Source organism: Neovison vison, chromosome 7 (assembly GCF_020171115.1).
Source record: "Neovison vison isolate M4711 chromosome 7, ASM_NN_V1, whole genome shotgun sequence".
NCBI lineage: Eukaryota > Metazoa > Chordata > Mammalia > Carnivora > Mustelidae > Neogale > Neogale vison.
The window spans coordinates 75,892,323-75,964,411 of record NC_058097.1 but is presented as its reverse complement, the minus strand read 5'-3'; positions in this window follow the sequence as shown (position 1 = coordinate 75,964,411).

Below are 72,089 nucleotides of genomic sequence, written 5' to 3'. Positions count from 1 at the left end.
CAGGAACTTTAATTAGGGTTACTCGAAAGCAGTCAAACAGACTTTTACATCTGGACTGTGTGTCCAGGATGACCTCAGAAAGCAGATGTGGTCTTATGGTTCCATGGGAAATTTATCCTCTCTAAGGATCCTGGCAGCGACCAATAGTTTAGTGACTTTTCCGGGGAAATGAAGAGTGCTGTTTTCCATCTTATGGGTGCCCCAAAACAGGGATTCCAGAGCCAGGCTCAGTGTCCATTTGCTTGGAAAATCCCATCAAGGGTTAGGATTTGGGCCTAAGGGTGTACCAGGCCTGCAAAGCGAAATCCTGGTAGTGAAACAGAGAGTGCTTGTTTGAAAGCATGCTCAGGCTGAGGGACACAATGCCTGTTTGTGCCCAGGGCGGCCCTCAGGAAAGGGCGTGGTCTCATTGGCCATGCAGCTGACTCCCATTCTGAGAGTTCGACACCCATACCAACAGCCAGGTTTCCTGCCATGGGGAAGGAAGAGTTCTCTATTGTGCTTCAGGTTCCTCCATTGGCAGGGATTCCAGCAAAGGTCTGGGGACAGATGCATGAATAACAATGATGGGTAGAGATGACAGAAGTGGGCCATGGCCGGTCTCACATGCTGGATATGGGACCGCTCTCTGGGTTGCTGACACTAGATCGAGGCTCCGGCTCTGTCAGATGCAGCACTAGTGGCCAGGGCACCCTATAAATTTGGGTTCAATAGAGGGCAGAGCAGATAAATTCTAATGTGTGGTTTCTGGGCAGACTCACCAGGAACTTCTTTCTATGGCGAATTCAGAATGCTGTGTTGTGGCTCCAGAATTCCCTATCAAGAGGCCTTGGGGACCAGGGAGTTGAGGATGGAATTTTAAACAAAAGCAAAGCTTAAATTCAGTTCCAAGTGAAAGGCAGTCCCAAAATGCAGCAGCTGATTCAAATATCCAGCACATGAGTAAGGGCAGATGTCAGATGTTTGCTCACACTGGAGCTTGTGTCTATGATGGCTAACAAATAGAGGGGAGGCATCAAGAGGCCATGGAGGATTTCCCATGCTGGGGCTTGTGAGATGTTCTAAACAGCAAGGTTTCCTTCTACTGGACAGGTGGATTCTGATTTGTTTTCTCGAGAATCCCCCATTTGATAAGTTTGGATAGTAGAGCTCTGCCACAAGGATGCCTGGAAAGCACACATCCACTGATGACTGCAGCTGAGGAACATGGCAGGATTGTTCTGGTGGCTATGGGGCAAAACCAAGGCCTTGAGTGACATGGAATCTCTTGCAGATGGGTCACATGCTGCTTTGTTAACCAAGGAGATCTTTGAATGTGCTTCTGGCTTAAGGGCCATGCAGGATTCTCTTACCCTGCATGTTTGACACAGGTCAAAGAGCACAGTTTCCTTCTGGGGACAGGAGATGTTCTGTTGTGTGTCTCAGGGACAACATGTTGTATCATAAGTTGGTATTCCAGAACAGGCCTCCGAAGACAGATGCCTGAAAACTTAATCTAGGGTTCCAATGAGGTCCTAGGGGTTTGTCAGTTTCAATCTTCTGACTCCAGACCATTTACTTGGATGTCTGCCTGGATGTTGGTGATAAGGGTGTTTCACACTGTGCATTTGTGTCCAGGGCAGCCTGCAATATTGGGGTGGGCTAAGGGGCCTTGTACATTTCTCCTTATATGGAGTCTTTGGGAAACTGTGACAGGCAGAGTTTCCTTGGAGATGGCAGGCACAGTCCTGTGGTGTGGCTCCATAGACCCCATCCTGGAGGATATGTGAGCCATGGTTATGGAGAGAAGTCTGCAAAAACAAACTCTGGTTAGGGTTAGTGGCGAAGTGATCACAGACTCAATGTGTAGACATGGAGGGCAGCTTATCAGAAATTGTAATTAGGGTGACTCGAAGGCAGTAGCACAGGCTTTTTTATCTAGATTGTGTATCCAGGATTGCCTCGGAATGCAAGTGTGGTCTCAGGGCTCCATGGGAGATTTTTCCTCTCTAAGGATCCTGGCGGCTCCCAATAGTTTGATGGCTTTTTCGGGGAAGGGAAGATTGCCGTTTTCCATCTTATGGGTTTCCCAAAACAGGGAATAGAGACTGCCTCTGGTTCTGGGCGCCGGGTAAATTACACTAAGGGTTAGATTTGGGCCCAGAGTCGTACCAGTTCTGCAATGCGGGGTCCTGGTGGTGCATTTGAGAGGGCTATTTGAAAGCATGCTCAGTCTGAGGGTCACAATGCCTGCTTGTGCCAAGGGCGGCCCCCAGGAGTGGGCGTTATTTGAATTGCCCTGCAGCTGGCTCTGACTCTTGGGGCTGGACACCAGTCCCAACAGCCAGGTTACCTGCCATGCGGAAGGAGTAGTTCTCTATTGTGCTTCGGGTTCACCCTTTGGCAGGGATTCCAGCAAAGGTCTAGGGACAGATGCCTTTATACTAAGGATGGTGTAGAGATGACGGAGTTGGGCTATATCTGGTCTCACATGCTGGACATGGGCCCCGATCTCTGGGTGGCTGACATGAGGTCAGGGCTCCAATTCTGTCAGACACAGCACTAGTGGCCAGGGCAGCCTGTAAATCGGGATTCCCTTGAAGGCCGAGCAGAATGATGGTCATGTGGGGATCCTGGGCAGACTCACCAGGCACTTCCTCTTTCTATGGGGAAGGCAGAATGCTGCGTGGTAGCTCCAGAATTCCCTATCAAGAAAGCTTGGGGACAAGGAAGGTGCAGATGGAATGGTAAAAAAAAATCTACGGTTCAATTCAGTGCCAAGCATAAGGCAGTTCCAAAGTGCAGTGGCTGATTCGAGATATCCAGCACCTGAGTAAGGGCTGAAGTCAGATGATTGCTCACACTGGAGTTTTTGTCTATTATGACTGACAAATGGAGGGGTGACATCAAGAGGCCATGGAGGATTTCCCATGCTGAGGCATGTGAGATGCTCTAAGCACCAAGGTTTTCTTCTACTGGACAGGGGGAGTCTGGTTTGTTTGCTCCAGGATCCCCCATGTGGAAAGTTTGGGTAGCAGAGCTCTCCCGCATGGATGCCTGAAAGCACACCTCCATTGACCATTGCCGCTGAAGAATATGGCAGGTTCGTTCTGGTGGCTCTGGGGCTTAGTATCATGGCCTAGAGTTGACATAGAATCTCTTGCAGATGGGTCACAATGCAGGTTTGTTACCAGTGAGATCTGAGAATGTGCTGGTGCTAAGTTGACATGAAGGAATCTCCTACCCTGAGTGTTTCACACATGTCCAAGAGCATGGTTTCCTTTTGGGGACAGGAGATGTTCTGCTGTGCAGCTCAGAGGCCACATGAACTGTAAGTTGTTATTCAGGACAGACCTCTGAGGACAGATTCCTGACAACCTAATCTAGGGTTCCAGTGAGGTCCTAGGGGCATGTCAGGTTCAATATTCTGACTCAGGATCATTGACATGGGTGTTTGCCTAGATATAGGTGATCAGGTTGTGTCAGACTGCACATTTGCGTCCAGAGCGGCCTCTAATATTGGGGTGGGCTCAGGCGCCTTGCAGATTTCTCCTAATATGGAGGGTTTGGACAACTGTGACGGGCACATTTCCATGGGTTTGGCAGCCCAGTCTTGTGGTATGGCTCTGGATCCAGAGACCCCATCATGGAATCCATGTGAGCCATGATTTTGGAGAGGAAGTCCGCAAACACAAACTCGGGTTAGGGTTAGTATTGAGTTGAACACAGGCCCAAAGCAGAGTCCTGGAGAGCAGTTTTTCAGGAACTATAATTAGGGTGACTTGAAGGTGAAAGCACAGGCTTTTATATCTGGATTGTGTGTCCAGGATGGCCTTGGAATACAGGTGTGGTTTCATGGGTTCATGGGAGGTTTTTTTTCTCTAAGTATCCTTGGTGGCTTTTTGGGGGAAGGAAAGAGTGCTGTTTTCCATCTTATGAGTGCCTCAAACAGGGATTCCACAGACAGGCTCTGGGTCTGAGTGCTTGGAAAATCCCACCAAGGGTTAGGATTTGGGCCTAGGGCCATCCCAGGCCTGCAATGTGGAATACTGGCGGTGCAGTTGAGAGGATTTGTTTGAAAGAATGCTCAGGCTGAGGGTCACAATACCTCTTTGTGCCCAGGGTGGCCCGCAGGAGTGGGCATGGTCTCCGTGGCCATGCAGCTGGCTCCCACTATGAAGGTTGGACACCAGTCCAAATAGCCAGGTTTCCTGCCACAGGGAAGGAGCATTTTTCTATTGTGCTTTAGGTTCCTCCATTGGCAGGGATTCCAGCAAAGGTCTGGGCACAGAAGCCTGAATATCAGGATGGGTAGAGAGGAAGGACTTGTGCCGTGGCCGCTCTGACATTCTGGATATGGATCCTGCTCTCGGGGTGGCTGACATGAGGTCGGGGCTCAGTCTCTGTCAGACTGAGCTCTAGTGGCCAGGGCAGCCTATAGATTGGGCTTCCCTTGAGGCTGAGCATTTTGATCCTCATGTGGGGTTTCTGAGCCAACTCACCAGCCACTTCTTTCTATCCGAAGGCAGAATGCTGCCTTGTGGTTCCAGAGTTCATATCAAGTGCGCTTGGGGACAAGTAGGGTGATGATGGAATTGTAAACAAAGCTACGGTTCAATTCAGTGCCAAGCGGAAGGCAGTTCCAATATGCAACAGCTTTTTCGAGATATCCAGCACCTGAGTAAGGGCAGATGTCAGATATTTGCTCACACTGGAGTTTGTTTCTATGATGACTGACAAATGGTTGGGTGGCATCAAGAGGCCATAAAGGATTTCCCACGCTGAGGCTTGTGAGATGCTCCAAACAGCAAGGTTTCCTTGTACTGGACAGGAGTAGTCTGTTTTGTTTGATCCAGCGTCCCCCATGTGGAAAGCTTGGGTCAAAGAGCTCTCCAGCATGGATGCCTGGAAAGCACACCTCCATTGACCATTGCTGCTAAGAAACATGGCAGGTTCGTTCTGGTGGCTCTGGCGCGAAGGACATAGGCCTTGAGTTGACATCGAATCTGTTGTAGATGTTTCACAATGCTGGTTTGTTACCAGGGAGATCTTAGAATGTGCTGGTAGCTAAGGTGCCATGCAGGATTCTCCTACACTGTGGGTTTGGCACAGGTCGAAGAGCATGGTTTCCTTCTGGGGACAGGAGATGTTCTGCTGTGTGGCTCAGGAACCACATGTTGTATCATAAGTTGGTATTCCAGAACAGACATCTGAGGACAGATGCCTGAAATACTAATCTAGGGTTCCAATGAGGTCCTAGGAGCATGTCAGGTTCAATTTTCTGACTCCGGACCATTGACTTGGTTGTCTGCCCGGATGTAGGTTATCAGGTTTTTCAGACTGTGCATTTGCATCCAGAATGGCCACAAATATTGGGGTGGGCTCAGGGACTTTGAAGGTTTCTCCTAATCTGGAAGGTTTGGGCAACTGCGATGGGCACAGTTTCTTTGGGAATGGCAGCACAGTCCTGTGGTGTGGCTCCAGAGTCTGCATGCTGGTGGGCATGTGAGCCATGGTTTTGGGAGAGAAGTCTGGAAACACTAATTTGAGTTAGGGTTAGTGGCGAGGTGATCACAGGCCCAGTGCATAGACCTAGAGGGCAGCACGTAAGGAAGTGTAATTAGCATGACTGGAAGGTAGTAGCACAGGCTTTTCTATCTAGATTGTGTGTCCAGGATGGCCTAGGAATGCAGGTCTGGTCTCACGGGTCCATGGGAGACTTTTCTTCTCTCAGTATCCTGGTGGCTTTCTATAATTTGGTGGCTTTTTAAGGGAAGAGAAGAATGCTGTTTTCCATCTTAGGGATGCCCCAAAACAGGGATTTCCAGAGACAGCTCTGGGTATTGGCATCTGGAAAATCCCACCAAGTTTTCAGATTTGGGGCTAAGGGCGTACCAGGCCTGCAATGCAGGATCCTGGTGGTGCCACCGAGAGTGCTTGTTTGAAAGCATGCTCAGGCTGAGGGTCACAATGCTTGTTTGTGCCCAGGGCGGCCCTCAGGAGTGGGCGAATTCTCATTGACCATGCAGCTGGCTCTCACTTTGAGTGATGGACACCCATCCCAATGGCCAGGTTTCCTGCCAAGAGGAAGGAGAAATTCTCTATTTTGCTTCAGGTTCCACCATTGGCAGGGATTTCAGCAAAGGTCTTGGGACAGGTGCCTGAATACCAAGAATTGCTTGAGTTGACGGACTTGGGCCATGGCCGGTCTCACATGCTGGATATGAGCCCCACACTCTGGGTGGCTGTCACGAGGTCAGGGCTCGGGCTCTGTCAGATACAGCACTACTGGCCAGGGCAGCCTATAAGTCGGAGTTCCTCAAGGGCAGAGCAGATTGATCCTCATGTGGGGTTTCTGGGAAGACTCAGCAGGCACTTCTTGTTTCTATGGGTAAGGCAGAATGCTGCATGGTGGCTCCATAATTCCCTATCAAGAGGGCTTAGGGACCAGTAGGGTGAGGATGGAATTATAAACACAAGCTACAGTTCAATTCAGTGCCAAGCGGAGGACAGTTCCAGTGTGCAGTGGCTGATTCAAGATATCCAGTACCTGAGTAAGGGTGGATGTCAGATGCTTGCTCACACTGGAGTTTGTATCTATGATGACCGACAAATGGGAGGTGGTGTCAAGAGGCTATGGAGGTGTAGGGACAGATGATCTATTCTGGATCCAGAACACACCAGCCGTCTCTACACCTTAAAGAACTGGAGAATCAACAACAAATCAAACCAACTCCACACGTAAGAAGGGAAATCATCAGGATAAGAGCTGAGATCAATGAGGTAGAAACCAGAGATGCAGTAGAACGTATCAATAAATCTTAGAAGCTGGTTTTTTGAAAGAATCAATAAGATCAATAAACGATTGGCCACACTAATCTAAAAGAAAAGTGAGAAAGCCCAAATTAATAAAATTATGAATGGAAAGTGAGAAATCACAACTAACACCAAGGAAGTTGAAACAATCATCTGAAGTTACTATCAACAGTTATATGCCAATAAGCTTAGCAACCTAGATGAAATGGATGAATTCCTGGAAAACTATAAACTCCCAATATTGAACCAGGAAGAAATTGACAACCTGAATAGACCGATATCTAGAAACTAGATTGAAGCAGTGATGAAATACCTCCCCAAAAACAAGAGTCCAGGACCTGATGGATTCCCTGGGGAATTCTACCAAACTTTCAAAGAAGAAATAACACCTATTCTCCTGAAGCTGTTTCAAAAAATTGAAGCAGAAGTAAGATGTCCAGACTCTTTCTATGAAGCCAGCATTACCCTGATCCCCAAACGAGGCAAAGACCCTACCAAAAAGGAGAATTTCAGACCAATATCACTGATGAATATGGATGCCAAGACTCTCAACAAGATCCTAGCAAACAGGACCCAACAGCACATTAAAAAGATTATCCACAGCGACCAGGTGGATTTCAACCCTGGGCTACAAGGATGGTTCAACATTCGCAAATCAATCAATGTGATAGAACAAATCATTAAGAGAAGAGAGAAGAACCACATGGTCCTCTCAATTGAAGCAGAAAAAGCAATTGAAAAAAATCCAGCATCTGTTCCTGATTAAAACGCTTCAAAGCCTGCCATCCCCAAGAAAACAGGTCCGTCACAGTAGCCCAAACTTTCCAGATAAGGAGAAACCTGCAAGGATCCTGAGCCTAACCCCAAACCCTCAGGATAGGAGAATCCTGCACGAAGCCTTAGCTGCCAGCACATTCGAAGATCTTCCTGGTAACAATCCAGCATTGTGGCCCATCTGCCAGAGATTCTATGTCAACTCAAGGCCTTGATACATCGCCCCAGAGGCACCAGAATGAACCTGCCATGTTCCTCAGCTGCAATGGTCAATGAGTGTGTGCTTTCCAGACATCCTTGAGGGAGAGCTCTGGTACCCAAACTTTCCAGATGGGGGGTCCGGAGCAAACAAAACAGGCTCCACCTGTCCAGTAGAAGAAAGCCTTGCTGTTTGGAGCATCTCACAAGCCTCAGTGTGGCAGTGTGGGAAATCCTCCATGGCCCCTTGAGGCCAGCCCTCCATTTGTTGGTCATCATAGACTCAAACTCCACTGTGAGCAAACATCTGACATCCTCGCTACCCAGGTGCTGGATACCTCAAATAATCCACTGCACATTGGAAATGCCTTCCACTTGGCACTGATTTGAACCTTTGCTTGTTTTTACAATTCTTTCCTCACCCTACTGGTCACCAAGCCCTGTTGAGAGGGAATTTTGAAGCCACAACACATTCTGCATTCCCCATAAAAAAATAAAGTGCCTGGTGAGTTTGCCAAGAAACACCACATGAGGATCAATCTGCTTGGCGCTCGAGGGAACCCCGATTTATAGGCTGCCCTGGCCACTAGAGCTGTGTCTGACAAAGTCTGAGCCCCAACCTAGTGTCAGCCAACCAGAAAGCGTGCCCCATATCCAGCATGTGAGACCGGCCATGGCCCAAGTCCGTCATCTCTACCCATCCTTGGTATTCAGGAAACTGTCCCCAGACCTTTGCTGAAATCCCTATGAATGGGAGAACGGGAAGCACAATAGAGAACTTCTCCTTCCCCATGGCAGGAAACCTGGCCTTTGGTAAGTGTGTCCAGCCCTCAAAGTAGGAGCCAACTGTATGGCCAATGAGACCACACCCACTCCTTAGGGCCGTCTGAACACAAACAGGCATTGTGACCCTCAGCCTGACCATGCTTTCAAACCATCCCTCTCTGTTGCACCCCAAGGATCCTGCATTTCAGGCCTGATATGCCCCTATGCCCAAATCCTAATCTTTGGTTGGATTTTCCAGGCACCCAGACAAGGAGCTTATCTCTGGAATCCTTATTTTGGGGCACCCCTAAGAAGAAAAACAGCACACTTTTCTTCCAGAAAAAGCCACCAAACTATGGGGGTACTGCCAGGATCCTTGTAGAGTAAAAATCTCCCATGGACCCATGAGACCACAGCTGCATTCCGAGGTCATCCTGGACACACAATTCAGATAGAAAAGCCTGTGCTACTGCCTTCTAGTCACCCTAATTATAGTTCCTGATGAGCTGCCCTCTAGGTCTGAGCCTAGGGCTTGTGAACACCTCGCCACTAACCTTAACCCAAAATCGTGTTTGGAGACTTCTCTCCAAAAGCCATGTCTCACATGCCCTCCAGGATGGGGGGTCTCTGGGTGCTCACCACAGGACTGTGCCTGCCATCCCCAAGGAAACTGTGCCCGTCAGAGTTGCCCAAACCTTTCAAGTCAGGAGAAACCTGCAAGACCCCTGAGCCCTCCCCAATATTGGCGGTCTCTCTGCACAAAAATGCACAGTCTGAAACCCCTTGATCACCTACATACAGGCAGACACTCAAGTCAATGGTCCCGAGTTAGAAGATTGAAACTGACATGCCCCTAGGACCTCATTGGAACCCTAGATTATATTTTCAGGCATCTGTCCTCAGGGGCCTGTTCTAGAATACCAACATATGATACAACATGTGGTACCTGAGCGACACAATAGAATAGCTCCTGTCCCCAGAATGAAACCGTGCTCTTCGATCTGTGTGAACCCTCAGGGTGGGAGAAACCTGCATGGCACCTTAGTCACCAGCACATTCTAAGATCTCCCTGGTAACAATCCAGCATTATGGCCCAGCTGCCAGAGATTCCATGTCAACTCAAGGCCTTAGTACTTCGCCCCAGAGCCACCAGAATAGTCTGCCACATTCCTTAGCTGCAATGGTCAATGGAGGTGTGCTTTCCAGGCATCCATGCGGGAGAGCTCTGCCACCTAAACTTTCCACACGGAGGGCTATGGGGCAACCAAAGCAAACTCCACCTGTCCAGTAGAAGGAAACCATGCTGTTTGGATCATCTCACAAGCCTCACTGTGGGAAATCCTCCATGACCTCTTGACGCCACCCCTCTATTTTTCGGTCATATAGATGCAAACTCCAGTGTGAGTAAACATCTGACATCCCCCCTTACTCAAGTGCTGGATATCATGAATGAGCCCCTGTACACTGTAACTGCCTTCTGCTTGGCAGTGAATTGAAGTGTAGATTATGTTTACAATTCCTTCTTCACCCTACTGGTTCTCAAGCCATCTTGATGAGGATTTCTGGAGCCACAATGCAACATTCTGCCTTACCCATAGAAAGAAGAAGTGCCTGGTGAGTCTGCCCAAAAACTTCATATGAGAATCAATCTGCTTGGCCCTCAAGGGAATCCCAATGTATAGACTTCCCTGAACACTACTGATGTGTCTGACAGAGCCTGAGCCCGACCTAGTGTCAGGCACCCAGAGAGAGGTCCCCATATCCAGCATGTGAGACAGGCCATGGACGAAGTCCTCATCTCTACCCATCCTTGGTATTCAGCACTTATCCCCACACCTTGCTGGAATCCCTGCCAAAGGGGGAACCTGCACAGTAGAAAACTCCTCCTTCCCCATGGCAGGAAATCTGGCTGTTGGGATGGGTGTCCAACCCTCAGAGTGGAAGCCAGCTGCATGGCCAATGAGACCACACCTACACATGAGGGCCACCTAGGACACAAACACGCATTGTGACCCTCAGCCTGAGCATGCTTTCAAACATGCCCTCCCAGTTGCACCACCATTATCCCGCATTGCAAGCCTTGAAGGCCCCTAGGCCCAAATCCTAATGCTTGGTGGGAATTTCCAGGTGTCAAGACCCAGAGCCCATCTCTAGAATCCCTGTATTGAGGCACCCTTAAGATTTAAAACCATTCTCTTCCCTTTCCCGAAAAAGACACCAAACTATTGAGAGCCACCCAAATCCTTAGAGAGAAAAAAATCTCCTAAGGACCCATGAGACCACACCTGCGTTATGAAGCCATTCTGGACACACAATCCAGATAGAAAAGCCTGTGCTACCGCCTTCAAGTCGCCCTAATTATAGTTCCTGATGAGATGCCCTCCAGGGCTACCCACTGAGACTGCTATCAACTCGCCACTAACCCTAACCCGAGTATGTGTTTGCAGACTTCTCTCCATAAACATGCTCACATGACCTCCAGGGTAGGGTCTCTGGACCCACAGCACTGTGTGTGCCATTCCCTAGGAAACTGTGCATGTCACATTTTCACAACCTTCTGGATTAGGAGGAACCTGCAAATCCCCTGAGTGCACCCCAATATTGAAGGCCACTCCAGCCGCAAATGGGAAGTCTGAAACCCCATGACCATCTACATCCAGGCAGACACCCAAGTTAATGATCCTGCATCAGAACATTGAACCTGACAAGTCCCTAAGACCTTATTGGAACCCTAGATTAGGTTTTCAGGCATCTGTCCTTAGAGGTCTGTTCTGGAATATCAACTTCAATACAACATGTGGTCCCTGAGCCACACAACAGAACATTCCATGTCCCCAGAAGGAAACCGTGCTTTTCGACCTCTGTCAAAGATGCAGGATAGGAGAATTCTGCATGGCCCTTTAGCCAGCGGCATATTCAAAGATCTCCCTGGTAACAAGCCAGCATTGTGACCCATCTGCAAGAGACTCCATGTCACTCAAGGCCTTGGTACTTCGCCCCAGGGCCACCAGAACAAACCTTCCATGTTCCTCAGCTCAATCGTCAATGGAGATGTGCTTTCCAGGCATTCATGTGACAGAGCTCTGCTATAAAACTTATCACATCAGGGACCCTTGACCAAACAAATCAGACTCCACCTGTCCAGTAGAAGGAAACCTTGCTGTTTGGAACATCTCACAAGCCCCAGAGGGGGAAATGCCCCATGGCCTCCTGATGCCACCCCTACATTTGTTGGTTATCATAGACACAAACTCCAGTGTTAGCCAAAACGTGACATCCGACCTTCCTCAGTTGCAGGATATCTCGATTAAGACACTGCACAACAAGTTACTGCCTTCCACTTTGAACTGATTTTAACTGTAGCTTGTGTTTAAAATTACATCCTCACCTTCCAGGTCCCCAAGCCCTCTTGATAGGAAATTCTGGAGCCACAACGCAGCATTTTGCCATCTCCATAGAAAGAGGAAGTGCCTGGTGAGTCTGCCCAGAAACCCCACATGAGGATCAAAATGCTCGGCTCTTTAGGGAATCCCGATTTATACTCTGCCCTGGCCACAAGTGTTATGTCTGACGGAGCCTGAGTCCTGACCTCGTGTCAGCCACCCAGAGAGCTGCACCCAAATCCAGCATGTGTGACCGGCCATGGCCCAACACCGTCATCTCTACCCATCCTCGGTATAAATGCACCTGTTGCCAGGCCTTTGCAGGAATCACTGCCAACGGGTGAACCCAAAGCACAATAGAGTACTCCTCCTTCCCCATGACAGGGACCCTGTCTGTTGGGACTCTTTTCCAACCCCCAGAGTCGGAGCCAGCTGCATGGCAATTGAGACAACGCCCACTTCTATTGGCCGCCCTTGGCATAAGCAGGCATTGTGACCCTCAGCCTGAGCATGCTTTCAAACAAGCCCTCTCAGGTGCACCACCAGGATCCCGCATTGCAGGCCTGGTAAGCCCCTGGGCCCAAATATAACCCTTGGTTGGATTTTCCTGGCGCCCAGAGCCAGAGACAGTCTCTATTCCCTGTTTGGGGGCACCCATAAGATGGAAATCGGCAATCTTCCCTTCCCCGAAAAAGCCATCAAACTATTGGGAGCTGCCAGGATCATTAGAGAGGAAAAATCTCCCATGAGGCTTGAGACCACACTTGCATTCCAAGGCAATCCTGGACACACAATCCAGATAAAAAAGCCTGTGCTACCGCCTTTGAGTGACCCTAATTACAGTTTCTGACGAGCTGTCCTCCATGTCTGCACACTGGGACTGTAATCAACTCGCCATTAACCCTAAGCGGTGTTTGTGTTTGCAGACTTCTCTCCATAAATATGGCTCACATACCCTCCTGGATGGGGTCTCTGGAACCACATCACAGGACTGTGTCGGTCATCCCTAAAGAAAGGTGCTCGTCCCGGTTGCCCAGCAGTCCATAAAAGGAGAAATCTGAAAGGTCCCTGAGGACACCCCTATATTGGAGCCCACTCTGGATGCAAATGCACAGTCAGAAACACCCTGATCACCTACATCTAGACAGAAACCCAAGTCAACTGTCCTGAGTCTGAGGATTGAACCTGTAATGCCCCTAGGACCTCATTGGAACCCTAGATTGGCTTGTCAGGCATCTGTCCTCAGATACCTGCTCTGGAATACAAACTATGATACAACATGTGATCCCTGAGCTACATAACACTACATCTCCTGTCCCCAGTAGAGGACACAGCTCTTCGACCTGTGTTAAACCCTCAGAGTAGGAGAATTCTGCATGGCACCTTAACAACCAACACATTATAAGATCTCTCTGGTAACAAAGCAGCATTGTGCCCCATCTGCAAGTGATTCCATGTCAACTCAAGGCCTTGGTACTTCGCACCAGAGCCACCAGAACGAACCTGTCATGTTCCTCAGCTACAATGGTCAATAGAGTTGTGCTTTCCAGGCATCAATGCTGGAGAGCTCTACTACACAAACTTTCCACATGGGGTACCCTGGAGCAAATAAACCAGGCTCCACCTGTCCAGTAAAAGGAAACCTTGCTCTTTTGGAGTATCTCCCAATCATCAGCGTGGGGAATCCTTCATGGCCTCTTGACGCAACCTCTCCATTTGTCAATCATCATAGACACAAACTCCAGTGTGAGCAAACATCTGACATCATCCCTTATTCAGGAGCTGGGTATCTCGAAGAAGCCGCTGCAGATGGGGACTGCCTTCCACTTGGCACTGAATTTAACCATAGCTTGTGTTTACAATTACATTCTCAAGCTACTGGTTCCCAAGCCCTCTGGTAAGGAATTCTAGAGCCACAACATAGCATTCTGCCTTCCCCATAGAAAGAAAAAGTGCCTGTTGAGTCTGCCCAGAAAACCCACATGAGGTTCAATCAGCTAGGTCCTCTAGGAAGCCCCAATTTAGAGGCTGCCCTGGCCTCTTGTACGGTGTCTGTCAGAGCCTGAGCCCCGACCTACTGTCTGCCACCCAGAGAGCGGCCCCACATATCTAGCATTTGAGACCGAACACGGCCCTACTCCATTATCTCTCTACCCATTATTTATATTAAGGCATCTGTCTGCAGAACTTTGCTGGAATCCCTGCCAATGGGGAACCTGAAGCACAACAGGGAACTCCTCCTTCCCCATGGCAGGAATCCTGGCTGTTGGGATGGGTTTCCATCTCTCAGAGTTAGAGACAGCTGCATGTCCAATGAGACCACACCCACACATGAGGGCCGCCTAGGGCACAAACACGAATTGTGACCCTCAGTCTGAGCATGCTTTCAAACAAGCCCTCTCAGTTGCCCCAGCAATATCCTGCATTGCAGGCCTTGTACGTCCCTCGGCCAAAATCCTAACCCTTGGTGGGAATTTCCAGGTGTCCAGAACCAGAGCCCGTCTCTGGAATCCCTGTTTTGAGGCACTCCTAAGATTGAAAAGAGTATTCTTCCCTTCCCTGAAAAAGACACCAAATTATGGGGAGCGTCCAAGATCCTTAGAGAGAAAAAAGTCTCCCAAGGACCCATGAGACCACAGGTATATTCTGAAGCCATTATGGAAACACATACCAGATATAAAAGCCTGTGCTACCACCTTCGAGTCACCCTAATTACAGTTCCTGATAAGCTGCCCTCCAGGTCTACCCATTGGTAGACTACCTTGCCACTAACCCTACCCCGAGTTTGTGTTTGCAGACTTCTCTCCATAACCATGGCTTACATGACCTCCAGGGTGGGGTCTCTGGAGCCACACCACAGCAATGTGTGTGCCATTTCCTAGGAAACTGTGCACGTCAGAGTTTCCCAACCTCCTGATTAGAAGAAATCTGCAAAGCCCCTGAGCCCACCCCAATATTGGAGGCTGCTCCAGATGCAAATGAGCAGTCTGAAACCCCCTGATTACCTACATCCAGGCAGACACCCAAGTTAATGGTCCTGCTTAAGAAGATTGAACCTGACAAGCCCGTAGGACCTTATTAAAACCCTAGATTAGGTTTTAAGGCATTTGTCATTAGAGGTCTGTTCTGGAATATCTACTGATAATACAACATGTGGTCCATGAGCCACACAACAGAACATTCCATGTCCCCAGAAGGAAACCATGCTCTTCAACCTGTGTCAAAGATGCAGGGTAGGAGAATCCTGCATGACCCTTCAGCCAGTAGCACATCCAAAGATCTCCCTGGTAACAAACCAGCATTGTGACACATCTGCAAGAGATTCCATGTCGCTCATGGCCTTGGTACTTTGCCCCAGAGCCACGAGAACATACCTGCCATGTTCCTCAGCTCAATAGTCAATGGAGGTGTGCTTTCCAGGCATCCATGTGGCAGAGCTCTGCTATCCAAACTTATCACATAGGGCACCCACGACCAAAAAAAATCAGATTCCATTCATCCAGTAGAAGGAAATCTTGCTTTTTGGAACATATCACAAGACCCAGCGGGGGAAACCCCCCATGACCTCTTGATGCCACCCGTGTATTTGTCGGTTATCATAGACAAAAACTCCAGCGTGATCCAACATTTGACATCAGCCATTCCTCAGGCACTGCATATCTCAAATAAGACGCTGCACATTGGGACTGCCTTCTACATGGAAGTGGATTTAACTGTAGCTTGTGTTTAAAATTCCATCCTCACCTTCCTGGACCACAAGTCCTCTTGATAGAGAATTTTGGAGCCACAACGCAGCATTCTGCCTTCCCCATAGGAAGAGGAAGTGCCCGGTGCGTCTTCCCAGAAACCCCACATGAGGATCAAAATTCTCGGCCCTCAAGGGAATCCCGATTTATACGCTGCCCTGGCCACTAGTCCTGTGTCTAACAGAGCCTGAGCCCTGACCTCGTGTCAGCCACCCAGAGAGCTGGGCCCATATCCAGCATGAGACTGGCCATGGCCCAACACCATCATCTCTACCCATCCTTGGTAGAAAGGCATCTGTCCCCAGGCCTTTGATGGAATCACTGCTAATGGGGGAATCCGAAGCACAATAGAGAACTCCTCCTTCCCTATGGCAGGTAACCTGGCTGTTGGGACTTGTGTCCAACTCCCAGAGTCGGAGCCAGCTGCATGGCAATTGAGACAACGCCCACTCCTATGGGCCGCCCTTGGCATAAGCAGGCATTGTGACCCTCAGCCTGAGCATGCTTTCAAACAAGTCCTCTCAAGAGCACCACCAGGATCCCGCATTGCAGGCCTGGTATGCCCCTGGGCACAAACAGATCCCTTGGTTGGATTTTCCTGGCACCCAGAGCCAGAGGCAGTCTCTATTCCCTGTTTTGGCGCACCCATCAGATGGAAAACAGCAATCTTCCCTTCCCCAAAAAAGTCACCAAACTATTGGTAGCCGCCAGGATCCTTAGAGAGTAAAAATCTCCCAAGGACCAATGAGACCACACTTGCATTCTGAGGCCATCCTGGACACACAATCCAGATAAAAAAAATGCCTGTGCTACCGCCTTCGAGTCACCCTTATCACAGTTTCTGATGAGCTGCCCTCCATGTCTGCACATTGGGACTCTGATCAACTCGCCACTAACCATAACCAGTGTTTGTGTTTTCATACTTCTCTCCATAACAATGGCTCACATACCCTCCTGGATGGGGTCTCTGGAGCCAAACCACAGGACCATGTCTGCTGTCCCCAAAGAACTGTTCCTGTCACAGTTGCCCAAGCCCTCCATATAAGGAGAAATCTGAAAAGCCCCTGAGCACGCCCCAATATTAGAGGCCACTCTGGATAAAAATGCACAGTCTTTAACACCCTGATCACCTACATCTAAGAAGAAACCCAAGTCAACTGTCCTGAGTATGAGGATTGAACCTGTAATGCCCCTAGGACCTCATTGGAACCCTAGATTAGTTTGTCAGGAAACTGTCCTCATAAGGCCTGTTCTGGAATACGAACTTATGATACAACATGTGATCCCTGAGCCACACAACACTACATCTGTCCCCAGAAGGGGACACAACTCTTCGACCTGTGTTAACCCACAGGGTAGGAGAATTCTGCATGACACCTTAGCAACCAACACATTATAAGATCTCCCTGGTAACAATCCAGCATTGTGACCCATCTACAAGTGATTCCATGTCAACTCAAAGCCTTGGTATTTCGCCCCAGAGCCACCAGAACGAACCTGCCATGTTCCTCAGCTGAAATGGTCAATGGAGGTGTGCTGTCCAGGCATCCATGTCGGAGTTCTCTGCTACACAAAAAACATTCCACATGAGGTACCTGGAGCAAATAAACCAGGCTCCACCTGTCCAGTAGAAGGAAACCATGCTGTTTGAATCATCTCCCAAGCATCAATGAGGGGAATCCTTCATGGCCTCTTGACGAAACCTCTCCATTTGTCAGTCATCATAGACAAAAACTCTAGTGTGAGCAAACATCTGACATCATCCCTTACTCAGGTGCTGGTTATCTCAAAGAAGCCACTGCAGATGGGGACTGCCTTCCACTTGGCACTGAATTTAACCGTAGCTTGTGTTTACAATTCCATTCTCACCCTACTGGTCCCCAAGACCTCTGGATCTGGAATTCTACAGCCACAACATAGCATTATGCCTTCTCCAAAGAAAGAAGAAGTGCTTGTTAAGTCTGCCCAGAAAATCCACATGAGGATCAATCTGCTAGGTTCTCAAGGGAACCCCGATTTACAGGCTGCCCTGGACACTAGTATGGTTTCTGTCAGAACCTGAGCATCGATTGACCTAGTGTCAAGCATCCAGAGAGCGATCCCACACATCTAACATGAGGGACCAAACATGGCCCTACTCCATCATCTCTATCCATCCTTGGTATTCAGGCATCTGTCCCCAGACCTTTGCTGGAATCCCTGCCAATGGGGGAACCTGAAGCACAGCAGAGAACTCTTACAACCCCAATGCAGGAATCCTGGCCGTTGGGAATGGGTGTCCATCTCTCAGAGTTAGAGCTAGCTATATGTCCAATGAGACCACACCCACAATGAGGGCCACCTAGGACAGAAACATGCATTGTGACCCTAGCTGGAGCATGCTTTCAAACAAGCCCTCTCAGTTGTACCATCAGTATCCTGCATTGCAGACCTTGTATGCACCTAGGCCCAAATCCTAACCCTTGGTGGGAATTTCTAGGTGCCAAGACCCAGAGCCCGTCTCTGGAATCTCTGATTTGAGGCACCCCTATGATTAAAAACTGTACTCTTCCCTTCCCCGAAAAAGACACCAAACTATTGGGAGCCTCCAGGATCCTCAGAGAGAAAAAAATCTTTCAAGAAATCATGAGACCACACCTGCATTCTGAAGCCATTCTGGACACACAATCCAGATAGAAAAGCCTGTGCTACAGCCTTCCAGTCACCCTACTTACAGTTCCTGATGAGCTGCCCTCCAGATCTACCCTTTGGGACTGTGATCACCTCGCCACTAACCCTAACCAAAGTTTGTGTTTGCAGACTTCTCTCCATAACCATGGCTCACACGACCTCCAGGGTGGGGTCTCTGGAGCCACACCACAGCACTGTGTGTGTCATTCCCTAAGAAACTGTTCATGTCACAGGTTCTAAACCCTCCTCAATGGAGAAACCTCCAATGAGGGTTTTTTTTTTTTAGCCCTGAAAAGGAGGGACTAAACCCTTTTTATCCCCCATGGTCAATGTCACTTGAGTTCTATTGGCTGAAATAAAACATCACTATTGAAAAATCCACAGGTACCAACACCAGCAGCCTCTATCTTAGTAAAATAAGCCTCAAAGGAAAATCAAGTGAGACCGACGACCACATCTGCTTTTCTCAGGGAAGGCAGGCAGTGCTTCGTTGTTTGGAACGAAGGCTTGTGGTGGATCAACAACCCCCCCCCCCTTCTGCTTGGCAAGAAACTCCAACTTAAAATATTGGAGGCCGCTCTAGACACAAATGAGCAATCTGAAACCCCCTGATTACCTACATCTAGGCAGACTCCCAAGTTAATGGTCCTGCGTCAGAATATTGAACCTGACAAGCCCCTAGGACCCTAAGGTTCCCCTTGTAACCCTAGATTAGGTTTTCAGGCGTCTGTCCTTAGAGGTCTGTTCTGGAATATCAACTTTAATACAACATGTGGTCCCTGAGCCACACAACAGAACATCCCCTGTCCCCAGAAGGAAACCGTGCTCTTTGACCTGTGTCAAAGATGCAGGGTAGGAGAATCCTGCAAGAGATTCCATGTCACTCAAGGCCTTGGTACTTCGCCCCAGAGCCATCAGAACGAACATTCCATGTTTCTCAGCTCAATCTTCAATGGAGGTGTGCTTTCCAGGCATCCATGTGGCAGAGCTCTGGTATCCAAACTTATCTCATTGGGGACCCTCAAGCAAACAAATCAGAATCCACTTGTCCAGTAGAAGGAAACATTGCTGTTTGGAACATCTCACAAGCCCCAGAGGGGGAAATCACCCATTGCCTCTTGACACCACCACTACATTTGTAGGTTATCATAGACACAACTCCAGTGTGAGCCAACATCTGACATCCGCCCTTCCTCAGGTGCAGGATATATCGAATAAGCCACTGCACATTGGGACTGTCTGCCACTTGGAACTGGATTTAACTAGCTTGTGTTTAAAATTCCATCCTCTCCTTCCTGGTCCCCAAGCCCACTTGATAGGGAATTCTGGAGGCACAATGCAGCAGTCTGCCTTCCCCATAGAAAAAGGAAGTGCCTGGTGAGTCTGCCCAGAAACCCCACATGACAATAAAAATTCTCGGCCCTCGAGGGTATCCCAATTGATACGCTGTCCTGGCCACTAGTCCTGTGTCTGACAGAGCCTGAGCCTTGACCTTGTGTCAGCCACCCAGAGAGCAGGGCCCATATGTGAGACTAGCCATGACCCAAAACCGTCATCTCTACCCATCCTTGGTATAAATGCATATGTCCTCAGGCCTTTGCTGGAATCACTGCCAACGGGGGAACCTGAAGCACAACAGAAAATTCCTCCTTCCCTATGGCAGGAAACCTGGCTGTTGAACTGGTGTCCAACCTCCAGTGTCGGAGCCAGCTGCATGGCAATTGAAACAACGCCCACTCTTATGGTCCGCCCTAGGCATAAGCAGGCATTGTGACCCTCAGCCTGAGCATGGTTTCAAACAAACCCTCTCAGGTGCACCACCAGGATCCCGCATTGCAGGTCTGGTACATCCGTGGGCCCAATCATAACCCTTGGTTGGATTTTCCTGGCGCCGAGAGCCAGAGACAGTATCTATTTCCTGTTCTGGGGCACCCATCAGATGGAAAACAGCAATCTTCCCTTCCCCGAAAAAGCCACCAAACTATTGGTAGCCGCCAGGATCCTTACAGAGTAAAAATCTCCCAAGGACCCATGAGACCACACTTGCACTCCGAGGCCATCCTGGACACACAATCCAGATAAAAAAGCCTGTGCTACTGCCTTCGAGTCACCCTATTTACAGTTTCTGATGAGCTGTCCTCCATATCTACACACTGGGATTGTAATCAACTCGCCACTAACCCTACCCAGTGTTTGCGTTTGCAGACTTCTCTCCATTACCATGGCTCACATACCCTCCAGGTTGGGGTCACCACAGGACTGTGTCTGCCATTCCCAAAGAACTGTGCCATCACAGTTGTCCAAGCTCTCCATATAAGGAGAAATTTGCAAGGCCTCTGAGCACATCCCAATATTGGAGGCCGCTCTAAATGCAAATGTACAGTCTGAAACAACCTGAGCACCTTCATCTAGGCGGAAACCCAAGTTATCTGTCCTGAATCTGAGGATTGAACCTGTAATGCCCCTAGGACCTCATTGGAACTCTAGATTAGCTTGTCAGGCATCTGTCTTCAGAGGCCTGTTCTGGAATATGAACTTATGATACAACAGGAGATCCCTATGCCACACAACACTACATCTCCTTTCCCCCAGAAGGGGACACAGCTCTTCGACCTGTGTTAAACCCTCAGGGTAGGAGAATCCTGAATGTCACCTCAGCCATCAGCACATTCTAAGATCTCCCTTGTAACAAACCAGCATTGTGACCCATCTGAAAGAGATTCCATGTCAAACCAAGGCCTTGGTACTTCACCCCAGAGCCACAAGAATGAAGCTGCCATGTTCCTCAGCTGCAATGGTCAATGGAGGTCCCACAACATGGGAGAGCTCTCCTATCCATACTTTTCACATAGGGGACCATGGAGAAAACAAACCAGACTCCACCTAGCCACTAGAAAAAACAACCTTGCTGTTTGGAGCATCTCAGAAGCATCACCGTGGTGAATCCTCAATGTCCTCTTGACGCAACCTCTCGGTTTTTCGGTCATTATAGGCACAAAATGCAGTGTGAGCAAACATCTGACATCCCCCATTACTCAAGTGTTGGGTATCTCCAAGAAGCCGCTGCAGATGGGGACTGCCTTCCACTTGGCATTGAACTTAGCCATAGCTTGTGTTTACAATTCCATTCTCAACCTACTGGTCCCCAAGCCCTCTGGATAGGGAATTCTAGAGCCACAACACAGCATTCTGCCTTTCCCATAGAAAGAATTGCATGTTAAGTCTGCCCAGAAAACCCACATGAGGATCAATCTGCTAGGTCCTCGAGGGAACCCCGATTTAGAGGCTGCCCTAGCCTCTATTATGGTGTCTGTCAGAGCCTGATCCCCGACCTAGTGTCTGCCACCCAGAGAGCAGGACCCATATTTAGCATGTGGGACCAAACATGACCCTATTCCATCATCTCTACCCATCCTTGGTATTCAGGCATCTGTCCCCAGACCTTTGCTGGAATCCCTGCCAATGGGGGAATCTAAAGCACAACAGGGAACTCCTCCTTCCCCATGGCAGGAATCGTGGCTGTTTGGATGAGTGTCTATCTCTCAGAGTTGGATCCAGCAGTATGTCCAATGAGACCAAACTCACACATGAGGGCCACCTAGGGCACAAACACGCATTGTGACCCTCAGCCTGAGCATGATTTCAAACAAGCCCTCTCAGTTTCCCCAGCAATATCCTGCATTTCAGGCCTTGTAAGCCCCTCGGCCAAAATCCTTACCCTTGGTGGGAATTTCCAGGTGCCCAGACCCAGAGCCCGTCTTTGGAATCCCTATTTTGAGGCACCCCTAAGTTTGAAAACCGTACTTTTCCCTTACCAAAAAAAGACACCAAACTATTGGGAGCCTCCAGGATCCTTAGAGAGAAAAAAATCCCCCAAGAACCCTGAGACCACACCTGCATTCTGAAGCCATTCTGGACACACAACCCAGATGGAAAAGCCTATGTTACTGCCTTCGAGTCACCCTAATCACAGTTCCTGATGAGCTGCCCTCCAGGTCTACCCATTGGGACTGTGATCACGTCACCACTCACTGTATCCCGATTTTGTGTTTACAGACTTCTCTCCATAACCATGGCTCACATGACCTCCTGGCTGGGGTCTTTGGAGCCACACCACAGCACTGTGTGTGCCATTCCCTAGGAAACTGTGAACGTCACAGATTCCCAACCCTCCTGATTAGGAGAAACCTGCAAAGCCCCTGAGCCCACCCCAATATTGGGAGCCACTCCAGACGCAAATGAGCAGTCTGAAACCCCCTGATTATGTACGTCCAGGCAGACACCCAAGTTAATGGTCCTGCGTCAGAAGATAGAACCTGACATATCCCTAAGACCTCATTGGAACCCTAGATTAGGTTTTCAGGCATCAGGTCTGTTCTGGAATATCAACTTATAATACAACATGTGGTCCCTGAGCCACACAACAGAACATCCCCTTTCCCCAGAAGGAAACCGTGCTTTTCAACCTGTGCCAAAGATGCAGGGTAGGAGAATCCTGCATGGCCCTTTAGCCAGCATCATATTCCAAGATCACCCTGGTAAAAAACCAGCATTGTGACCCATCTTCAGGAGATTCCATATCACTCAAGGCCTTGGTACTTCGCCGCAGAGCCACCAGAACAAACCTGCCCTGTTCCTCAGCAAAATCGTGAATGGAGGTGTGCTTTCCAGGCACCTATGAGGCAGAGCTCTGGTATCCAAACTTACCTCATCAGGGACCCTTGATCAAACAAATCAGACTCCACCTGTCCAGTAGAAAAAAATCCTTGCTGTTTGGAATATCTCATAAGCACCAGCGAGGGAATTCCCCCATGGCCTCTTGACGCCACCTCTATATTTTTCGGTTATCATAGACACAAACTCCAGGGTGAGCCAACATCTGACATCCGCCCTTTCTCCGGTGCTGGATATCTCGATTAAGCCACTGCACATTGGGACTGCCTTTCACTTGGACCTGAATTTAACTGTAACTTGTGTTTAAAATTCTATTCTCACCTTTCTGGTCCTGAAGAACTCTTGATAGGGAGTCCTGGATCCATAATGCAGCATTCTTCCTTCCCCATAGAAAGAGAAAGTGCCAGGGGGAGGACAAGATGGCAGAGAAGTAAGAGGAGGCTCCTTTTCAACCTCTACCCTAAAGTGAGCTGATTACCAACCAAAGAACTTCGAGCACCCATGAAATCAGCCTGAGATCAGAATTACACATGTCTGGATCTCTACAGGGGCAGAAGACGCCAGTGGGCAGTTAAAGCAGAGTGGGAATGGTGGACTGATAATCTGAAGATAAACAAAAGTGGGTGGGAGCCACCAGTGAAGACTGATTGTAATGTAATACCCCTAACACAATAATGCCCTGCATGTGGGGACAAGAATTAACTTGGAGACTGGTTGAAAGCACTTCAAAAGAGCAAAATATTGCAGGGGGGAAATTGTGGGAATCGGGGTGGCTAGGGACAGCGGCTTAAGTCCCCGGTCCTAGGACAACCTCCCCAGGCACTGAGTCAGAGAGAGTGCGGTGGAGAAACCAGGTCTTGGTCCCTAAGCCACCAGCGCACCAAAGAACCTGTGGAGTCCGGGTCCTGTGAGGGGCTGGGTGTCTCACCAGAGTACATAACACAGCCTCTGCTATACAGCCTGAGAAGCACGCACCCCTCATTCTCCTCTGAAAGAAGTACAAAAAGGCCAGGACGGCGCTCTTTGACCCGTGCCATTGTTTCAGAGCCTAAGAAGCATGCCCCAAATTCTACCTTGAGAGAGGTGCACAAAGGCCCAGCCTGGTGCTTTCAGACCTGCGCCCCGTTCTAATAGCCTGAAAAGCGTGCATGACCCAAAGCCTCACCTGAAAGAGGTGCATGCAAGCCAGGTGCTCTTAGACCCAGAAAGACCAGGTACTCCCATCCCGGGCCAGCGGGAAACCTCAGTGTGAGATAGAAGCTTGGAACCTCTCTGGCTGTCTGGAGCTGCCCAGACAGCTGCTGTTGCCGTGGTTTTGGGTACAAGCAAAAGATCCTGCGTCTCCAGGGACCGATATTTGGAACCTGCTCTGCCAGTGGCCAAAAGGGAACTTATTTGGGCTCTGCAGCCAGACTGAGGCTTCTCTCTGAGAGGGAGGTCAGTCAGGATGCAGTTTGTTTTCCTCTAAAATTACAAACCAGCAAAAGCAGTCAAGGTGAGAGAAAAAAAAGTGAACAAACATAAAAACCACCAGAGAACAAAAGCCTGAAAAAAACTAGTTTCCTCAGAGCCCTTGAGCGGGGCGGGGGGAATTAACTCAGGGAACATCATTGACTGAAAACACATGTGGGAGGCTCCTCCCCCAGAAAACCAACCAAGGAAGGAGAAAAAAAAAAGACTGCAAGAGAAGAACCACCACTACTTCATAACAACTTTTATTTTTAACTCGTTCCCACCACTCTCGTTCTTTTTTTTAATAGATCATTTCTATGCTATTTTCCATCACAGTGAGATGTCCAGTACATCAAATTCCATAATAACCTTATAACCTGAACATTTTGATACATACACCTATGTTTTTCTTTTGGATTTCTATTTTTTTTTTAAATTATTAATTATTTATTTATTTTCAGAAAAACAGTATTCATTATTTTTTCACCACATCCAGTGCTCCATGCAAGCCGTGCCCTCTATAATACCCACCACCTGGTACCGCAACCTCCCACCCCCCCGCCACTTCAAACCCCTCAGATTGTTTTTCAGAGTCCATAGTCTCTCATGGTTCACCTCCCCTTCCAATTTACCCAAATTCCCTACTCCTCTCTAACGCCCCTTGTCCTCCATGCTATTTGTTCTGCTCCACAAATAAGTGAAACCATATGATAATTGACTCTCTCTGCTTGACTTATTTCACTCAGCATAATCTCTTCCAGTCCCGTCCATATTGCTACAAAAGTTGGGTATTCATTCTTTCTGATGGAGGCATAATACTCCATAGTGTATATGGACCACATCTTCCTTATCCATTCATCCGTTGAAGGGCATCTTGGTTCTTTCCATAGTTTGGCGACCGTGGCCATTGCTGCTATAAACATTGGGGTACAGATGGCCCTTCTTTTCACGACATCTGTATCTTTGGGGTAAATACCCAGGAGTGCAATTGCAGGGTCGTAGGGAAGCTCTATTTTTAATTTCTTGAGGAATCTCCACACTGTTCTCCAAAGAGGCTGCACCAACTTGCATTCCCACCAACAGTGTAAGAGGGTTCCCCTTTCTCCACATCCTCTCCAACACATGTTGTTTCCCGTTTTGTTAATTTTGGCCATTCTAACTGGTGTAAGGTGATATCTCAATGTGGTTTTAATTTGAATCTCCCTGAGGGCTAATGATGATGAGCATTTTTTCATGTGTCTGATAGCCATTTGTATGTCTTGATTGGAGAAGTGTCTGTTCATATCGTCTGCCCATTTTTTGATGTGTTTGTCTGTTTCGTGTGGGTTGAGTTTGAGGAGTTCATTATAGATCCTGGATATCAACCTTTTGTCTCTATTGTCATTTGCAAATATCTTCTCCCATTCCGTGGGTTGCCTCTTTGTTTTTTTGACTGTTTCCTTTGCTGTGTAGAAGCTTTTGATTTTGATGAAGTCCCAGAAGTTTATTTTCGCTTTTGTTTCCTTTGCCTTTGGAGACGTATCTTGAAAGAAATTGCTGTGGCTGATATCAAAGAGATTTCTGCCTATGTTCTCCTCTAAGATTCTGATGGATTCCTGTCTCACCTTGAGGTCTTTTATCCATTTTGAGTTGATCTTTGTGTACGGTGTAAGAGAATGGTCGAGTTTCATTCTTCTACATATAGCTCTCCAGTTTTCCCAGCACCATTTATTGAAGAGACTGTCTTTTTTCCACTGTATATTTTTTCCTCGATTTCTATTTTTTGAAATTTTTTTTAATTTTAGTTTAGCTTAGACTAGTTTATAACTTTTTATTTTGATTTTCTAATATTCATCTAGAGTTAAACTTCAAAGTAATCCCCTTTCCCCAATCACTACTACCCCTATAGGTAAACCAATTTGTAATCCCCCTTTATCTTAGGAAAGTTGAGTCATTTAACAAAGATATCAAGATACATCCAGGAGGAATCAAAACAACATTCCTCGCCCACACTGAGAATTTATAACCACTCTCCCATCTTTTTCTTCCACCATTGTTTCTGTTTTTGTGTTTGTCCTGATAGTATATAAACCTTACCCTTGGGGTTCTTTTTGACGAGGTTCTTCCTTTATTTGCAAGGTACTTTCTTTATTTTTTTCCTCTTGTCATACATTTTTATCAGTCTTTGTGTTTGTCTGTCTTTGTATACTTCATAAATCTTAGCGTGGGGGCCATTTGGGCTGAAACTTCTCTTTCATCTTCCCTTTCTTTCCTGTCTCTCTCTTTCTCTCTCTCTTTCTTTTTTTTTTCTTTTTTTCTTTTTCTTTTCTTTTGTCTCTCATGTGGGTGGAGAATCCTGATTGCTCAGAAGTGTTCCAGGGTGCACCTTGACTACACCATGGTCGATACATCCAGCTATCTTTGTTCAGTCATCTCTCACCAAAATGACTAGGAGGAGAAATGCCCAATAGAAGAAAAACAGAGGATGGACCTTCAGCAACAGAGCTAATAGCTATCAACATAGACAATATGTCGAAAGATAATTCAAGCTAGCAATTATCCAGGCAATAGCTAGGTTGTAGAAAGCCATGGATGACCAAACGAATTGATTAGGGCCGAACTGAAAGTGACCAGACATGATGTTCACAATGTTAGGGTGGAGCTTAATGTTACCAGGGAGGAGGTTCACAATGCTCTCAATGAGTTCCAATCTAATCTAAACTCTCTCAAAGCTAGGGTAACTGAGAGAGAAGATAGATAGTGTGATGTGGAGGACAAACAGATAGAGAGAAAGAATCAGGAGGAAGCCTGGAACAAACAGCTTAGAAACCATGAAAACAGAATCAGGGAAATGAATAATGCCATGAAACATTCCAATGTTAGAATTATTGAAATCCCAGAAGGGGAGGAGAATGAAAGAAGTCTAGAAGATGTAGTGGAACAAGTCCTTCATGAAAATTTTCCCAGTCTCGCGAATGGAACCAGCTTTCATGTACTAGAGGCTGAATGGTCTCCACCCAAGATTATACATTCCAAAAAACATCAAGACACCTGATAGTCAAATTGGGGAATCATAATTATAGGTATAATATCTTGAAAGCCGCTAGGACAAAGAGGCTCCTTACTTACAGAGGAAAGCCCTTCAGAATAACGTCAGACCTGTCCACAGAGAACTGGCAAGCCAGAAAGGGCGGGCAAGATATATTCAGGGCATTAAATGAGAAGAACATGCAGCCAAGAATATTTATCCAGCAAGACTGACATTCAAAATGGATGGAGAGATAAAGAGTTTCCAAGACCGGCAAGGTTTAAAAGACTATGCAACCACCAAGCCGACACTGCAGGAAATATTAAGGGGGGGTCCTATAAAAGAGGAAAAATTCTAAGAATAGCATTGAACAGAAATATAGAGACAATCTACAGAAAGAAAGACTTCAAAGGTAACTTGATGTTAATAAAAACGTATCTATCAATAATCATTCTCAATGTGAATGGCCTAAATGCGCTCATAAAATGGCACAGGATTGCAGATTGGATAAAACGACAGGACCCATCCATATGTTGTCTACAAGAGACCGATTTTGAAACTAAAGATACACCCAGACTGAAAGTGAAGGGATGGAGAAGCATCTTTCATGCCAATTTATATCAGATAAACTAGATTTTAAACTAAAGACTGTAGTCAGAGATACAGAAAGACACTACATCATTCTTAAAGGGACTATCCACCAAGATGATCTAACAATTGTAAATATCTATGCCCCCAATATGGGAGCAGCCAATTACATAAGAAAACTGTAAATCAGGGGCGCCTGGGTGGCTCAGTGGGTTAAAGCCTCTGCCTTCGGCTCAGGTCATGATCCTAGGGTCTGGGATCGAGCCCCACATCAGGCTCTCTGCTCAGCAGGGAGCGTGCTTCCTCCTCTCTCTTTGCCTGTTCTCTGCCTTCTTGTGATCTCTGTCTGTCAAATAAATTAATAAATAAAATCTTAAAAAAAAGAAAACTGTTAATCAAGATAAAGAATCATATTGATATGAATACATTAATAGTAGGAGATATTAACATGCCTCTCTCAGAAATAGACAGATCATCGAAGCAGAAAATCAATAAAGAAACAAGAGCATTGGATGACACATTGGACCAGATGGACCTCTTAGATATATACAGAACATCCCACCCTAAAACAACAGAATACTCATTCTTCTCAAGTGCACATGGAACCTTCTCAAGAACAGACCACATAGTGGGTCATAAATCAGGACTCAACAGATACCAAAAGACTGAGATTATTCATTGCATTTTCTCAGATCACAATGCCTTGAAACTGGAGCTCAATCACAAGGAAAAGTTCTGACACCTGGAAGCTAAAGACCACCTTGCTAAAGAATGCTTGGATCTACCAGGAGAACAAAGAAGAACTGAAACAATTCATGGAAACCAATGTGAAGGAAGACACTTCAGTCCAAAACTTACGGGATACAGCAAGTGGTCCTAAGGGGCAAATACATAGCCATCCAAGCCTCTCTCAAAAAAAATTGTAAAGTCCAGAACACAACAGCTGTCTCTACACCTTAAAGAACTGGAAAATCAACAACAAATCAAACCAACTCCACAAATAAGAAGGGAAATAATCAAGATTAGAGCTGAGATCAATGAGGTAGAAACCAGAGATACGTTAGAACATATCAATGAAACTAGAAGCTGGTTATTTGAAAGAATCAATAACATCGATAAACCATTGGCCACACTAATCCAAAAGAAAAGAGAGAAAGCTCAAATACATAAAATTATGAATGAAAAGGGAGAGATCACAATGAACACCAAGGAAGTAGAAACAATCATCAGAAGTTATTATCAACAGTTATATGCCAATAAGCTAAGCAACCTAGATGAAATGGATGCATTCCTGGAAAAATATAAACTCCCAAAATTGAACCAGGAAGAAATTGACAACCTGAATAGACCGATGTCTTGTAACGAGATTGAAGCAGTGATCAAAAGTCTCCCCCCAAAAAAAGAGCCCAGGACCTGACTGATTCCCTGGGACTTCTATCAAACTTTCAAAGAAGAAATAACGCCTATTCTCCTGAAGCTGTTTCAAAAAATTGAAGCAGAAGGAAAAGGTCCAGACTCTTTCTATGAAGCCAGCATTACCCTGATCCCCAAACCAGGCAAAGACTCTACCAAAAAGGAGAATTTCAAACCAATATCACTGGTGAATATGGATGCTAAAATTCTCAACAAGGTCCTAGCATACAGGATCCAACAGCAGATTAAAAAGATTATCCACCATGACCAGGTGGGATTCATCCCTGGGCTACAAGGATGGTTCAACATTCGCAAATCAATCAATGTGATACAACAAATTAATATGAGAAGATAGAAGAACCACATGGTCTTCTCAATCAATGCAGAAAAAGCATTTGACAAAATCCAGCATCCGTTCCTGATTATAACTCTTCAAAGTATAGGGATAGAGGGAACATTCCTGAACTTCATCAAATCTATCTATGAAAGATCCACAGCAAATATCATCCTCAATGGGGAAAGCTTGCAGACTTCCCCTTGAGATCAGGAACATGACAAGGATGCCCACTCTCACCACTCTTGTTCAACATAGTATTAGAAGTCCTAGGAAAAGCAATCAGACAACAAAGAGAAATAAAATGTATCCAAATTGGCAATGAAGAAGTCAAACTCTATCTCTTCGCAGATGACATGATTCTTTATATGGAAAAACCAAAACACTCCACCTTTAAACTACTAGAACCCATATAGCAATGCAGCAACGTGGCAGGATAAAAATTCAATGTACAGAAATCAGTGGCTTTCTTATACACTAACAATGAAAATACAGAAAGGAAAATTAGAGAATCGATTCCATTTTCTATAGCACCAAAAACCATAAGATACCTGGAAATAAACTGAACCAAATAGGTGAAGGGTCTGTACTTGAGGAACTACAGAACAATCATGTAAGTGATTGAAGAAGACACAAAAAGATGGAAGACCATTCCATCCTCTTGGATCGGAAGAATAAACATTGTTAAAATGTCTAAACTGCCTAGAGCAATCTATACTTTTAATGCCATTCTGATCAAAATCCACTGGTATTTTTCAAAGAGCTGGAGAAAATAATACAAAAATTTGTATGGAATCAGAAGAGACCTGAATCGTTAAGGAAATGTTGAAAAACAAAAATAAGGGCGCCTGGGTGGCTCAGTGGGTTGAGCCGCTGCCCTCGGCTCAGGTCATGATCTCAGGGTCCTGGGATTGAGTCCCGCTTTGGGCTCTCTGCTTAGCAGGTAGCCTGCTTCCTCCTCTCTCTCTCTCTCTGCCTGCCTCTCTGCCTACTTGTGATCTTTCTTGGTCAAATAAATAAATACAATCTTAAAAAAAAAGAAAAACAAAAATAAAACATGGGGCATCACGCTACCTGATTTCAAGCTTTATTACAAAGCTGTGATCACCAAGACAGCATGGTACTGGCATTAAAACAGACACATATACCAGTGGAACAGAGTAGAGAGCCCAGATATGGACCCTCAACTCTATGGGCAAATAATCTTCAACAAAATGGGAAAAAATATACAGTGGAAATGAGACAGTCTCTTCAATAAATGGTGCTGGGAAAACTGGACGGGTATATGTGGAAGAATGAAACTCGACCATTCTCTTACACCGCACACAAAGATAAACTCAAAATGGATAAAAGACCTCAAAGTGAGACAGCAATCCTTCAGAATCCTAGAGGAGAACATAGGCAGTTATCTTTCGATATCAGCCACAGCAACTTCTTTCAAGATATATCTCCAAAGGCAAAGGAAACAAAAGCGAAAATAAACTTTTGGGACTTCATCAAAATCAAAAGCTTCTGCACAGCAAAGGAAATAGTCAAGAAAACAAAGAAGCAACCCATGGAATGGGAGAAGATATTTGCAAATGACAGTACAGACAAAATGTTGATATCCAGGATCTATAAAGAACTCCTCAAACTCAACACACACAAAACATACAATCATATCAAAAAATGGGCAGAAGATATGAACAGACACTTCTCCAATGAAGACATACAAATGGCTATCAGACACATGAAAAAATGTTCATCATCACTAGCCATCAGGGAGGTTCATATTAAAACCACATTGAGATATCACCTTACAGCAGTTAGAATGGCCAAAATTAGCAAGACAGGAAACAACATGTGTTGGAGGGGCTGTGGAGAAATGGGAACCCTCTACCACTGTTGGTGGGAATGCAAGTTGGTGCAACCACTTTGGAAAACAGTGTGACGCTTCCTCAAGAAATTAAAAATAGAGCTTCCCTACGACCCTGCAATTGCATTACTGGGTATTTACTCCCAAAGATACAGATGTAGTGAAAAGAAGGGCCACCTGTACCCCAATGTTTATAGCAGCAATGGCCATGATCACCAAACTGCGGAAAGAACCAAGATGTCCTTCAACGGATGAATGGATAAGGAAGATGTGGTCCATATACACTATGGAGCACTATCCCTCCATCAGAAAGGATGAATACCCAACTTTTGTAGCAACATGGACGGGACTGAAGAGATTATGCTGAGTAAAATAAGTCAAGCAGAGAGATTCAATTATCATATGATTTCATTTATTTTTGGAACATAGCAGATAGCATGGATGACATGGCGAGTTAGAGAGGAAAAGGGAGTTGGGAGGCGAGGTGAACTATGAGAGACTGTGGACTCTGAAAAACAATCTGAGGGTTTTGAAGGGGCAAGGGGTGGGAGGTTGCGGTACCAGGTGGTGGGTATTATAGAGGGCACGGCTTGCATGAAGCACTGGGTGTGGTGCAAAAATAATGAATACTGTTATGCTGAAAATAAATTAAAAAAAAAAAAATAAAGAGGAAGTGTCTGGTAAGTCTGCCCAGAAACCCCACATGAGGATAAAAATGCTCGGGCCTCAAGGGAACCCAGATTTATACGATGCCCTGGCCACTAGTGCTGTGTCTGACAGAGCCTGAGCCCCGACCTCATGTCAGCCACCCCGAGTGGGGCCCATATCCAGCATGTGAGACCAGCCATGGCCCAACACTATCATCTCTACCCATCCTTGGTATAAAGGTATCTCTCCCCAAGCCTTTGCTGGAATCACTGCCAACGGGGGAGCCTAAAGCACCATAGAGAACTCCTCCTTCCCCATGGCAGGAAACCTGGCTGTTCGGACTGGTGTCCAACCCTCAGAGTCGGTGACACCTGCATGGCAATTGAGACAATGTCCACTCCTATGGGCCACCCTTGACATAAGCAGGCATTGTGACCCTCACCTGGAGCATGCTTTCAAAAAAACCCTCTCAGGTGCACCCCAAGGATTGCACATTGCATACCTGGTACGCCCCTAAGCCCAAACATAACACTCGGTTGTAATTTCCAGGTTCTCAGAACCAGAAGCAGTCTCAATTCCCTGTTTTGGGGCACCCATAAGATGGAAAACAGCAATCTTCCCTTCCCAGAAAAAGTCACCAAACTATAGGTAGCCAGCAAGATCCTTAGAGAGTAAAAATCTCCCAAGGACCCATGAGACCACACTTGCACTCCGAGGCCATCCTGGAAACACAGTCCAGATAAAAAAGCCTGTGCTACTGCCTTTGAGTCACCCTTATTACAGTTTCTGACTTGCTGTCCTCCATGTCTACACATTGCGACTGTGATCAACTCACCACTAACCCTAACCAATGTTTGTGTTTGCAGACTTTTCTCCATAAACATGGCTTACATACCCTTCAGGATGGAGTCTCTGGAGCCACACCACAGAACTGTGACTGCCGTCACCAAAGAACTGTGCCCAACACAGTTGCCCAAGCACTCTATATAAGGAGAAATCTGCAAGGCCCCTGAGCACACCGCAATATTGGAGGCAGTTCTGGATGCAAATGCACAGTCTGAAACACCATGATCACCTACATCTAAGCAGAAACCCAAGTCAACTAACTGTCCTGAGTCTGAGGAATGAACATATAATGCCCCTAGGACCTCATTGGAAACCTAGATTAGCTTTTCAGGCATCTGTCCTCAGAGGCCTGTTCTGTAATACAAAATTATGATACAACATGTGATCCCTGAGACACACAGCACTACATTACCTGTCCCCCAGAAAGGGACAGAGCTTTTCAACCTGTGTTAAACCCTCAGGGTAAGAGAATCCTGAATGGCACCTTAGCCACCAGCACATTCTAAAATCTCGCTGGTAACAAACCCACATTGTGACCCACCTGCAAGAGATTTCATGTCAACTCAAGCCCTTGGTACTTCGACCCAGAGCCACCAGAATGAAGCTGCCATGTTCGTCACCTGCAATGGAGGTGTGCTTTCCAGGCATCAATGTGGGAGAGCTCTGCTATCCATACTTTCCACATGGGGGACCATGGAGAAAACAAACCAGACTCCACCTGGCCACTAGAAAAAACAACCTTGCTGTTTGGAGCACCTCACAAGCATCAGCGTGGGGAATCCTCCATGGCCTCTTGACACTACCTCTCCATTTTTCAGTCATTATAGGCACAAAATGCAGTGTGAGCAAACATCTGACATCCGCCCTTACTCAGGTGCTGGGTATCTCCAAGAATCCGCTGCAGATGTGGATTGCCTTCCACTTGGCACTGAATTTATCCATAGCTTGTGTTTACAATTCCATTCTCACCCTACTTGTCCCCAAGCCTTCTGGATAAGGAATTCTAGAGCCACAACACAGCATTCTGCCTTCCCCATAGAAAAAAGTGCCTGTTAAGTCTGCCCAGAAAACCTACATGAAGATCAATCTGCTAGGTCCTCAAGGGAACCCCAATTTATAGGATGCCCTGGTCTCTAGTACGGTGTCTGTCAGAGCCTGATCCCCGACCTAGTATCAGCCACCCATAGAGGGATCCCACATATCTAGCATGTGGGGCCAAACATGGCCCTACTCCAACATCTCTACCCATCTTTGGTATTCTGGTATCTGTGCCCAGACCTTTGCTGCAATCCCTGCCAATGGGGGAACCTAAAGCACAACAGAGAACTCCTCTTTCTCCATGGCAGGAATCCTGGCTGTTGGGATGGGTGTCCTTCTCTCAGAGTTGGAGCCAGCTGCATGTCCAATGAGACCACACCCACACATGAGGGCCACCTAGGGCACAAACACGCATTGTGACCCTCAGCCTGAGCATGTTTTCAAGCAAGCCCTCTCAGTTGCACCAGCAGTATCCCGCATTGCAGGCCTTTTATGCCCCTAGGCCCAAATCCTAACCCTTGGTGTGAATTTCCAGGTGCTCAGACCCAGAGACCGTCTCTGCAATCCTTGTGTTGAGGCATCCCTAAGATCGATAACCATACTATTCCCTTCTCTGAAAAAGACACCAAAATATTGGGACCCGCCAGTATCCTTAAAGAGAGAAAAACTCCCAAGGACCCATGAGACCACACCTGTTTTCTGAAACCTTTCTGGACACACAATCCAGATAGAAAAGCCTGTGCTACCGCTTTTGAGTCACCCTAATTACAGTTCCTGATGAGCTGCCCTCCAGGTCTACCCACTGGGACTGTGATCACATCGCCATTATCCCTAACCCAAGTTTGTGTTTGCAGACTTCTCTCCATAACCATGGCTCACATGACCTCCTGGCTGGGGTCTCTGGAGCCACACCACAGCACTGTGTGTGCCATTCCCTAGGAAACTGTGCACGTCACAGTTTCCCAGCCCTCCTGGTTAGGAGAAACCTGCAAAGCCCCTGAGCCTACCCCAATATTGGAGGCCACTCTAGACGCAAATGAGCAGTCTGAAACACCCTGAACACCTACATCTTGCCCCCCAGCCGCCTGAATTTCAAATCCTGATGAGCTGCCCTCAGGTTCTGCATATCGTTAATGCCATCAACTCTCCCCTAATTCTTACCTGAGTTTGTGTCTGAATACTTTGGTCCCAAAAGCCCTGACCCACATGGCCTCCAGGATGGGACATCCAGAAACACACCATATCACTGGGACTGCTCTCCCAAGGAAATCCTGCCTGTCTCAATTGCACAAACCCTCCACATTAGGTGAAACCTGCAAGGCCCCTGAGCCCACCCTAATTTCATAAGCCGCTCTGGAAAAAATGCAGTCTGACACAGACTCAGCACATTCCTCCAGGAAGACATGCAGGTCAATGGCCCTGAGTCCAAAGATTGAAGCTGACATGCCCCTAGGACCTCATCAGAACCCTAGCTTAGGTTTTCAGGCCTCTCTCCCCAAATGCCTGTTCTGGAAAATTAACATATGGTCCAGCATGTGGTCCGTGAGCCATACATGAGAACCCCTCCTGTCCCGAGAAGGAAACTTGCCTCCTGGGTACTGGGTCTAACCCTAATTTAGGAGAAACCTGCATGGCCTGAGAGCCACCACAACATTCTAAGTTCTACCTGGACACCAAGCAGCACTATGACCCATTAGACTGAGAACTTCCCTCAGCTCAGATCACTTGGAACTTTGAAACAGAGCCAATGAATCAGTCCTGCCCTGTTCCACACCTACAATGGTAATGCAAGGAGGGCTACCCAGGCCTCCATTAAGAGAGAGCTGCTTTCGAATCTTTCCATATGGGGAACCCTGGAGCCCTCGAAGCAGACTTCCTTGTCCCGCAAGGACACCTTGCTGTTTTGTGCAGCTCACAAGCTCCTTCATGGGAAAACCTCCAAGGCTTCATGAGGGTACCCCACCATTTGTTGGCTATCATGGATACAAATTCCAGCGTGAGCAGACATCTGACCCTCACCCATACTCAGGTGCTAGAGATCACGAAACAACTACTGGACACTGGAACAGCCATGTGCTTGGCACTGAGCATAACCAGGGATTCCATAGACGAGCTCTGGGTCTGGGAGCCAATAAATTCCCACCAAGGGTTTGAATTTGGGCCTAGGGGCGAACAAGGCCTGCAAGGCGGATCCTGGAAGCGCAACTGAGAGCGCTTGTTTGAAAGCATGCTCAGGCTGAGGTCACAATGCCTGCATGTGCCCAGGGCGGCCATCAGGAGTGGCCGTGATCTCATAGCCCATGCAGCTGGCTCCCACTCTGAGGGTTGGACACCATCCCAACAGCCAGGTTTCCTGCTCTGGGGAAGGAGGAGTTCTCTATTGGTCTTCAGGTTACCCCATTGGCAGGGATTCCAGCAAATATGTTGGGACAGATGTCTGAACACCAAGGATGTGTAGAGATGACAGACTTGGGCCATGGCTGGCCTCACAAGCTGGATACGGCTTCCATTTTCTGACACTAAGTCGGGGATCATGCTCTGTTACACAAAGCACTAGTGGCCAGGGAAGTCTATAAATCAGGGTTCCCTTGAGAGTTGAGCAGATGATCCTTATGCGGGGATTCTGGGAAGACTCACCAGACACTTCTTCTTTCTATGGGGCAGGCAGAATGCTGCGCTGTGGCTCCAGAATTCCCTATGAAGTGGGCTTGGGGACCAGTAGGGTGAGGATGGAATTGTAAACACCAGCTACGGTTAAATTCAGTGCCAAGCAGAAGAAAGTTCTAATGTGCAGCTGTTTATTCGATATACCCAGCAGCAGAGTAAGGGCGGATGTCAGATGTTTGCTCACACTGGAGTTTGTATCTATGATGACCGACAAATGGAGGGGTGGCATCAAGATGCCATGGAGAATTTCCCACACTGAGGCTTGTGAGACACTCCAAAGAGCAAAAATTCCTTCTACTGGACAGGTGGAATCTAGATTACTTGCTACAGGGTCTCCCATGTGGAAAGTTTGGGTAGCAGAGCTCTCCTGCATGGATGTCTGGAAAGCACACCTCCAATGACCATTGCAGCTGAGAAACATGACAAGTTCTTTCTGGTGGCTCTGGGACCAAGTACCAAGGCCTTGAGTTGACATGGAATCTCTTGCAGATTGGTCCCAATGCTAGTATGTTACCAGGGAGATCTTAGAATGTGCTGGTGGATAAAAGGACATGCAGGATTCTCTTACCCTGAGGGTTTTACACAGGTCGAAGAGCACGGTTTCCTTCTGGGGACAGGAAATATCCGTTGTGTGGCTCAGGGACCATATGTTGTTACCTATGTTGTTATTCCTGAACAGACCTCTGAGGACTGATGCCTAAAACCTAATCTAGGGTTCCAGTGAGGTCTTAGTGCCATTTCAGAATCAGTCTTCTGACTCAGGACCTTTGACTTGGGTGTCTGTCTTTTTTTTTTTTTCCCAATATATTTATTTTCAGAAAAAGAGTATTCATTATTTTTTCACCACACCCAGTGCTCCATGCAAGCTGTGCCCTCTATAATACCCACCACCTGGTACACCAACCTCCCACCCCCCCGCCACTTCAAACCCCTCAGACTGTTTTTCAGAGTCCATAGTCTCTCATGGTTCACCTCCCCTTCCAATTTACCCAAATTCCCTACTCCTCTCTAACGCCCCTTGTCCTCCATGCTATTGGTTATGCTCCACAAATGAGTGAAACCATATGATAATTGACTCTCTCTGCTTGACTGATTTCACTCAGCATAATCTCTTCCAGTCCCGTCCATGTTGCTACAAAAGTTGGATATTCGTCCTTTCTGATGGAGGCATAATACTCCATAGTGTATATGGACCACATCTTCCTTATCCATTCATCCGTTGAAGGGCATCTTGGTTCTTTCCATAGTTTGGCGACCGTGGCCATTGCTGCTATAAACATTGGGGTACAGATGGCCCTTCTTTTCACGACATCTGTATCTTTGGGGTAAATACCCAGGAGTGCAATTGCAGGGTCGTAGGGAAGCTCTATTTTTAATTTCTTGAGGAATCTCCACACTGTTCTCCAAAGAGGCTGCACCAACTTGCATTCCCACCAACAGTGTAAGAGGGTTCCCCTTTCTCCACATCCTCTCCAACACATGTTGTTTCCTGTTTTGTTAATTTTGGCCATTCTAACTGGTGTAAGGTGATATCTCAATGTGGTTTTAATTTGAATCTCCCTGAGGGCTAATGATGATGAGCATTTTTTCATGTGTCTGATAGCCATTTGTATTTCTTGATTGGAGAAGTGTCTGTTCGTATCTTCTGCCCATTTTTTGATGTGTTTGTCTGTTTCGTGTGGGTTGAGTTTGAGGAGTTCATTATAGATCCTGGATATCAACCTTTTGTCTGTATTGTCATTTGCAAATATCTTCTCCCATTCCGTGGGTTGCCTCTTTGTTTTTTTGACTGTTTCCTTTGCTGTGCAGAAGCTTTTGATTTTGATGAAGTCCCAGAAGTTTATTTTCGCTTTTGTTTCCTTTGCCTTTGGAGACGTATCTTGAAAGAAGTTGCTGTGGCTGATATCGAAGAGATTACTGCCTATGTTCTCCTCTAAGATTCTGATAGATTCCTGTCTCACGTTGAGGTCTTTTATCCATTTTGAGTTGATCTTTGTGTACGGTGTAAGAGAATGGTCGAGTTTCATTCTTCTACATGTAGCTGTCCAGTTTTCCCAGCACCATTTATTGAAGAGACTGTCTTTTTTCCACTGTATATTTTTTCCTGTTTTGTCGAAGATTAATTGACCATAGAGTTGAGGGTCCATATCAGGGCTCTCTACTCTGTTCCACTGGTCTATGTGTCTGTTTTTATGCCAGTACCATGCTGTCTTGGTGATCACAGCTTTGTAATAAAGCTTGAAATCAGGTAAGGTGATGCCGCCAGCTTTATTTTTGTTTTTCAACATTTCCTTAGCGATTCGGGGTCTCTTCTGATTCCATACAAATTTTAGGATTATTTGTTCCAGCTCTTTGAAGAATGCCGGTGGAATTTTGATCGGAAAGGCATTAAAAGTATAGATTGCTCTAGGCAGTATAGACATTTTAACAATGTTTATTCTTCCGATCCAAGAGCATGGAATGGTCTTCCATCTTTTTGTGTCTTCTTCACTTTCTTTCATGAGTGTTCTATAGTTCCTCAAGTATAGATCCTTTACCTCTTTAGTTAGGTTTATTCCCAGGTATCTTATGGTTCTTGGTGCTATAGTAAATGGAATCGATTCTCTAATTTCCCTTTCTGTATTTTCATTGTTAGTGTATAAGAAAGCCACTGATTTCTGCACATTGACTTTGTATCCTGCCACGCTCCTGAATTGCTGTATGAGTTCTAGTAGTTTGGGGGTGGAGTCTTTTGGGTTTTCCATATAAAGAATCATGTCATCTGCGAAGAGAGAGAGTTTGACTTCTTCATTACCAATTTGGATACCTTTTATTTCTCTCTGTTGTCTGATTGCTGTTGCTAGGACTTCTAATACTATGTTGAACAAGAGTGGTGAAAGTGGGCATCCTTGTCTTGTTCCTGATCTCAACGGGAAGGCTGCAAGCTTTTTCCCATTGAGGATGATATTTGCTGTGGGTCTTTCATAGATAGATTTGATGAGGTTCAGGAATGTTCCCTCTATCCCTATACTTTGAAGCGTTTTAATCAGGAATGGATGTTGGATTTTGTCAAATGCTTTTTCTGCATCAATTGAGAGGACCATGTGGTTCTTCTCTCTTCTCATATTAATTTGTTGTATCACATTGATTGATTTACGAATGTTGAACCATCCTTGTAGCCCAGGGATGAATCCCACCTGATCATGGTGGATAATCTTTTTAATGTGTTGTTGGATCCTGTTGGCTAGGATCTTGTTGAGAATCTTAGCATCCATATTCATCAGTGATATTGGTCTGAAATTCTCCTTTTTGGTATGGTCCTTGCCTGGTTTGGGGATCAGGGTAATGCTGGCTTCATAGAAAGAGTCTGGAAGTTTTCCTTCTGCTTCAATTTTTTGAAACAGCTTCAGGAGAATAGGTGTTATTTCTTCTTGGAAGGTTTGGTAGAATTCCCCAGGGAATCCGTCAGGTCCTGGGCTCTTGTTTTTTGGGAGATTTTTGATCACTGCTTCAATCTCGTTATTAGATATCGGTCTATTCAGGTTGTCGATTTCTTCCTGGTTCAATTTTGGTAGTTTATATTTTTCCAGGAATGCATCCATTTCATCTAGGTTGCTAAGCTTATTGGCATATAACTGTTCGTAATAACCTCTGATGATTGTTTCTACTTCGTTGGTGTTTGTTGTGATCTCTCCCTTTCCATTCATAATTTTATGAATTTGGGATTTCTCTCTTTTCTTTTGGATTAGTGTAGCCAGTGGCTTATCGATCTTATTGATTCTTTCAAAAAACCAGCTTCTAGTTTCATTGATACGTTCTACTGTATCTCTGGTTTCTCCCTCATTGATCTCAGCTCTAATCTTGATGATTTCCCTTCTTATGTGTGGAGTTGGTTTGATTTGTTGTTGATCCTCCAGTTCTTTAAGGTGTAGAGACAGCTGGTGTGTTCTGGATTTTTCAATTTTTTTGAGTAAGGCTTGGATGGCTATATATTTTCCCCTTAGGACCGCCTTTGCTGTATCCCATAGGTTTTGGACCGAAGTGTCTTCATTCTCATTGGTTTCCATGAATTGTTTCAGTTCTTCTTTGATCTCCTGGTTGATCCAAGCATTCTTAAGCAAGGTGGTCTTTAGCTTCCAGGTGTTTGAGTTCCTTCGGAACTTTTCCTTGTGATTGAGCTCCAGTTTCAAAGCATTGTGATCTGAGAATATGCAGGGAATAATCTCAGTCTTTTGGTATCGGCTGAGTCCTGATTTGTGACCCAGTATGTGGTCTATTCTGGAGAAGGTTCCGTGTGCACTTGAGAAGAATGAGTATTCTGCTGTTTTAGGGTGGAATGTTCTGTATATATCTATGAGGTCCATCTTGTCCAATGTGTCATTCAATGCTCTTGTTTCTTTATTGATTTTCTGCTTCGATGATCTGTCTAATTCTGAAAGAGGCATGTTAAGATCACCTACGATTAGTGTATTCATATCCATATGACTCTTTATCTTGATTAACAGTTTTCTTAAGTAATTGGCTGCTCCCATATTGGGAGCATAGATATTTACAATTGTTAGATCATCTTGGTGGATAGTCCCTTTAAGGATTATGTAGTGTCCTTCTGTATCTCTGACTACATTCTTTAGTTTGAAGTCTAATTTATCTGATATGAGAATCGCTACCCCAGCCTTCTTTTGAGTCCCATTGGCATGAAAGATGCTTCTCCACCCCTTCACTTTCAGTCTGCGTGTATCTTTAGGTTCAAAATGGGTCTCTTGTAGACAGCATATGGATGGGTCCTGTCGTTTTATCCAATCTGCAACCCTGTGCCGTTTTATGGGTGCATTTAGGCCATTCACATTGAGAGTGATTATTGATAGATACGTTTTAATTGACATTGAGTTACCTTTGAAGTCTTTCTTTCTGTAGACTGTCTCCATATTTCTGTTCAATGCTATTCTTTGGATTTTTCCTCTTTTATAGCACCCCCCTTAATATTTCCTGCAGTATCGGCTTGGTGTTTGCATAGTCTTTTAAGCCTTGCCTGTCTTGGAAACTCTTTATCTCTCCATCCATTTTGAATGTCAGTCTTGCTGGATAAAGTATTCTTGGCTGCATGTTCTTCTCATTTAGTGCCCTGAATATATCTTGCCAGCCTCTTCTGGCTTGCCAGGTCTCTGTGGACAGGTCTGACGTTATTCTGATGGGCTTCCCTCTGTAAGTAGGGAGCCTCTTTGCCCTGGCAGCTTTCAAGAGATTATACCTACAATTATAATTTCTCAATTTGACTATCAGGTGTCGTGATGTTTTTTTGGAGTGTATAATCTTGGGTGGAGACCGTTCAGCCTCTAGTACATGAACGCTGGTTTCATTCGCGAGATTCGGAAAATTTTCATGAAGGACTTGTTCCACGACATCTTCTAGACTTCTTTCTTTCTCCTCCCCTTCAGGAATTCCAATAATTCTGACGTTGGAGCGCTTCATGGCATCACTTATTTCCCTAATTCTGCTTTCATGGGATCTAAGCTGTTTGTTCCAGGCTTCCTCCTGATCCTTTCTCTCTATCTGTTTGTCTTCCAGATCACTAATTCTATCTTCTGTCTCAGTTACCCTAGCTTTGAGAGAGTTTAGATTGGATTGGAACTCATTGAGAGCATTGTGGACCTCCTCCCTGGTAGCTTTAAGCTCCGCCCTAACATTGTGAACATCCTGTCTGGTCGCTTTCAGTTCGGCTCTAATCAATTCTGTTTGGTCATCCATGGCTTTCTCCAACCTAGCTATTGCCTGGATAATTGTTAGCCTGAATTCTCTTTCCGACATATTGTCTATGTTGATAGCCATTAGCTCTATTGTGGAAGGTCCATCCTCTGTATTTTTCTTCTGTTGGGCATTCCTCCTCCTAGTCATTTTGGTGGGAGAAGACTGAACAGATGTAGCTGGATGTATCAACTCTCGTGCAGTCAAGGTGCACCCTGGAACACTTCCTGATCTCCGTCTCAGAGAGAAGCCTCAGTCTGGGTGCAGAAGCTGAATAAATTCCCCCTTGGACGCTGGCAGTGCAGGTTCCAAGTTAAAGACCCTGGGGGCGCAGGATCTTTTGCTCGTCCCCAAAGCCAAGGCAGTGGCGGCTCTCTGGGAGCTCCTGACCGCCAGAGAGGTTCCAAGCAGCGATCGCACACTGAGATTTTGCCGCTGGCCGGGGCTGGGAGTGCCCGTCTTGCGCGCACCTCTTTTCAGAGGCGGCTGTGGGTCGGGCGCGCGTCTGGGGCACTGAGAACGGGGCGCTGGTCCGTAAGCCGCAGGCTGGGCTTTTGCGCGCCTCTGTCCGGGGAAGAGTTTCGCGCGCGCGCGGCTTAGACTTTGAAACAATGGCCCGGGTCAAGACGCGCCCCCGGGCCTTAGAAACCCAGGAGAGCTGGAGCGATGTGCGCGCGCATCTCAAGCTTTGTGGTAAGGCTAGCGCGCGTTCTGCAGACCGGCGCGGCTCCCATCCCCTCACAGGAGCCGGAACCCACGCGCTCTGGGGTGCGCTGGCGGCTTAGGGACCAGGAGCCGGTTTCTCCGCCGCACTCTCTCTGCTTCTGCACCGGGGAGGCCGTCTGGGACCGGGGACTTAAGCCCCTGTCCCTAGCCGCCCCGATTCCCACAATTTGCCCCCGGGATCCTTTGCTCTTTTGGAGTGCTTTCAACCAGTCTCCGAGTTAATGCTGGTCCCCAGACGCAGGGCACTCTCGCTCGTATCGGGGTATTACTTTCGCACCGGTCGCCTCTGGTGGCTCCCTCCCCCTTTTCTTTATCTTCTGATATCAGTCCGCTGTTCCCATTCCGCTTTACCTGCTCACTGGCGTCTTCTGCCCCTGTAGAGATCCAGACGTGTATAATTCTGATCTCAGGCTGATTTCATGGGTGATCAGAGTTCTTTGGTAGGTAATCAGCTCACTTTGGGGTACCAGCTGAAAAGACGCCTCTTCCTAGTACCCCGCCATCTTGTACCCCCCCTTGGGTGTCTGTCTTGATGTAGGTGATCAGGGTGTTTCAGACTGCACATTTGCGTCCAGAGCAGCCTCAAATAAATGGATGGGGTCCAGGTCCTTGCAGTTTTCTCCTAATCTGGAGGGTTTGGTCAAATGTGAAAAGCAAAGTTTCCTTGGGGATGGCAGGCACACTCCTGTGCTGTGGCTCAAGAGAGCACATGCAGGAGGGCATGTGAGCTGTGATTTTGGGAGAGACGTCTGCTAACACAAACTCGGGTTAGGGTTATTAGCGAGGTTTTTGCAGTCCCAATGCATAGGCATTGAGGGCCACTCATCAGGAACTGTAATTATGGTGACTAGAAAGCGGTAGCACAGGCTTGTATATCTGGATTGTGTGTCCAGGATGGCCTCTGAATGCAGGTGTGCTCTTATGTGTCCATGGGAAATTTTTCCTCTCTAAGGATCCTGAGAGCTCCCAATAGTTTGGTGGCTTTTTCAGGGGAAGGGAAGAGTGCTGTTTTCCATCTTAGAGGTGCCCCAAAACAGGGATTCCAGTGACGTACTCTGGGTCTGGATGCCTGGAAAATCCCACCAAGTGTTAAGATTTGGGACTAGGGTCATAGAAGGCCTGCAATGCGTGATCCTGGCGGTGTCACTGAGAGGGATTATTTTAAAGCATTCTGAAGCTGAGAGTCACAATGTCTATTTTTCCCCAGGTTGGCCCTCAGGATTGGGTGTTGTCTCATTGGCCATGCAGTTGGCTCCCACTTTGAGGGCTGGTCACCCATCCCAACTGCCAGGTTTCCTGCTATGGGGAAGGAGGATTTCTGTATTGTGCTTCACTTTCCCCCATTGGCAGGGATTCCAAAAAGGTGTGAGGACAGATGCCTGAATACCAAGGATGGGTAGAGATGAGGTACTTGGGCCATAGCCAGTCTCACATGCTGGATATGTTTCCCGCTCTCTGAGTGGCTGACACTAGGTCGGGGCTCAGGCTCTGTCAGACACAGCCCCGGTGGCCAGGGCAGCCTATGAATTGGGATTCCATAGGAGGCCGAGCAGTTCGATCCTCATGTGGGCTTTCTGGGCTGACTCACCAGGCACTTCTTCTTTCTATGGGGAAGGCATAATGCTGCATTGTGGCCCCAGAATTCCCTATCAAGGGGGCTTGTGGATCAGTAGGGTGAGGATGGAATTGTAAACACAAGCTATAGTTAAATTCAGTGCTAAGGGGAAGGCAGTCCCAATGTGCAGCATCTTACTTGAGATATCGAGGACCTGAGGGAGGGAGTATGTCAGATGTTTGCTCACACTGGAGTTTGTTTATATGATGACCAACAAATGGAGGGGTGGCCATGGAGGATTTCCCACGTTGGGTCTTGTGAGATGCTCCAAACAGCAAGGTTTCCATCTATTGGGCAGGGGAGTCTGGTTTGTTTGGTCCAGGGTCCCCCATGTGGAAAGTTTGGGTAGCAGAGTACTCCCGCATGGATGCCTGGAAAGCACACCTCCACTGACCATTGCACCTGAGGAACATGGCAGGTTAATTCTGGTGGTTCTGGGGCGAAGTATCAAGGGCGATGAGTTGACATGGAATCTCTTGCAGATAGGTCCCAATGCTCGTTTGTTACCTGGGAGATCTTAAAATGTGCTGGCGGTTAAGGGCCCATGCAGGATTCTCCTACCCTGACAGTTTGACACAGGTCCAAGGGCCCAGTTTCCTTCCTGGGACAGGAGAAGTTCTATTGTGTGGCTCAGCGACCACGTGTTTTATCATAAGTTGGTATTCCAGAACAGGCCCCTGAGGACAGATGCCTGAAAACCTGATCTAGGGTTCCAATGAGGTCCAAGTGCATGTCAAGTTCAATCTTCTGACTCAGGAATATTGACCTGGGTGTCTTCCTGGATGTAGGTAATTAGGGCGTTTCGGACTGTGCATTTGCATCCAGAGTGACCTCTGATATTGGGGTGGGCTCAGGGGCCTTGCAGGTTTCTCTTAATCTGGAGAGTTTGAGCAACTGTGATGGGCACAGTTTCCTTGGGGATGACAGGCACATTCCTGTGGTATGGCTCCCGATACCCCATCCTTGAGGGTATGTGAGCCATGGACATGGGAAAGTAGACTGCAAACACAAACTCGGGTTAGTGTTAGTAGCTATGTGATTGTAGGTCCAATGCATAACCCTGCAGGGAAGCTCGTTAGGAACTGTAATTGGGTGACTGGAAGGCAGTAGCACAGGCTTTCTTTTTTAATATTTTCAATTTTTATAAACATACAATATATTTTTATAGGTATACAGGTATGTGAATGACTAAGTTTACACACTTCGAGCACTCAGCATAGCACATTCCCTCTCCAATGTGCATATTCCCACCCTCTTCTCCCAACCCCTCTCCCCCCAGCAACCCTCAGTTTGTTTTGTGAGATTAAGAGTTGCTTATCGTTTGTCTCCCTCCCAATCGCATCTTGTTTCATTTATTCTTCTCCTACCACCTTAACACCCCATGTTGCATCTTCACTTCCTCATATCACAGAGATCATATGATAGTTGTGTTCTCCAATTGACTTATTTCGCTAAGCACGATACCCTCTAGTTCCATTCACGTTGTCACAAATGGCAAGATTTCATTTCTTTTGATGGCTGCATAGTATCCCATTGTGTATATATACTATGTCTTCTTTATCCATTCATCTGTTGATGGACATCTAGGTTCTTTCCATAGTTTGGCTATTGTAGCCATTGCTGCTATAAACATCTGGGTGCACGTTCCCCTTCAGATCACTATGTTTACATATTTAGGGTAAATACCCAGTAGTGCAATTGCTCGGTCATAGGGTAGTTCTATTTTCAACATTCTGAGGAACTTCCATGCTGTTGTCCAGAGTGGTTGCACCAGCTTGCATTCTCACCAACAGTGTAGGAGGGGTCCCCTTTCTCTGCATCCTCGCCAGCATCTGTCATTTCCTGACTTGTTAATTTTAGCCATTCTGACTAGTGTGAGGTGATATCTCATTGTAGTATTGATTTGTATTTCCCCAGTTCCGGATGATATGGAGCACTTTTTCATGTGTCTGTTGGCCATCTGTATGTCCTCTTTGAAGAAATGTCTGTTCATGTCTTCTGCCCTGTTCTTTGGCTGTTGAGTTTGTTAAGTTCTTTATAGTTTTTGGACACTAGCCCTTTATCTGATATATCGTTTGCAAATATCTTCTCTCATTCTGTCTGCTGTCTTTTGGTTTTGTTAACTGTTTCCTTTGCTGTGCAAAAGCTTCTGATCTTGATAAAATCCCAATAGTTCATTTTTGCCCTTGCTTCCCTTGCATTTGGCAATGTTCCTAGGAAGATGTGGCTGTGGCTGAGGTCGAAGAGGGTGCTGCTTGTGTTCTCCCCAAGGATTTTGACTGATTCCTTTATTACATTGAGGTCCCTCATCCATTTTGATTCTATTTTTGTGTATGGTTTAAGGAAATGTTCCTATTTCATTTTTCTGCATGTGGCCGTCCAATTTTCCCAGCACCATTTATTGAAGAGGCTGTCTTTTTTCCATTAGACATTCTTTCATGCTTTGTCAAAGATTAGTTGACCATAGATTTGAGGGTCAATTTCTGGGGTCTATATTCTGTTCCATTGATCTATGTGTCTGTTTTTGTGCCAGTACCATGCTCTCTTGATGATGACAGCTTTGTAATAGAGCTTGATGTCCGGAATTGTGATGCCACCAACTTTGGCTTTCTTTTTCAATATTCCTTTGGTTATTCGAGGTCTTTTCACAATATCTGTTCTTCCAATCCAGGAGCATGGGACATTTTGTCCATTTCTTTGTGTCTTCCTCAATTTCTTTCAGGAGTACTTTATAGTTTTCTGAGTGTAGATTCTTTTCCTCTTTGGTTAGGTTTATTCCTAGGTATCTTATAGTTTTGGGTGCAATTGTAAATGGAATTGACTCCTTAATTTCGCTTTCTTCTGTCTTGTTGTTCATGTAGAGAAATGCACCTGATTTCTGTATATTGATTTTACATTCTGAAACTTGATAAATTCCTGTACAAGATCTAGAAGTTTTGGAGTGGAGTTTTTTGGGTTTGCCACATATAGTATCATGTCATCTGCGAAGAGTGAGAGTTTGACTTCTTCTTTGCCTATTTGGATGCCTTTAATTTCCTTTTCTTGTCTGATTGCTGAGGCTAGGACTTCTAGTACTATGTTGAATAGCAGTGGTGATAATGGACATCCCTGATGTGTCCCTGACCTTAGCAGAAAAGCTTTCAGTTTTTCTCCATTTAGAATGATATTTGCAGTTGGTTTTTCATAGATGGCTTTGATGATATTGAGGTATGTGCCCTCTATCCCTACACTTTGAAGAGTTTTGATCAGGAAGGGATGCTGTACTTTGTCAAATGCTTTTTCAGCATCTATTGAGAGTATCATATGGTTCTTGTTCTTTCTTTTATTGATGTGTTGTGTCACATTGATTCATTTGCAGATAATGAACCAACCTAGCAACCCTTGAATAAATCTCACTTGGTCGTGGTGAATAATCCTTTTAATGTACTGTTGAATCCTATTGGCTAGTATTTTGGGGAGAATTTTCGCATCTGTGTTCATCAAGGATATTGGTCTGTAGTTCTCTTTTATTTTATTTTATTTATTTACTTGACAGAGAGAAATCACAAGTAGACGGAGAGGCAGGCAGAGAGAGAGAGAGGGAAGCAGGCTCCCTGCTGAGCAGAGAGCCCGATGCGGGACTCGATCCCAGGACCCTGAGATCATGACCCGAGCCGAAGGCAGCGGCTTAACCCACTGAGCCACCCAGGCGCCCCTGTAGTTCTCTTTTTTGATGTGATCCTTGTCTGGTTTTGGGATCAAGGTGAAGCTGGCCTCATAAAATGAGATTGGAAGTTTTCCTTCCATTTCTAATTTTTGGAACAGTTTCAGGAGAATAGGAATTAGTTCTTCTTTAAATGTTTGGTGGAATTCCCCCGGGAAGTCATCTGGCCCTGGGCTTTTGTTTGCAGCTGAATTCTGAGGCCATCCTGGAAACACAGTCCAGATACAAAAGACTGTGCTACCGCCTATGAGTCACCCGAGTTACAGTTACTGACGAGCTGCCCTCCAGGTCGTGGAATAGCCGTGGAATGTCAGGGAGGCCTCAAGGGCTATGGACGAGTGTCCCTCTCTGGGGATCTGGCCCAATCCCAAGAGTTTGCTTGCATTCCGTGGGATGCATTTTTTTTAACCTCTGGTGTCTCACCAAAGAGGAATTCTAGAGCAGAGCCCTGGGTAGGGGTGACTTGACAACCCAAACTCTGGTTAAGGATGGGGCCTAGTGACAAGACAAGCCCCATAAGTGGGCTCTTGGTCCAGCCATTGAGAGGCCTTACTTGAGGACCGAGCTCATGCTGAGGGTCACAATGCGTATTTGTGCCCAACGCTGCCCTCAAGGATGGGAGGGGCCTCATGGGCCACACGGGTTTCTCCTACACTGAATGTTGGACAACATGACATCCACAATATTTCTTGCCATGGGGAAAAATGAGTTCTGATTTCTGTATCACGTTCACCCTTGGCCAGTGGTTGGAGATAAGGTCTAGGTTCCAAAGCCTTTAAAACGAGGTTGGGAAGAGATGACAAAATAAGGCCATGGTGAGTCTGATGTGTTCAGTGTGCGGCCAGCTGTCTGGATGTCGGTCGGGAGTTCTGGACTCAGGCTGTGTCAGACTGGGCATTAGTGCCCTGGATAGACTACATAATTCAGGTAGAGTCTAGTGGCGTGCAGGTTGATCCTCATTTAGCATTTCTGGGTAACCCCAGAGGGCAATGTTTTCTCTTCTGGAGGTCAGGCAGAGTGCTGAATTGTGGCTCTGGAATTACAAACTGGAGGGTTTGTGGGTCAGGACCGAAGTCTGAGAACACAAGCTAGGCTTAGGTTTCGGGATGAGGGCATAGAAGGCACCCTCTGCAGAACTGAATCAAGATCTTGTGCATCTGAAGTCAGGGCGAGGATCAGACGTTGGCTCAGGTTGGTGTTTCTGTCTATGATGGCCCCTTCATGGGGGGGGGGTATCACGAGGCCATGGAATTTTTCCCACGATGGGAGTTGTGAGATGCTCAAAACTGCAAGGATTCCTTCTGCAGGACAATTGAGACCTTTTGAAGTGCTCCAGGATGTCCCATAGGAATGACTCCAGAGCACGGTTCTAAGGTTGTATGCTGGGGCATCCCACCTCGCATTCCAATTGTCTCCTAGCGACAAGACAGGTTCAATCTCCTGGCTCTCCGGGAGCAACTTAGGGGGCTGAGTTGAAATGGACTCTCCTGAGGATGGGTCCTAATGTGTGTTTTTGTCCATGAGGACCTTGGAATGGTGCGGTGGCATAGGGTTCCTGAAGGATTCTCCTAACTGGAGGTTTTGACACAGCTCCAATGCACAAGATTCCCATGTGGAGATGATATTTGTTCTGATGGGTGCCTCAGGAAACCCCCATATGCTGGTATTGGATATTAGGCCTCTGAGGAGAGATGCCTGGAAACCAAAGCAATGGATCTGATTAGCCCCTAGGGGACTGTCCGGTTAAATCTTCTTCTCTGGGGACATCTGTCTACAGGTCTGAGTGGAGGTAGTTGCTCAGCTTGTGTCAGATCACCCCTGTTTGTCCTGGGCGGCCTACACTATTGGGATGGCCTCGGGGACTTTGTATGGTTTTGGCCAATGGAATGGGCAGAATTCCCTTGTAGAGGGCAGGCACAGTCCTGGTGTGTGGTTCCAGAGGCCCCAGTCTATAGGGTGTGTGGGCCAGAGCTGTGGGGAGAGAAGTCTGAAAACGCAAACTTGTCTTAGGTTTGGTGATGTAGGTATGGCAGGTACTATCTACAGACCGTGGAAATCTCTTGGTGATAAACTCTTTGGGATACAAACAAAAGGCGAGTGTGAGGCACATGCTCAAGTTTTTGTCTCTGGATTTTGTGTCACTGGTGGCCGTTGAATGTCCGAGTGGCCTCAAGGGCCATGGACGAGTCTCCCTCTCTGGGGATTTGGCCTGATTCCAAGAGTTTGGGGTCATTCTGTAGAATGGGAGACCTTTCTGTTTTTATACCTCAGGTGTGCCACCAAAAGTGGGATTCCAGAGCAGAGCCCTGGGGAAAGACGACTGGACAACCTGACTCTGGTTAAGATTGGGGGCCTAGGGGCATCACAAGCCCCATATTACAGCTCTTGGTTCAGCCACTGAGAGGCCTTACTTGAAAAAAAGGATCACACTGAGGGGCACAATGTGTGTTTGTGCCCAACGCAGTCCTCAAGCATTGGCGGGGCCTCATGGGCCACACTGGTTTCTCCTAGTCTGAACATTCTACAACATGCCAACCACATGGTTTCTTGCCATGCGGAAGGAGGAGTTTCTGATTTCACTCCTGGGCCATGATTGGTGAAAAGATCTAGGTTCTGAAGCCTGAAAACCGAGATTGGGAAGAGATGACGTCCTAAAGCCATGGCGAGTCCAATGTGCTCAGTGTGTGGCCAGCTGTCTGGGTGTCGTTCAGGTGGCCCGGACTCAGGTTGTATCAGACAGGGAATTAGTGCCTAGTGTAGACTGTATAATTGGGGTACAGTTGTGTGGTGTGTAGGTTGATCCTCATTTGGGGATTCTGGGTAGCCCCATAGGGCAACATTATTTCTTCTAGGGGGCTTTCAGAGTGCTGCATTGTGGCTCCAGAATTCCCAAACTGGAGGGCTTGTGGGGCAGGAGTGTGAGGACGAAAGTCTGAGAACACAAGCTAGGCTTAGGTTTCAGGGCGAAGGAATGGCAGGCACACTCTGCAGAGCTGAATCGAGATCTAGGGCATTTGAACTCAGGGCGAGGATCAGATGTTGTCTCACATTGGAGTTTCTGTCCATGATGGCCCCTTCATGAACGGGGAGGTTATCAAGAGGCCATGGATGTATTCCCACGATGGGAGTTGTGAGATGCTCCAAACCACAAGGATTATTTCTATAGGACCATGGAGAACTGTTGGATGGCTTCCAGAGGTCCCATACAGAATGACTCCAGAGCAGGATTCTAAGGATCGATGCGTGTTGTGTCTGCCTCACATTCCAATTATTTCCTAGCGACAAGACAGATTCGATCTGTTGGCTCTGAGGGAGCAACTGAGGAGGCTGAGTTGAAATGGACTCTCCTGAGGATGGGTCTTATTGTGTGTTTGTGTCCATGGAGACCTTGAAATGGGGCCCTGAAGGATTCTCCTAACTGGAGGTTTTGACAGAACTCCAAAGGGTACGTTTTCAATGTGGAGATGAGATTTGTTCTGATGAGTGCCTGAGAAATCCCCCATATGCTGGTATTGGAAACCAGGCCTCTGAGTAGAGATGTCTGGAAACCAAAGCAATGGATCCTATTATTGCCTAGGCGCCTCTCCGGTTCAATCTGATTCTCTGGGGACATCAGTCTACGGGTATTATTGGAGGTAGTTGCTCAGCTTGTGTAACATGGTCCCTATATATCAGATGGCCCTTGTTTGTCCCCGGAAGCCTACACTATTGGGATGGCCTCAGGGTCTTTGGAGGATTCTCCTAAAATGTATGTTTGTGACCAATGGAATGGGCAGAATTCCCTTGGAGAGAGCAGGCACAGTCCTGAGGTGTGGCTCCAGGGGCCCCACCCTGGAGGGTGTGTGGGCCAGGGCTATGGACACAACAGTCTGAAAACACAAACTCAGCTTAGGTTTGGGGATATAGGTATGGCAGGCCTGATCTACAGACTGTGAGGAGAACTCTTTGGGATATGAACAAAGGGCGAGTGTGAGGTGCTTGATCAGGCTTTTGTCTCTGGCTTTTGTGTCACTGATGGCCATGCAATGTCAAGGTGACCTCATGAGCTATGCGCGAGTCTCCCTTTCTGGGGATTTGGCCCAATCCCAAGAGTTTGGGGTCATTCTGTAGGATGGGAGGAGACTTTTCTGTTTTTTTTTTTTTTTTTTTTTTTTTTTACCTCAGGTGTCCCACCAAAAAAGGGATTCCAGAGCAGAGTCCTGGAGAGGGGCAACTGGACAACCCGAACTCTGGTTGAGAATGGGGGCCTAGGGGCATGAACGCCCCATATGCGGGCTCTTGGTCCAGCCAATGAGAGGCCTTACTGAAGTACAGGGCACACGCTGAGGGTCACAAAGTGTGTTTGTGTCCAATGTGGCCGGCAAGCTTGGGCAGGCCCTCAAGGGCAATGCTAGTTTCTCCTACACTGGACGTTGGACAACATGCCAACCACAAGGTTTCTTGCCATGGGGAAAGAGGAGTTCTGATTTCGTACACCCCTAGGCAGTGAATGGACATAAGGTCTAGGTTCTGAAGCCTGAAAAAGGAGGTTGGGAAGAGATGGCTGCCTAAGGATATGGCAGATCCGATGTGCTCAGTGTGTGACCAGCTGTCTAGGTGTCAGTTGGGAGGTCCGGTCTCAGGTTGTGTCACAGAGGGCATTAGTGCACAGGGTAGCCTGTATAAGTGGTCTGCAGGTTGATCCTCATTTGGGGTTTCTGGGTAGCCCCGTAGTGCAACGTTTTTCTTCTGGAGGGCAGGCAGAGTGCTGCACTGTGGGATGAAATTCCCAAACTGGAGGGCTATGGGTCAGGAGTGTGAGGACAGAAGTCTGAGAACACAAGCTAGGCTTAGGTTTCGGGGTGAGAGCATGGCAGGCACACTCTGCAGAGCTGAATCGAGATCTTGTGCATCTGAAGTCAGTGCGAGGATCAGATGTTGGTTCATATTGGAGTTTCTGTCCATGATAGCCCCTTCATGAAGGGGGGGGGTGGGCATCACGGGGCCATGGTAGTTTTCCCATGATGAGAGTTGTGAGATGCTCCAAACAGCAAGGATTCCTTCTGTGGGGCAGTCGAGACCTGTTGGATGGCTCCGGGACGTCCCATATAAAATGACTGGGGAGCAGGGTTCTAAGGATGGATGCCTGGGCAGCCCGCTCACATTCAAATTGTCTCCTAGCGACAAGGCAGGTTCGATCTGCTGGCTCTGGGGGAGCAACCAAGGGGGCTGAGTTGAAATGGACTCACCTGCGGGTGAGTAATAATGTGGGTTTTTGTACACAGAGACCTTGGAATCGGGCAGTGGCACCGGGACCCTGAAAGATTGCTCTAATCGGAAGTTTTGACACAGCTCCAAAGAGCAAGTTTCCCATGCAGGGATGAGATTTGTTCTGAGTGGTGCCTCAGGAAACCCCCAGATGGTGGTATTGGAAAACAGACCTAGATGCCTGGAAAACAAAGCAATAGATCCAATTAGGGCCTAGGGGTCCTTCCCGTTAATGTTCTTCTCTGGGGACATCTGTCTCTGGGTCTGAGTGGAGGTAGTTGCCAGCTGGTTGCAGATTGCATCTGTTTGTCCTGGGGGGCCTATTCTATCGGGATGGCACCGGGGCTTTAGAGCTTTCTCCTAACCTGTAGGACTGTGGTGAATTGAGTGAGCAAAATTCGCTTGGAGAAGGCAGGCACAGTCCTGAGGTGTGGCTCCAGGGGACCAAGCATGGAGTGTTTTGGGGCCAGGGCTTTGGGGACATATGTCTGAAAACACGAACTTTGCTTAGGTTTGGGGACAAAAGTATGGTCTGCCTGAAATACAGACCATGTGGAGAACCTTTCGGGATTCGAAGAAAGGGCGAGTGTGAGGTGCTTGCTCAGGCTTTGGTCTCTGGATTTAGTGTCAAAGATAGCCATGGAATGTTGGGGTGGCCTCATGGACCATGGACAAGCCTCCCTCTCTGGGGCTTTGGCCCAATCCCAAGAGTTTGGGCTCATTCTGTGGGATGAGAGGACTGCTTTCTGTTTTTTTGTTTTTTGTTTTGTTTTGTTTTGTTTTTCTTTAACCTAAGGTGTCCCACCAAAAGAGGGATTCCAGATCAGAGCTTGGGGAGGGGCGACTGGAAATGTTGAACTCTGGTTAAGATTGGGTGCCTTGGGGCATGGCAAGCCCCATATGCAGGCTCTTGTTCCAGCCACCGAGTGGACTTACTTGAGGACAGAGCTCACTCTTAGGGTCACAGTTCATGTTTGTGCCCAACGTGGACCTAAAGAATGGGTGGGGTCTCCTGGGCACGCTGGTTTCTCCTACTCTGAACATTGGACAACATGCTAACCACATGATTTCTTTCCACGGGGAAGGAGGAGTTTTGATTTCTGCATCAAGTTCACCATTGGGCAGTGATTGGAGATCAGATATAGGTTCTGAAGCCTAAAAACCAAAGTTGGGAAGAGATGACAATCTAAGGCCATGGTGGGTCCTTTGTGCTTAGTGTGCATTCATCTGTCTGGGTGTCAGATGGGAGGTCTGGGCTCAGGCTGTGTCAGACAGGGCAGTAGTACCCAGGTTAGTCTGTATAATAGGGGTATAGTCGAGTTGCCTGCAGGCTGATCCTCATTGGGGTTTCTGGGTAGCCCCATAGGTCAACATTTTTCTTCTGGAGGGCAGGAGAGTGCTGCATTGTGGCTCTGGCATTACAAACTGGAGGGCTTGTGGGTCAGGAGTGTGAGGACAGAATTCTGAGTACACAAGCTAGGTTTAGGTTTCGGGGAGAGGGCATAGCAGGCATAATCTGCAGAGCTGAATCAAGAACTCGTGCATCTGAAGTGAGGGCGAGGATCAGATGTTTGCTCAGGTTGGAGTTTCTGTCCATGATGGTCCCTTCATGAAGGGGATGTGGGGCATCACCAGGCCATGGAGGTTTTCCCACGATGGGAGATTGGAGATGCTCCAAAACACAAGGATTCCTTCTGCGGGACTATTGAGACCTTTTGGATGGCTCAGGACCTCACATACGAACAACTCCAGAGCAGGGTTCTAAGGATGGATGCCTGTGCAGTCGGCCTCATATTCCAATTGTCTCCTAGTGACAAGACAGGTTCGATCTGCTGGCTCTGGGGAGCAACAGAGGGCGCTGAGCTGAAATGGACTCCCCTGCGGATGGGTCATAATGTGGTTTTGTGTGCATGGAGACCTTGGAATGGGGAGGTGGCACCGGGGTCCTGAAGGATTCTCCTAACCGGAGGTTTTGACACAGCTCCAATGAGAAAGTTTCCGATGTGGAGACAAGATTTGTTCTGATTGGTGCCTCAGGTAACCCCCATATGCTGGTATTGAAAACCAGTCCTCTGAGGAGAGATGCCTGGAAATCAAAGCAATGGATCCGATTAGGGCCTAGGGGTGTGTCCGGGTCAAACTACTTCTCTGTGGACATTGGTCTATGGGTCTGAGTGGAACTAGTTCCTCAGCTGTTGTCAGATCGCCCCTGTTTGTGCCAATTGGCCTACACTATTGGAATGGCCTCCAGGACTGTGGATGTTTCTCCTAATTTGAAAGTTTGTGTCCAGTGGAATGGGCAGAATTCCCTTGTAGAGGGCAGGCACAGTCCTGAAGTGTGGCTCCAGGGGCCCCAGCCTGGAGGGTGTGTGGGCCAGGGCTGTGGGGACAGATGACTGAAAAAATAAACTGGGCTCTTTTTGGGGACGTAGGTATGGCATGTCCGATCTAAAGACCATGAGAACTCTTTGGAATATGAACAAAGAGCGAGTGTGAGGCTCTTGCTCAGGCTTTTGTCTCTAGATTTTGTCACTGATGGCCATGAAATGTCAGTGTGGCACCAATCAGAACAAATTAGGAGAGAGTACCAATGTCCCCAAGGCCATCCTAAGGTTGTAGGCCGCCCGGGACAAACAGGGTTGATTTGCCACCAGCTGAACAACTACCTCCACTCAGACCCAGAGAAAGATGTCCCCAGAGAAGAAGATTGAACCGGACAGTCCCCTAGGCCCTCATCAGATCCATTGCTTTGGTTTCCAGGCATCTCTCCTCCAAGGCCTGGTCTCCAAAACCAGCAGGTGGGGGTTTCTTGAGGCACCCATCAGAACAAATCTCATTGCCATATAGGAAACTTGCACATGGGAGCTGTATCAAACCTCTGGTTAGTAGAATCCTTCAGGGCCCCGGTGCAACCGCCCCATTCCAAGGTCTCCATGAACACAAACACACATTATGACCCATCCGCAGGGGAGTCCATTTCAACACAGCCCCCTCGGTTGCTCCCGCAGAGCCAGCAGATCGAAAATGTCTTGTTGCAAGGAGACAATTGGAATGGGAGGTGGGCAGCCCAGGAATCCATCCTTAGAACATTTTTCTGGAGTCATTCCATATGGGACATCCTGGAGCATTCCAACAGGTCTCAATTGTCCTGCAGAAGGAATCCTTGCAGTTTGGAGCATCTCACAACTCCCATCGTGGGAGAACATCCATGGCCTCGTGATGTCCCCCCCCTTCATGAAGGGACCATCGTGGACAGACACACCAACCTGAGCCAAGGTCTGATCCTCGCTCTGATTTAAGATGCACTAGATCTTGATTCAGCTCTGAAGAGTGCGCCTCCCGTGCCCTCACCCAGAAACCTATGCCTAGCTTCTGTTATTAGTCTTCTGTCCTCACATTCCTGGCCCACAAGCCCTCCAGTTTGGCAATTCCGGAGCTACAATGCAGCACTCTGCCTGCCCTCCAGAAGAAAAAGATTGCCCTATGGGGCTACTCAGAAACCCCAAATGAGGATCAGCCTGCACACAACTCGACTGCAACCCAATTTTTCAGTCTAACCTGGGCACTATTGCCCTGTCTGACAGAGCCTGAGCCCGGACCTCCCGACCGACACCCAGAACCCTGGCTGCACACTGAGCACATGGCACCCGCCATGGCCTTAATTCGTAATATATTACCAACCTCGTTTTTCAGGCTTTAGAACCTAGACCTTCATCCAATCACTGCCCAGATGTGAATGTGATGCAGAAATCAGAACTTCTCCTTCCCCATGGCAAGAATCCTTGTGGTTGGCATGTTGTCCAACATTCACTGTAGGAGAAACCAGCGTGGCCCATGAGGCCCCGCCCATGCTTGAGTGCTGCATTGGGCACAAACACGCATTATGACCTTCAGCATGTCCTCAAGTAAGGCCTGTCAATGGCTGGACCAAGAGGCCACATATGGGGCTTGCTATGCCCCTAGGCCCCCATTCTTAACCAGCAGTCGGGTTGTCCAGTCGCCTCACCCCAGGGTTCTGTTCTGGGATCCCTCTTTAGGTGGGACACCTGAGGTAAAAAAACAGAACAGACAACTCCCATCCCACAGAATGACCCCAAATCCCTGGGATCGGGCCAAATTCCCAGAGAGGGAGACTCGTCCATGGCCCATCAGGTCACCCGGACATTCACGACCATCAGTGACACAAAATCCAGAGACAAAAGCCTTAGCAAGTGCCTCACTCTCACCCTTTGTTTGTATCCCAAAGAGTTCTTCTCTAGGTGTGTAGATCAGGTCTGCCATACCTACGGCCTGAACCTAAGACGAGTTTCTGTTTTCAGACTTCTGTCCCCACATCCCTGGACCACACAGCCTCCAGGCTGTGGCCCCTGGAGCCACGACTCCAGACTGTGCCTGCTCTCTCCAAGGGAAATCTGCCCATTCCATTGGCCCCAACCCTACAGATTAGGAGAAACCTCCAAAATCCCCGAGGCAATCCCAATAGTGTAAGCCGCCTGGGACAAACAGGACTAAACTGATACTAGCTGAGCAACAACCTCCACTCAGATCTGGAGACAGATGTCCCCCGTGAAGAAGATTGAATCGCACAGGCCCCTAGGCCCTAATCGGATCCATTGCTTTGGTTTCCAGTAATCTCTCCTCAGAGGACTGGTTTCCAATACCAGCCTATGGGAGTTTCCTGAGGCACCCCTCAGAACAAACCACATTACTACATGGGAAACTTGCACATTGGAGCTGTGTCAAAACCTCCAGTTAGGACAATCCTTCAGGGTCCCAGTTCCACCACCCCATTCCAAGGTCTCCATGGACACAAACCCGCATTATGACCCTTTCATTGGAGAGTCCATTTCAACTATATGCCCTTGGTTGCTCCTCCAAAGCCAGCAAATCGAACTTGTCTTGTCGCAAGGAGAAAATTGGAATTCAATGCGGGCTGACCAGGAATCAATTTTTAGAATGCTGCTCTGGAGTCATTCTGTATGGGTCATCCTGGAGCCATACAACAGGTCTCAATTGTCCCACAGAATAAATCCTTGCAGTTTGGAGCTTTTCGCAACTCCCATCGGGGGAAACAATCCATGGCCTCGTGATGCCCCATCCCCTTCATAAAAGGGCCATAAAGGATAGAAACTCCAACCTGAGCCAACGTCTGATCCTCGCCCTGAATTCAGATGCACGAGATCTCATTCAGTACCACAGAGTGTGCCTGCCGAGCACTCACCACGAAAAATAAACCTAGCTATTTTTCTCAGACATCCGTCCTCACACTCCTGGCCCAAAAGCCCTACAGTTTGTAATACCGGAGCCAAAATGCAGCACCCTGCCTGTCCTCCAGAAGAAAAACATTGCCCTCTGGGGCTCCCCAGAAACCCCAAATGAGGATCAACCTGCACACAACTCGATGGAACCTCAATAATACAGTCTACCTTGGGCCCTAATTCCCTTCTGACACAGCATGAGCCCGGACCTCCCAATTGACACCCAGCCAGCAGGCCGAACACTGAGCACTTGGACCCCCATGGCTTTGGGTCATCACATCTTCACAACCTCGGTTTTCAGGCTTCAGAACCTAGACCTTTTCTCCCATCACTGCCCAGGGTTTAACGTGATCCTGAAATCAGAACTCCTCCTTCCCCATTGCAAGAAACCTTGTGTTTGGCATGTTGTCCAATGTTCAGTATTGGAGAAACCAGCTTGGACCATGAGGCCCCACCTATGCTTGAGTGCAGCGTTGGGCACAAACATGCATTGAGACCCTCAGCGTGAGCCCTGTCCTCAAGTATAGCCTCTCAGTGACTGGACCTAGAGCCCGCATATGGTGCTTCCCATGCACTAGGCCCCCATTCTTAAACAGAGGTTAGGTTTTCCAGTCTCCCTTCCCCAGGGATCTGCGCAGGAATCACTCTTTTATTGGGACACCTGGTAAAAACACAGGAAGGACTCCTCCCATCCCACAGAATGATCCCAAGGTCTTGGAATCTGGCCAAATCCCCAGAGAGGGAGACTCGTCCATGGCCCAGAAGCCATCCCAACATTCCATGGCCATCAGTGACACAAAATCCAGAGACAAAAGCCAGAGCAAGTGCCTCACACTCGCCCTTTGTTAATATCCCAAAGAGTTCTCCTCACGGTGTGTAGATCCGGCCTGCCATACTTCCGTCCCCAAACCTAAACCGAGTTCGTGTTTTCAGACTTCTGTCCTTACAACCTGGCCCACACACCCTCCAGGCTGGCACCCCTGGAGCCACACCTCAGGACTGTGCCTGCCCTCTCCAAGGGAATTATGCCCATTCCATTGGTCACAACCATACAGATTAGGAGAAACCTCCAAAGAATCTGACACCATCCCAATAGTATAGGCTTCCCGGGACAAACAGGGGTGATCTGACACAAGCTGAGCAACGACCTCCACTCAGAACCAAATATAGATGTTCTCAGAGAAGAAGATTGAAGCGGACAGACCCCAAGGCCCTAATCAAATCCATTGCTTTGGTTTCCAGGCATGTCTCAGATGCCTGGTTTCCAATACCACCTTATGGGGGTTCCTGAGGCACCAATCAGAACAAATGTCATCTCCTCATGGGAAACTTGCTCTTCGGAGTTGTGTCAAAACCTCTGGTTAGGAGAATCCTTCAAGTCCCCATAGCGACCGCCACATTCCAAGGTCTCCATGGACACTAACGCACAATATGACCCATCCTCAGGAGAGTCCATTTCAACTCAGCACCCTCAGTTGCTCCCCTGGAGCCTGCAGATCAAACCTGCCTTGTCGCTAGGATGTAATTGGAATGTGATGCGGGCTGCACACACATTCATCCTTAGAATCTTGCTGTGATTCCTTCCAAATGGGACGTCCTGGAGCTATCCAACAGGTCTCAACTGTCCCACAGAAGGAATTCTTGCGGTTTGGATTATCTAACAACTCCCATCGTTCAAAAACCTCCATGGCCTCGTGAGACCCTTCCCTTCATCAAGGGGCCATCATGGATACAATCACCAACGTGAGCCAACGTCTGATCCTCGTTCTGGCTTCAGATGCACGAGATCTCAATTCAGCTCTGCAGAGTGTGCCTGCCGTGCCCTCGCCCCGAAACCTAAGCCTAGATTGTGTTCTCAGACTTCTGTCCTCACACTCCTGGCCCACAAGCCCTCCTGTTTGGGAATTTGGGAGCCACAATGCAGCACCCTGTCTGCCCTCTAGAAGAAATATGTTGCCCTCTGGGGCTACCCAGAAACCCCAAATGAAGATCATCATGCACACAACTCCACTGTACCCCAATTATGCAGTCTACTCTGGCACTAATGCCCTGTCTGACACAGCCCGGGCCCGGACCTTGCAACCGACACCCAGACAGCTTGCCTAACACTGAGTTCATCAGACCCGCCAGGGCCTTAGGTCGCCATCTCTTCCCAATCTCGGTTTTGAGGCTTCAGAACGTAGAACTTATCTCTAATGACTGCCCAGGGGTGAACGTGATGCAGAAATCAGAACACCTCCTTCCCCATGGCAAGAAATCATGTGGCTGGAATGTTGTAGAGTGATCAGCATCTGGGAAATCAGCGTGACTCATGAGGACCTGCCCGTGCTTAAGGGACACTTGGGTACAAATATGCATTGTGACCCTCAGCGGGAGCCCTGTTCTTATGTAAGGCCTCTCAGTGGCTGGACCAAGAGCCCGCATATGGGGCTTCAATGCACCTAGGCCACGAATCTTAACCAGAGGTTGGGTTGTCCAGTTGCCCCTCCCCAGGGCTCTACACTGTAATCCCTTTGGACTCCTGAGGTTAAAACAAACACACACACACACACACACACACACACACACACACAGAAAGGACTCCTCCCATCCCCCAGGTTGAAACCAAACTCTTGGGTTCGGGCCAAATCCCTGGAAGAGAAACTCGTCCATAGCCCAGGAAGACACCCCGACATTCCACGGCCATCGTTTACACAAAATCCAGTGAGAAAAGCCTGAGCAAGTGCCTCACAATCGCCCTTTGTTCATATCCCAAATACTTACCTTCACGGTGTGTAGATTGGGACTGCCATACCTACGTCCACAAACCTAAGACGAGTTTGTGTTTTCAGACTTCTGTCCCCACAGTCCTGGCCCACACAACCTCCAGGTTGGCTCCAGGGGTGCCTGCCCTCTCCAAGGGAATTCTACCCATTCCATTGGCCACAACCATACAGATTAGGAGAAACCTCCAAAGAATCCGAGGCCATCCCAATAGGCCATCCGGGACAAACAGGGGCGATGTGACACAAGCTGAGAAACTACCTCCAATCAGACCCATAGACTGATGTCCCCAGAGAATCATATTGAATCGGACAGGCCCCTAGGCCCTATTTGGATCCATTGCTTTGGTTTCCAGACAACTCTCCTTAGAGGCCTGGTTTCCCATACCAGCATATGGTGGATTCCTGAGGCACTCATCAGAACAAATGTTGTCTCTACATTGGAAACCTACTCTTTGGAGTGCTGTCCAAACCTCCGCTTAGGAGAATTCTTCAGGGCCCCGGATCCACTGCCCCATTCCATTGTCTTCATGGACACAAACACACAATATGACCATCGTCAGGAGAGTCCATTTCAACTCAACCTCCTTGGTTGCTCCCCCAGAGCCAGCAGTTCGAACCTGCCTTGCCACTAGGAAATAATTGGAATGTGAGGCCGGCTGACCACGCATCCATCCTTAGAATCCTGTGCTGGAGTCGTTCCATATGGGACCACCTGGAGCCATCCAAAAGTTCTCAAGGTCCCTACAGAAGGAATCCTTGTGGTTTGGAGCATCTCACAACTCCCATCTTGGGAATACCTATATGGCCTCTTGAGACCCTCCCCCTTCATGAAGGGGCCGTCATAGACAGAAAATCCAACCCTAGCCAAAGTCTGATTCTCGCCCTGACTTCAGATGCACGAGATCTCAACTCAGGTCTGCAGAGCGTGCCTGCTGTGCCCTCGCCCCAAAACCTAAGCCTAGCTTGTGTTCTCAGACTTCTATCCTCACACTCCTGGGCCACAAGCCCTCCAGTTTGGCAATTCCGTAGCAATAATCCAGCACTCTGCCTGCTATCCAGAAGAAAAACTTTGCCCTATGGGGCTAACAAGAAACCCCAAATGAGGATCAACCTGCATGCCACTCGACTGTACAAAAATTATACAGTCTAGCCTGGTCACTAATGCCCTGTTTGACATAGCCTGATCCCGGAACTTGCGACTGATATCCACACAGCTTACCGCACACTGAGCACACAGAACCTGTGTGGGCCTTAGGTCATCATCTCTTCCCAACCTCGGTTTTCAGGCTTCAGAACCTAGACCTTATCTCCACTCACTGCCCAGGGGTGAACAGGATGCAGAAATCAGAACTCCTTATTCCCCATGGCAAGAAACCTTGTGGTTGGCATGTTGTCCAATGTTAAGTGTAGGAGAAAACAGCATGGCATATGAGGCGCAGCCCATGCTTGACAGCCGCGTTGGGCACAAACACACATTGACCCCCTCAGCGTGAGCCCTGTCCTCAAGTAAAGTCTCTCAGTGGCTGGTCCAAGATCCCACATATGGGGCTTGCCATGCCCCTTGTCCCCGAATCTTAACCAGAGATCGATATGTCTTGTCACCCCTACTCAGTGCTCTGCTCTGGAATCCCTCTTTGGGTGGGACAGCTGATATAAAAAATACAGAAAAGACTCCTGCCATCCACAGAATGTCCCCAAACACTTGGGATCGGGCCAAATCCCCAGAGAGAAAGACTCATCCATAGCCCATGAGGCCACCCCGACATTCTATGGCCACCTTGACACAAAATCCAGAGACAGAAGCCTGAGGAAGCGCCTCACACTCGCCCTTTGTTCATAGCTTGAAAAATTCTCCTCACGGTCTGTAGATCGGGCCTGCCATATCTACGTCCACAAATCTAAGCCAAGTTTGTGTTTTCAGACTTCTGTCCGCACAGTCCTGGCCCACACACCCTTCAGGCTGGGGTTCCTGGAGCGACATCTCAGGACAGTGCTTGCCCTCTCCAAGGGAATTCTTTGTCGCCTTCGGCCCGCAAGAACGACAATCAGCCTGGTATGGTGTTAATGCTTAATCCCTCTTATTTCGTCAACTTCCTTAGCTTATTTGCGGCAGGGTGACCAATAAGGGGCCAAGCAATGGGGAGAGCCAATGAGAGTCCTGTTACTATGCTGATTAAATTTGAAACAGCCAATGACTATGTCCTCCTTTAGGCGAGCTTCACCAGAACATTCGTTGTTTACTTGCAGCGTATTTTGCTGGCAGTGAGCCAAGTGCCATCTTGTAATGGTGGGGACTTTTCTGGCCGGAGGCGGTCCCCAACATCTCCCCCTTTTTTGCTTTATGGCAGAGATCGTGCCTGTCTTAGGTCGTCAGTAGCAGAAAACATCCTTCCCTGTCATCAGACTCAAGATATCGATGATCTCTGTCCTGTCTTAGGTTGGTATGTTTCTCTACTGATCTTACCCATCTTTGACTACCGATCTAGCATGCTTAGACATATCTGGGGAGATGTCCCGGCCTCTATTGACATAAGGGCTTGTACTATAGCTCGGCTCTGCTCTCGCTGCTGTGTTCTCCATTGGCGAACTTTTCTGAATAGAAGCAGAATGCCAATAAGAAAAAGGACAAGAAGGCCAAGTGTGCCAGTCCATTGATTGGTAAACTGGAACATATTGCTGAATGTTTGAAATAGCTCTGGGAGGGAAGCTGGTTGCACACGTGTACTATTTACTCGAGTTATCTCAGCCAGAAGGATTCGTGTGAAATTTTGAAAATCGTCAGACCAAGCACCCTGCAAATACTGGGAGAGCTGTCCAGAGACATTCTGTAAGTCACTCATATTAGTATAGGCTATGGGAGTTACACAAATTGCCGGGAAGGATGCTATACATCCCAGTCCCAATAGGGTCACCAATATGTCCACTTGTTCTTGAACCAAATCCACTCTCTGGTTGACTATCAGGATTCCTGCTTGCAGATGTGCATTGATCTGAGTCTGTGTTTGAAGAGCAGCTGTTGTTCCTTCTGCAAGGGTGTTCACAGCTTTCACAGTGGGTATAGTTGCAGCAAGCGAGACTGCTTCTGCCGTGGCAGCTGCTGTAGATATAGCCAATGCTGTCACAATTGCGGCTGTGATGCCAAAATCTCTCTTCTTTCTGGATTGCACCACCGATAACTTGTCCTCTGGAATAGAAACTGGGATAGGAACATGGGTAGGGATACGCATAATCACAGCCAGCTTGAAGGCCGTGACATTCCAGCACTGGGAAAGATAGCAATTCTTAGTGCAATTTAATGTATCATTCAGCTCGCTAGCATTTGTTACAAGGAAAAGGAACGGTGGCGAGATCCATATGGGAGTGGGCTGATAAGTAATATTATTGGGACAAGACACATTAACTGTTGTCTCTAAGGTACTAGAGTCATTTTGTTTATAAGAACAGTTGAGGAATTTGCCACCATTTAACATGGACACTGCTGAGATATCAATACATGCTCCTAACAAGTTACATACCTGCCATGCATCAAAGAGAGAGGAGGGAATATGAGAGAAGAGTTAGTCACTGGTAAAGGATATAGCCATGCTTTAACCACTGCCCACAGCTCTCCGGCTTGAGTCTGCCACAGGAGGTGTAGCATCCCCAGAGTTATCATCAGCATCTTCAGCATCATGACTGGTGTTCGGAGGCAAGGCTGCAAGCACCAGCCACTCTGGGATCCAAATTGGAGTCTCCTTTTCCTGTGGAAAAACACATACAGACCCCCTACTCCATACTAACACTGGATCTGGTCCATTCCACTTTCCTGTGAGAATGTCCTTCTAAAGTACTAAAGGCTTAGGGGGAGCAGCAGCATCACTTGCATGTCTGTCTGAAGCTGATTTACCCGTTTTGTCCAATGTTAAAAAATTCAAAATAAAGAGAATGGTGTTGAGTTTATCTTTAGGGGACCTGAAGGTGTCCCCTATTCCCCCTTTTTGTTTATAAAGAGCATTTTTTATTGTAAGATGCGTGTGCTCCACAACACTCTGTCCTTGTGGGTTATAGGGTATTCCATGTATCAATTGAATGTCAGGTTGTTGTAGGAAGGCTTTAAAGGGTTGTGAGGTGTAGGCTGGACCATTATCTGTCTTTAACTGGCATGGCTTTCCCCATGCCACGAAAGCCTGTAGGCAATGGGCGATAACATCTCTGGATTTTCCCCCATATGCACTGAGGCGAAAATTATTCCAGAGCAGGTATCTACAGAGACATGAACATATCTTAACGTTCCAAATTCTGAAACATGTGTGACATCCATTTGCCATATATGATTAGGTAACCGACCCTTAGGATTAACCCCCAAGGATGGTGCAGGTAGTAAGGTCACGCAATTTCTGCAGGAGACTACTATGTCCTGTGCCTATGCTTTTGTTATGTTAAATTTGAGGCGAAGAGTTAAAACATTCACATGGAACAGCTTATGATAATGTCTCGCCTGTTGCACCGGGTCCTCAATGGCAAAGACAAATTCTTCTCTGGTTAAGGAGTCTGCTAACTGATTACCGTGTGTCAGGGGGCCTGGTAAGGTTGTATGAGCTCATATGTGGCCAACATAAAATGGAGCCTTCCTGTCCCAAACTAATGTTTGGATTTCTTGTAATGCCTTAGAGATAGTAGACCTAGCATTAATAGAACCCACATTTTCAATGATAGAGACAGCTTGCACCACATATCTACTATCTGATAAAAGGTTGAAGGGTTCTTGATGAAACATTTGAAATGCTTTTATCACTGTGAACAGCTCGGTTTCTTGGGGAGAGGAGCTTTGAAATAGGAAGGTCCAACTCTCTTCTTTGGTAACTATAGCTCCTACTCCTTGCTTAGATCCATCAGTGAATATAAGCCTTACATTACTGAGGGGTTTATGGTGAGTGATCCTAGAGTATATGATTGGATTGGATAAACTGAACTGTAGCCATGGATGTGATGGGTAGTGGTTATCAAATTGAGTGCACGTTATAGTTATCAAAACGACCCAGTCATCATCACAGGCTGCTAGGCACTTTATTTGTTCCTGCATATATGGTGTTATTATAGTATCTGGTTGTTAACCAAATGCTGCTATACTAAGTTTAATCCCTTTAAGTATAATTTGTGCAATGGCGCTTGGGTACCAAGGCAAGACCTTCCCTGGAAAGTGGGCCAAACTAACACATGATATGGGGCCAAATTGCCAAAAAACTGCAGTGGGAGCTCGTTTTTTGGCAAGGACACAAAATAGCAAATGTTTGGAATAGTCAATTCTGTCTATCTGAGCAGCTTCTAGCCTTTTCTGGATCAGATTGATGGCTGCTTTTGCCCCCTCTGAGGCATGAGAAGACCACTCCTCTTTCACTTCCTCCAATGCCTCTGCTCCCTGTTGTAGAGCTGATTCACATTTGAGTTTAGGCCCCACCAGGCATCCCCGGACTAAGGTCCATATTGCCAGGGTCCCGGGTGGCAAAGGCGTTTTATTGTCCTGTTTCTTAAAATCCTCCCCTAAGTGGTCCCATTGAGGTATGTTTAGCAAGCCTTCATCTAGGAACCATGGAGCCGCCTTTTCCACTGTATTCAAAAAGGCCCAAGCCATTTTTGCTTTTAGTGAAGTTCCATTGGCTTTCAGAAGGTCTTTTAAAGACCCTTACAACCGCACTTTAGATACTTCAGATCCCATTATGAACACACAGACAACAGACGCAAACGTTAAAGACACTAGCTAACACATTAACTTTTTACGCGCATATACGTCAGTCGACCTTTACTCCCTGCTTTACCGCGGAATTCCTACTTTTGAACGTGGCCTTTACTCCCCGCTTTACCACGGAATTCCCACTTTTGAACGTGGCTAATGTCCCCGCTTACCTGTGGACCTTTACTCCCCGCTTTACCGCGGAATTCCCACTTTTGAACGTGGCTAATGTCCCCACTTACCTGCGGTTTTGATAAGAAAATCCCGGCTCTATGGCTGCCCCGCTTCTTGTTGCGGTCTTGTACAAGATTCCCACCACTTTGATCGTGGTCCCTTCCCCGCTTACCTGCGGTTTTTCTCCTTGCAAGGTTTACTTACTCGTTAACAATTCCCGGGTTTCAGCACCATTTGTCGCCCTCAGCCCGCAAGAACGACAATCAGCCTGGTATGGTGTTATTGCTTAATCCCTCTTATTTCGTCAACTTCTTTAGCTTATTTGCGGCAGGGTGACCAATAAGGGGCCAAGCAATGGGGAGAGCCAATAAGAGTCCTGTTACTATGCTGATTAAATTTGAAACAGCCAATGAATATGTCCTCCTTTAGGCGGGCTTCACCAGAACATTCGTTGTTTACTTGCAGCGTATTTTGCTGGCAGTGAGCCAAGCGCCATCTTGTAATGGTGGGGACTTTCCCGGCCGGAGGCGGTCCCCAACAATTCTTTCCATTCCATTGGCAACAATCCTACAGATTAGGAGAAACCTCCAAAGTCCCCGAAGCCATCCCAATAGTGTAGGCCGCCCAGGACAAACAGGGTCGATCTATCACAAGCTGAGCAAATACCTCCATTCAGAACCATAGATAGATATCCCCAGAGAAGAAGATTAACTAGGACAGGCCTCTAGGCCATAATCAGATCGATTACTTTGGTTTCCAGGCATCTCTCCTCAGAGGCCTGGTTTCAAATACCAGAATATGAGGGCTTCCAGAGGTACCAGTCAGAACAAATATCATCTCCACATGGGAATCTTGCTCTTTGGAGCTGTGTCAAAACTTCCAGTTAGGAGAAACCTTCAGGTCCCCGGAGCCACTGCCACATTCCATGTTCTCCATGGACACAAACATACATTAGGACGCATCCACAGGAGAGTCCATTTCAACTCAGATCCCTTGGTTGCTCCCCCAGATCCATCAGATCGAAACTGACTTGTTGCTAGAAGACAATTGGAATGTGAGGCAGGCCTTCCAGGCATCCATCCTTAGAACTCTGCTCTGGCGGTGTTCCATATGGGACTTCATGGAGCCATCCATCAGGTCTCAACGGTCTCACAGAAGGAATCCTTGCAGATTGGAGCATCTCACAACCCCCAACGTGGGAAAACTTCAATGGTCTCCTGATGCCAGCCTCCACCCTTCATGAAGGGGGATCATGTACAGAAACTCTAACCTGAGCCAAAGTCTGATCCTCGTCCTGACTTCAGATGCATTAGATCTCGATTCAGCTCTGCAGAGTGTGCTTACAGCGCCCCTGCCCCGAAACCTAAACCTCACTTGTGTTCTCAGATTTCTGTCCTCACACTCCTGGTCCACAAGCCCTCCTGTTTGGGAATTCCGGAGCCACAATGCAGCACTCTGCTTTCCCTCTGGAAATAAAATGTTGCCCTATGGGGCTACCCAGAAACGCCTAATGAGGATAAATGTGCACGCCACTCGATTGTACCCCAATTATACAGTCTAGCCTGGGCACTAATGCCCTGTCTGACACACCCTAACCCCCGACCCTGTGACCGACACCCATACAGCTGGGGCCACAAAACAGGACTGAGCCTGCCCTCTCCAAGGGAATACTGCTCGTTCCATTTTCAACAACCCTACAGATTAGGAGAAACCTCCAAAGTCCCTGAGACCATCCCAATAGTGTAGGCAACCATGGACAAACAGGGGCGATGTGACACAAGCTGAGCAATGACCTCCACTCAGAACCGTAGACAGATGTTCCCAGAGAAGAAGATAGAACCAGACAGGCCCCTAGGCCTGAATTGGATCCATTGCTTTGGTTTCCAGGCATCTCTCCTCAGATGCTTATGGGGGTTCCTGAGGTACCAATCAGAACTAATCTCGTCTCCATGTGGGAAACGTGCTCTTTGAAGCTGTGTCAAAACCTCCGATTAGGAGAAACCTTCAGGTCCCCGGAGCCACTGCCCCGATCCAAGGTCTCCATGGACACAAACCCATATTATGACCTATCCTCAGGAGGGTCCATTTCAACTTAGCCTCCTCGGTTGCTCCCCCAGAGCCAGCAGATCGATACTGCCTTCTCCCTAGGAGTTCACTGGAATGCGAGGCTGGCTCTGCAGGCATCCATCCTTAGAACCCTCTTCTGGCTTCATTCCGTATGGGACGTCCTGGAGCAATCCAACAGGTCTCGACTGTCCCATAGAATGAATCCTATGGATTGGAGCATCTCACAACTCCCATCGAGGGAAAACCTCCATGGCCTCATGATGCACCCCCTTCATGAAGGGGGATCATGGACAGAAACTCCAACCTGAGCCAAAGTCTGATCCTCGCCCTGACTTCAGATGCACAAGATCTCCATTCAGTTCTGCAGAGTTTGCATGTCGTGCCCTCATACTGAAACCTAAGCCTAGCTTGTGTTCTCATACTTCCATCGTCACTCTCCTGGACCACAAGCCCTCCAGTTTGGGAATTCTGGAGCCACAATGCAGCACTCTGACTGCCCTCCAGAAGAAAAATGTTGCCCTATGGGGCTACCCAGAAACCTCAAATGAGGATCATCCTGCACGCAACTCAATTGTGCCTCAATTATACAGTCTACTCTGGGCACTAATGCCCTGTCTGAAACAGCCTGGGCCCGGACCTTGCAACTGACACGCATACAGCTTGCCTAACACTGAGCACTTAGGATGCGCCAGGGCCGTAGGTCTTCATCTCTTTTCAATCTTGGTTGAGGCTTCAGAACCTAGAACTTATCTCCAATGACTGCCCAGGGGTGAACGTGATGCAGAAATCAGAACTCCTCCTTTCCCATGGCAAAAAATTATGTGGTTGGAATGTAGTAGAATGTTCACCATCGGAGAAACCAACGTGACCCATGAGGACCTGCCCATGCTTAAGGGCCGTGAGGGCACAAACAGGTATTGTGACCCTCAGCAGGAGCCCTGTCCTCAAATAAAGCCTCTCAGTGGCTGGACCAAGAGCCTGCATATGGGGCTTCAATGCACCTAGGCCGCAGATCTTAAATGGAGGTTGGTTTGTCCAGTTGTCCCTCCCCAGGGATTTGCTCTGGAATACCTTTTTTGGTTGGACTCCTGAGGTTAAAAAAAAAAGAAAAAAAAAAAAACAATGGAAAGGACTCCTCCCATCCCCCAGAATGAAACCAATGTCTTGGGTTCGGGCCAAATCCCCAGAGAGGGAAACTCGTCCATGGCCCATGAGGACACCCCGACATTCCACGGCCATCGTTTAAACAAAATCCAGTGATAAAAGCCTGAGCAAGTGCCTCACAATCGCCCTTTGTTCATATGCTGAATACTTCCCTTCACGGTGTGCAGATCGGCACTGCCATACCTACCTCCCCAAACCTAAGGCAAGTTTGTGTTTTCAGACTTCTGTCCCCACAGCCCTGGCCCACACACCTTCCAGGCTGGTGCCCATGGAGCCACACTTCAGGACTGTGCATGCCCACTCCAAGGGAATTCTGTCCATTCCATTGGCCACAACCATACAGATTAGGAGAAACCTCCAAAGAATCTGAGGCCATCCCAATAGTGTAGGCCGTCTGGGACAAACAGGGGCAATGTGACACAAGCTGAGAAACTACCTCCAATCAGACCAGTAGAGATATTTCCTGAGAGAAATAGATTGAACTGGACAGGCCCCAAGGCCCTAATTGGATCCATTGCTTTGGTTTCCAGTCATCTGTCCCCAGAGGCCTGGTTACCAATACCAGCATATGGAGGTTTCCTGAGGTATCAATCAGAACAAATCTCGTCTCCACATGGGAACCTTGCTCTTTGGAGCTGTGTCAAAATCTCCGATTAGGAGAAACCTTCAGGTCCCTGGAGCCACCGCCACATTCCAAGGTCTCAATGAACACAAACTCACATTAGGACCCATCCTAAGGAGAGTCCATTTCAACTCGGCTCCCTCGGTTATCTTCCAGAGCCAGCAGATGGATCCTGCCTTGTCAATAGGAGACAACTGGAATGTGAGGCGGGCTCTCCAAGCATCCATCCTTAGAACCCTGCTCTGGCGTCATTCTGTATGGGATGTCCTGGAGCCATCCAACAGGTCTCAACTGTCCAGCAGAAGGAATCCTTGCGGATTGGAGCATCTCATACCTCATATAGTGGGAAAACCTCCATGGCCTGGAAACCCTCCCCCTTATTGAACGGGCCAGCATGGACAGAACCTCCAACCAGCCGAACGTCTGATCCTCCCCCTGACTTCAGATGCATGAGATCTCGATTC